The sequence below is a fragment of the Odocoileus virginianus genome, chromosome 8 (genome assembly GCF_023699985.2).
Source record: "Odocoileus virginianus isolate 20LAN1187 ecotype Illinois chromosome 8, Ovbor_1.2, whole genome shotgun sequence".
NCBI lineage: Eukaryota > Metazoa > Chordata > Mammalia > Artiodactyla > Cervidae > Odocoileus > Odocoileus virginianus.
Genome location: NC_069681.1, coordinates 15,330,869 through 15,402,635, shown reverse-complemented (window position 1 = coordinate 15,402,635; position 71,767 = coordinate 15,330,869). Strand labels below are relative to the sequence as shown.

Below are 71,767 nucleotides of genomic sequence, written 5' to 3'. Positions count from 1 at the left end.
TTCCCTTTTGACCCCACTAACCCAGCTGTTTGGTACAGAGACTCTAAAGGCAGCATCACTTACATGTTGCCAGCGGATCCCCTTGGCCTCACAAGGGAAGAAAATGTCCATTTCCCATCGCCTCTCTCTGCACTTTGGAGAGCACTGAGTCAAGCCAAACCCTTGAGGCAATTAAAGGTTAAAGAAAGCTAGTAAGCACTGCGTTTTTCCTGTAATACTAATATGTGAGGAGGGCAGTGCTTGAAGCACTAGTAAAGAACACAGGCTCAGAGGTTATGCTTGACCTAAGTCACGTGGCTTTTGAGTGATGGAGCCAGGACCACAGCGTGGGCCCCCGATGCCCAATTCCCCACTCCATTCATTGTGTCGTGTAGGACCTCCTCCTGGCAGCGCGGCTCTACCACTGACCTGGACGTTTCGACTGTCTGTGTACCACAGACACACAATAGCTCGGTAAACATTAAAATACTGTTAAATACCACAGGCAACTCGCACTGGCCAGGCAGCCCCACCCCCAACTAAAGTAAATGAAACAGCCCCACCAAGGAAAACCACATTCCCAGAGAATCAGCAGGATATCAGGAATATGATGTTGGAATCTAGGCTCCCTGGGCCTGCATTTAGATCTGTGCTTTGCCATTTACCTGTTTGTGGGCCTTGGCAATTGATTCTTCTCTGCCTTCACTTCTTCATACATAAAATAAGTTAAAAACTGTGTGTGTGGAGACAGTTCAGTGAGTTCTGGTATGTAGTCAAGTATTTGATCAATTTTAGCTATTATTGCTGTTATTTAAAGAGTTATTTCGGTTTTCCAGACTGTCCACATTGCTGAAATTCACCACGCAATTTAAAATGTTTCTTTGTATTGGCTATAGTCTTTGATGGGTGATTTCTTGAAAGGAAAGCATATTTGAGCACACAGGCGCGTGCGCATACACACACACAGAGTTATTTTACCTACTTTGCGATGTACAGCAGCAGAACCACCTGGTCCCTCTCTTCCTCTGTCTCTCTCTTTTGATTTCAGGGTTAAAAAACAGTTTCAATACCATCATTCCATGTAGGGTAAGCCCTTCTGTACTCTTCCGCCAGTCCTGTTTCTAAGGTTCAGGAGCTTAAGGTAAGCCACTCTTTAAAGAACTGGCTAAGGCTCCTGTCAATACAGAAAAAGGAAGCCTTGCCTATTTGCTTCTCAGAGGCAGCTGTTCTCTATTCAGACTCACCCCCAAAGGGAAGTTGGGTCTTCAGGCATTATTTGATTATTTTTATTTCCCTGCAAATAAAATCCCTCCATCCCTCTGACCTGTCTTCTCCTTTAATACCGATTCATGATACAAATGCCCTTTGATGAATCAGAGAACTAATAGTGCCTTCCGGCCAGCTGACTTCTGCATCCAAAAACACACACTAGCAATCACAGCTCCCTGACCTCCCAGAGTCTCCCTTTCACTGTTGGATGCAGCAGCCCTTTTTATCTTAACACACACAATCTCCTTAGACATTTGTTCCATCAGACAGTGTGTATTTTCATCCCAGAAAGTGAAAAGAATGTCTCTCTCCCAGAACACAGGATTAAATCTTTTATCTGGAAGAAGTCAACAAATGGATTTGCGATGAGATCTTTGAACTAAGTCTTAAGAACATCTACGCTTAAGACACCACTTGAAAGTAGAATGCCGCCGAAAGTTTCCTAGAAAAAAAATGAAAAATGAAGTGTGGGACTAAACAGACTTGACTGTTACCCATGACAACCTTGAATTTAATAAAACAGAGGAATCTCAAAACAAGCGCCTGTCAGTACCTAAGCACGTGACTGCTATAAGGAGTCCTATAACTGTGACCCGAGTGTGCAGACAGAAACTTGGGCTGATATTTCCTGACTTTGCACTCCAGTGTCCTGGTTAAACTGCAGCCCCACAATCTGGTAGACTTCTCTTAAATTCAAACCACATGTAGTGACTTATTAAATAAGCATTTGTCATAACACATCCGGGTAACTATTGGGCAAATGAGAAGGTTGGCAGCAGATCTCTTGATAGTTATTCCATTGTCTGCTAATGCAGGGCGGCTTTTGAAAGCATGGCCTTTTGCCCCTTCTTGAAACCCTCGATGCAAGGAGCTGCAGGATGGATGAAGACTGAAAAAGCTGTTTTTCTCTTCTTGGGTGGGTGAAGAGGAGGGTTTGGAGGTCCAGTCACAGCTGTGTCTGAGCTGCCTCTAATGAGGATGAAGCCCAGCCAGGCCCCACGCTCTGCACCAGATTTGCTGGAGCGATGGGTGAAAACCCAGAAAGTTCATCCAGGCAAGTGGGCCACAACTCCTGCCATCTGCAGCTCTGAGATGCATGTCGGAAGGCCGTTGGATTAATTGGGAGCCCGTTCTTGATTCTTAGTAACTTGTTTCGTTGTTGTTCAGTTGCTACGTCATGTCCCACTCTTTGCGACTCCATGAACTGCAGCATGCCAGGCTCCTCTGTCCTCCACTGTCTCCCAGAGCTTGCTCAAATTCATGTCCATTGAGTCGGTGAGGCTATCTAACCATCTTGTCCTCTGCCACCCTCTTCTCCTTTTGCTTTCAATCTTTCCCAGCATCAGGGTCTTTTCTTCGCATCAGGTGGCCAAAGTATTGGAGCTTCAGCTTCTGCATCAGTCCTTCCAATGAAATATTCAGGGTTGATTTCCTTTAGGATTGACTGGTTTGATCTCCTTGCAGTCTACGGAACTCTCAAAGTATCTTCTCCAGCACGACAGTTTAAAAGCATCAATTCTTTGGCACTCAACCTTCTTTATAGACAAGTTCTCACATCTGTACATGACTACAGGAAAAACCATAGCTTTGACTATATGGACCTTTGTTGACAAAGTGATGCCTCTGCTTTTTAATATCCTGTCTAAGTTTGTCATAGCTTTCCTTCCAAGGAGCAAGCGTCTTTTAATTTCATTGGTACAGTCATTGTCTACAGTGATTATGGAGCCCAAGAAAAGAAAATCTGTCACTGCTTCCGCGTTTTACTCTTCTGTTTGTCATGAAGTGATGGGACCAGATGCTGTAATCTTAGCTTTTTAAAAAATTTAATGTAAAAAAAAATTTTTAATGTAGTCATTTACACATGATGAAAAATACCAAGTATCGCCTAAACACACTCACCCACATCCTCCTTGCTGATGTACAGCAGCCAGAAAATACAGAAGTGTTTATTGAGTCATTTGGATTTGCAGATTGATTGGCACTTTCACTGCTTTTCTGTGATTATTGTGGCTGCTCAAGATGATGGCAGAAAAATAGGCCTATATGTTGAAAGTCAGCAGGTCAGACCTTAGTCTCATCTCTACAGCTACTGCTGTGGCCTCTTCCTGCATGTGTGGTGTGGCAGGAAGCGATCAGGGGAGCCTGGAAAGGGAAGCATTTGGAAGAGGATAACATTGTCAGATTCCCCAAGTACTCTGGATAAGTCAGTATAGGACCAGTAAGTGTGTGGGGCTTTTAGAAACAACTTTATTGAAGTACTGACAAAGAGTAAGACATACATATTTAAAGCACATCGTTTAAAAGTTTTCCTGTATTTATCAAAATTCTGGTGGTACAGTGCTGTCAGTCCTAATTTCATTTATTATTCAACTTTTACATTATGTACATCTGTCATCTTCCAGGCCAGTGATTTTCAAATGGGATTTTATAAAAATATCGATATCTAAACTTGATCCCTTTCTTACTGAATCTCTTTTCTTGCTATTCTTGGTATAATTCCTGACACATTAGGTCTCAGGATTATTATGTTATATCTCAAGACTTTTTTCATCTATTAAGAGTTATACTCATTCATATTTATAAAACAGATGAAAGAATAAACTTACTCATCATCTGTAGAAATATTCTTGTTTAGAAACCATTTTGGAATACATGCATAGCTCATTATTGTATATCACAGATATTGTGGTTTTTTATAAATTAATGACTTGTGGTAATTGATGATTTGTGTTGTTAGATAATAGTTAGCATTTTTAGTAATGAAATATTTTCAATTAAGAAAAAAATAAAGCATATAGTTGGTTCTCACATATGTACACACACTAAAACCATCACCTCAATGAAGCTAATGAGCACATCCATCACCCCCCAAATTTCCCTCTGCTTCCTTGTAACCCCTACTCCCCATCCTCTCCTATCTGCCCCCCATAGACTGCCACTGTAAACTAGCTTACATTTTCTAGAGTTTTATATAAATGAAATCATACAGTTTTATACAAATAAAATTATAACTCTTTTTAAAATCTGGTTTCCTTATTTTGAGAATTGGCCTAATTATTTTGAGATTGAGACTCATCCTTGTTGAAGCATCTATCAAATAGCTCTCTGTCTTTCTCCAGCCCTTGCTCTCTCCCCCGCTCCCTGGTCCTGTCTCTCTGTCTTTTTGCTGAGTGGTCTTCCATTGTAGATATACCATGGGTATCTGGATATATCTTTGGTGCTTTTTAAATGTTTATATCCCAGTTTATTTTTACTTATTTTTGTTTTGCTACCCTGCGCCACATGCAGGATCTTAGTTCCCTGACCAGGGATTGAACCCGGGCCTCTGGAGCGGAAGTGTGGCGTCTTCACCAGTGGATTGCAGGGAAGCCCCTATCTCTGCTCATCCAGCCTCCTGCTAGTGGACAGTTGGGATGTTTCCAGTTTGCAGTTAATACAAATAAAGCTGTTTTGAATATTCACGCTCATGTTTTTGTGTGAACACATGCTTTCTTTTCTCTTGGATAAATACTTAGGCTGGCTTATATGGGTATGTGCATATTTAACTTTTTCAGAAACTGTTAACTGTTTTACACACCGATTGTACCATTTTTCCTTTCTACCAGCAGTGTCTGAGAATTCCAGTTCTTTCACACTCTTGCCAGCACTAAGTACAACCAGGTTTTTAACTTCAGCCATTCTTATGTGTGTTCTCCATGAACTCAGACGATCAAATGTTCCAATAACCTTCAGAAAACATCCGTGTTTTAACTGTGGACGCACAAATGAGACAACAGAGGGAAGAGACAAGGAATAGAGGCTGTTTTCAGAGACTTTTGGTTATAAAGGAATGCTCCAAGTCCATGCGAAAGTCCTGGATGTACTCAAAATAGGTCCATTCTCCATCTGCATTTACAACAGTTTAAAGTTTATTATTTTCCCAGTTCACAGTATGGCAGCTAGGTGGGCACGTAGAGGATAAAATACCTCTTTTTAAATTTTACCAAATCATAAGGCCACATTGCTTCCTGAACAGTATCTAAGTATGAAGGTTGGATAAGAAAATCAGCTGGAGTTCCTCACAGTCCTTTCACCAAGCTATAAATAAGTCCCAGGTGTCCTCATCCTTTTCCACAGGGCACACCCACACAGATGACAAACAGGGAGGCTGGCCAGGACGGACGCAGACAGAATGGGCGATAGGGTGACCGACCATCTGCCCCAGTTTATGGGGACCGACCCCGTTTTAGCACAGAACATCCTGAGTCAGCGAGCACATGTGCCGCTTTAGTCAGAGCGAAAGCAAGAATCAGATCAGTAAAGCCTGAGGGCTTGGATGGGGGAAAGGCAATATCAGACAACCTCAGCCTGGCTTTGGGAATAGTTCTCATTGCTCCCTAGAAAGGGGAAGTGTCACTTTCATAAATCACCAGTGAGCTATGTGCGGAAGAGCTGACTAATGAATTCCAGCTCTGCTTAAGTCAGATGTGGGATTTTCCTTACTATTTAAACTCTGTGCCCTCCCTTTTGACCAACAACATATAACTTAACATTTCTTAAATGTGTATGTCACTCTATTTCCTTGTGCCTGCAAGCAGCTTTGTGAGGAAAAAAAATCGTATAGAATTATGAGATAAGGGAGTAATGTTTGAGTGGAGACAGGAGTAGAACTACCCTTAAGGGTTAAATGGAATCAGAATGCGCACGAAGCCGTGATTCCACAGCTGCTACTTCGTCGGGTATCAGCTATTTTCTTTTTGGCTTCTCCATACCTTAGGGTGAATGGCCACATAGTTAGGAGACACAATTATAGCTCCACCTATGAACTAAAGAGAATATAAAACTTCCGTGAACTCCAGTTTGGAAAACCTGTGAGGAAGGACTCAGCTTGGCCAAGCTTGGGATGCCTGGCTCTGTGGCAGAGATGGTGGGGCACTGTCTCCGGTACCCTATCCACAGGGTCAGGGTCGGAACAGAGAGCCGTGCATATGCGCTCAGTCACTCAGTGGTGTCTGACTCTGTGACCCCACGGACTGCAGCCCGCCAGGCTCCTCTGTCCCTGGGATTCTCCAGGCAAGAATACTGGAGTGGGTGGCCATGCCCTGCTCTAGCCATCACAATAGGTGTGTGGAATTTCCAGTTCCCACCTCTCTTTCCTTCTGAAGCTCAGCTGGCCCCATGTCAGGAGACTCCACATCTCATCTCCTGAGCACTAAGTTTACATACTGAAAATTGGCCAATATTCATACATGTCCAGGCCTCTGCTTGCCTGTATAGACTGTTCTTACCACCAATAGCTCTACCTACTGGACCCTCAACTGCCCTGTGACCTCAGGTCTCCTGGCTGCACTGTGCCAGCTGCTTGCCTTACCTTAATCTCCTACCATTTGGCCAACCCTCCTCATTCCAGCACCTGCCCTGACTGCTTGTGGTCCCAGGATAGCCATGGAGAAGACAGCATCAAGGTCAATGTAACTCTCAGTCTCTAGTCCTAAATATGAAGGGCTTTCAGAGATCTCCAAATGGGAGCTTCCCTCAGATGCAACCCAGAGTTTGCCAGTGCCTGGATAGTCATTAGTGTTCAAATTTCATCCTTGTTGTTGTTCAGTCACTAAGTCATGTCTGACTCTTTATGACCCTGTGGACTACAGCAAGCCAGGCTGCCTGTCCTTCACCACCTCCCGGAGTTTGCTCAAACTCATGTCCATTGAGTCAGTGATGCCATCTAACCATCTCATCCTCTGTTGTCCCCTTGTCCTCTTGTCCTCAATCTTTCCCAGCATCAGGATCTTTTCCAATGAGTCAGCTTTTTGCATCAAGTGGCCAAAGTATTAGAGCTTTGACTTTAGCATCAATCCTTGTAATGAATATTCAGAGTTGATTTCCTTTAGGATTGACTGGTTTGATCTCCTTGCTGTCCAAGGGACTCTCAAGAGTCTTCTCCAACACCACAGTTTGAAAGCATCAGTTCTTTGGTGCTCACCCTTCTTTATGGTCCAACTCTCACATCCATACATGATTACTAGAAAAATCAGAGCTTTGACTATACAGACCTTTGTCAGAAAAGTGATGTCTCTGCTTTTTAATATGCTGTCTAGGTTTGTCATAGCTTTCTTCCAAGGAGTAAGTATCCACAGGAATGATTTAAGTAGCCATTTGTTTCATATTCTTTTAAAAATTGTGAAATAAAACATGCACTCAGAAAAAATATATAAAGCACATATGTGGCATCAATAATAATTATATAGCAAATACCCATATGGCTACCACCCAGATTAAAAACTAGAACATGACCAGCAATCAAGCAACCCTCTGATGCTTCTGCCTAGTCATAATCTGTCCCTATCTCAAGTCCTACCAGGAACCACCCCCTGACTTTTGTGTTTATTTCTTCATTTTCCTTTATAGCTCTACCCCTTATGTATATATCTAAAAAAAACTGAAGTTTTGTCTACTTTGAATGTCATATACATTAACACAAAGCACATTTTTTTTATGTCTACTTTGATGTGATCATCTTTCCCAAGACAGAAAAATTGTTGTTGTTGTCCTTAAAACACATTCTCCTTTTTTGCCGTTCTTCCTGTATTATCAGGATCTGATCTGGCAAGAAACACTATTGCTTATTTCACCGTTCTCTCAGTCCAGGTTTACCTTGAAATGTGACTTGCAGTTTCCAGGTGGAGTTGATTACTATTTTCCAGATTGCTTGATAGTAAACCCACTTCTGTCACATAGACTCTAAATCCCCACTAGCTGCCTACTACCCAACCCTTCAACCAAACAAAGAACGTTAGATGCTTTCTGGCTTTCTTCTTCTTTTTTTTTTTTTTTGGCCATACCATGAGCCATGTGAGATCTTAGTTCTCTGATCAGGGATAGAACCCACACCCTTTGCGTTGGAAGCAGGGAATCAACCACTGGACCACCTGGGAAGTCCTCCGTAAGATGCTTTGTTATCTCTGCATCTTCACATTTGGAATATTGCTCAATGACTTGCACTGGTACCTGGTATGTAAATATACAGGGCTTCCCTGGTAGCTCAGATGGTAAAGAATCTACCTGCAATGCAGGAGACATGTATTTGATCCCTGGGTCAAGAAGATCCCTAGAGGAGGAAATAGAAATCCACTCCAGTATTCCTGCCTGGAGAATCCCATGGACAGAGGAAGCTGGCAGGCTACAGTCCATGGGGCGACAAAGAGTCAAATATGACTGAGTGACTAAGCATACACACACATGTAAATATACAAGCTCTTGTTCTATAGACAAAGAAAGAGAATTCTTCAGGCCATTTTCCTGAGGTAGGAAAAGGATATCGATGAGTAGGCTAATCTTGGATTAATAACCACCAACCTGGAGCAACTAACAATTTCTTGTGAAGAGAAGATTTTCTCTAGGGCTTTAAAAGGGTACACACTAACACATTTTGAAGTACCCCAATTCTAGAGTATATTTATATCACTTAAAGAATATTGAGATCATATAATTCTAGATTATAACAACTTTTTGAAAGTAATGTTGTGAGTGAGTGTTTGGTTCAAGCTGAATCTTTTGGGAAGCCTGCATGTGCAGCTATATTTATGTCACACAATTCTATCAGTAGGACCCAAGTGTGTTCTCTGTTGCCACAAGTCCTGAAAGTCTTGCCTCTTTTCATTGTTTCAGACATAGCTTTCTGTATCAGTCGTGTCACCCAGAACTGACTTAAACTGAGTATGGTCATTTTGAGGCAGAGAATGAAAAAAATAAAATTAAAAATTAAAAACCTCTTATATTGGCAATCAAGTCAGACACTTCCATTGTGGTTTGGAGAAATTGTTGCATAAATCCACCCACTGCTCCGAGCTCATTCATGCCCTGCACTGGGGCAGCCTGGCCCAGAGTGTGGTGGTTACAAAGGGCTGCATCAGCACGTTCTATTTCTTACCCAAGCTCCCAGCTGCTGAGGTCTGAAGAGGGGTCTGACTGTGCAATATTAGCAAAACACTCTTTTTTCTTCTTCTTCTTCTAAATTTATTTGGCTGCACCAGGTCTCAGTTGCAGCACTCGGAATCTTCAGCTGCAGTATGCAAACCCTTAGTTGCGGAATGTGGGATCTAGTTCCCTGCCCAGGGATCGAACCCCAGCCTCCGGCATTGGGAGCATGGAGTCTTAGCCACTGGACCAGCAGAGAAGCCCCCAAATACTCTTGACTTTCAGGAATAAGAACCTCAGCACAGCATTCCCAGGCATACCCACACACCCAGGTTTCCTTGCACAGCTAAAAATTCTCTTACCAGTAAGATAAGGAACGGGTGAGGTTAACTTTCACATACCCTTTTGTGGGCTATCAAATATAGGAAAAAAGAGGAAACAAAACATGAAGTTTCTGATGACTTCTTGCTCTCAGACCAACTTCAGGTCAGGACCTCTCCTTCCTGAAGCAAAGACATCAGGTGGCTCCCTGCAGAGGGACATTGGGTGACTGCAAAAAGCAACTGAAAGTTGTCTGTGTTAGCCACAGAAGTGTGATCCTGTGGCTTCTGGAAACTTCATACAGCAGAATTTAATGTAAAAATACCCTTCAAAGGGCTTCCCTGGCGGCTCAGTGATAAAGAACCTGCCTGCCAATGCTGGAGACTTGAGTTCCATCCCTGGTCTGGGAAGATCCCTTGGAGAAGGAAATGGCAAGCCACTCAAGTACTCTTACCTGAAAAATCCCATTGACGGGGGAGCCTGGAGGGCTACAGACCATGGCAAAGAGTTGAACGTGACTGAACAGGAACAACCCTTCAAAGAGTCAGTGCTGGGATTCTCTAGTGGTCCAGTGGTCAACTCACCTTCCAATGCAGGGAGTTTGAGTTCAATCCCTGATTGAGGAGCTAAGACCCCACATGTCTCCAGTCCAAAAGACCAAACCATAGAACAGAAGCAATATTGTAACAAATTCAATAAAGACTTTAAAAATTGTCCATGTCAAAAAAAAAAAAAAAAAATCAGTGCTGAGAGTTTAATTTCAGAGCTGATTTACCTGTGCAACCTGGGAACACACCCAAGTGGGGCTGGGAGTTGTGTTCTCCGTCCTCTCCTTGGCTGCCATCAGATTAAGAAAAGAAGAATCCCAGCACCAAGTGATTAGATGTCCTTCCCCTCCTCCTGCTTCCTTCTCATCCCTGCCCCAAAGTTCCTCTTCATTTCCACTTGCCCTGGATAAAATCTAGTCCATGTACATCCTGCTCTACCAGAATGTAGTACAACTTTATTATTATTATTATTGAATGAAAGACTCTTTGACTTCTATAGTGCTGTATAAGTTTCAAAAGTAGAATGGCTGGGTATGTATGGCTTCCTTTGAGTGTTTTGGATAAGGATAAGGAGATGTTTGCAGTGATTAGAGTTTTATAGTCAATTATTCTCACCCTCAGCTGCTCTATCAATAAGAGACTGTGATTAAAATGAGACTGGCAGTGAGAAGTTTTCTCATAAGCCCGTTCCCAGCGGGCCAGGAAGAGCTCACAGCTGGGGGTGGTGGGTTATGAGGGGCTGGCATGAGGCAGAGAGTGGGGCTGGGTGATGCCAAAAAAAGAGTTTTGATGAAAGAAGATCAATTGACACCTCACCTTTGGCAATAAAAGGAAGAGCTAGGTATGTTTAGGATTTATAGGAAGAGTTTATATTTGATAGGTTTTTTAAAAGCTTTGTATTGCTTTTTAAAAAGATTTTAAAATTTTTATACAAAGGTTATTTTCCATTTGCAGCTATTCCAAAATATTGGCTATATTCCCCCATGTTATATAATCTATCATTGAGCCTCTCTTACACCCGGTAGTTTGCACCTCCCACTCCCATTATAACCCCTGAATTGCCCCTCCCCACTTTCCCGTTGGTAACCATTAAAGATGTGGTCTACATACACAATGGAATACTAGTCAGTCATATAAAAGAATGAAATTTTGCTATTTGCAGCACCATGGATGAATTTGGAGGGAATTATGCCAAGTGAAATAAATCAGACAGAGAAAGACAAATGCTGAATGATATCACTTATAAGCAGAATTCAAAATGTACATTTAACTTAGTTCGAATATTTCTTTTCATTCAACCATAAATACCAATCTCCTCTTACATTAGAATTCATTCATTTACAACTCAGCACAGGCAAGACAAATAGCAACAAATGGTAGCAGTTAGTTTATCAAGTGACCTAATAATTAATTGAAAAATGGGGCTTTATTATTTAGGATCCTCTATTTAGTGAGCAAAAAACCAAGTATGAGAATCAAGGTAAAAACTTACGAAGGGTCTATCTCCACAGGTAAACGGGGTCATTGTGTGACCCCCTTCAAGGCAAAGTTTAGGGACTGTGAAAAATGGAGATCCAGTCAAAGTACTTCTTTGCTGTCATTTCTTGTCACATCTTCCACTTCAGGGTATTTAAACTATTATGGTAGCCTTTGGTGTTTAACTACAGAAATAGAGTTTGACCCACCCTTTGCATTAAAAGACCAAATTATATCCCCAGAAAGAGAATATATATTAGACAATACCTGAGATGCATTTCTTTCTTTCTGTTAATACAAGATTCCCCGTGGTGGAATGATAGTTTTATCATCTGAAGAAGTGAGTGTTGGCTAAATAAATTGTGTATTAGTTGTGTGAGGGACTGCTACACAGTCACTCAAAATTAGGTCTTTTTCAAAGATATTTCATGAATCACAGAAATGTGTATGCTATAGTATTTTTGAAATGAATAATACTGTATGTATATTTCCTATTTATAATATGTGTGTATACATATACATAAACATATGTACATACATATGCAAAAAAGATAAAAGTAATATAACAAAATATTAAGCATGGTGGTTTGTAAGTTGTAAGATTATATATGGTTTAGAAATTTAGGATATTTTTCCATTCCAACTATCCTATAATGGATTCATTTTATTTAAAATCAGGGGGGAAAATCCACATTTTGAACATTTTAAAGAATTGTAACTCCCAGATTAAATAATATATTTTCTGTAACCACTAGCAAAGGTGATTAAAGTAAATGTCATTAAGGCCAAGAAGATAAATTTCATTGTCTTGCGAACTGTTCACTTTGGTTTCTGGGCCACATGATACAGAGTTGTCTGTAAAAGAAAAGCCACTGAAAACTGCTGAAGAAGCAATTCAAAGTCCTTTTCCTTTAGAGGGTCGATGGCATGATCATTGCCAGGTGATAAGTGATGCCCGAGAATAATCTGAAGGTGTTCGCTTGCTTACAACTCCATTGAACACCCTGCATAAGTGGTGAACAGCCATGTTCTGGCGTTGAGGGGATTCCTCCCAGGCAGTCCAGAGATTGGTTTGGACTTGCACTCACAGTGTAGACAGTGTAGGCTCAGACAGGAGCTGCAGGAACCTGGTGGCCCTGCGCTCTACTTCAGCTCTTCATGGATCCACACAGAGGACTGCAGGACACTGGAAATGGTGACCACGTGGATAAACGTCTAGTGACTCTATGGGAAACAGGAAAACTTTCTTTCCTATGAGTTAGATGCCTTTAACAGATAATTAGTTGTCTAAAATAAGGATAGGACTGTACTAAATATTCACACAATCAAATTTTCATTTTCAAACCAAGACTTAGAGAAATTAACCATCCTGTCCAAGATAAAAAAAAGAACCCACATCATTTATCCATTCAGTCAGTCAGTTGTGTCTGACTCTCTGTGACCCCATGGACTGCAGCACGCCAAGCCTCCCTGTCCATCACCAACTCCCGGAGTTTACTCAAACTAATGTCCATCAAGTTGGTGATGCCATCTAACCATCTCATCCTCTGTCATCCCCTTCTCCTCCTGCCTTCAATCTTTCCCAGCATCAGGGTCTTTTCAAATGAGTCAACTTTTCGCATGAGGTGGTCAAGGGATTGGAGTTTCAGGTTCAGCATCAGTCCTTCCAATGAACACCCAGGACTGATCTCCTTTAGGATGGACTGGGTGGATCTCCTTGCAGTCCAAGGGACTCTCAAGAGTCTTCTCCAACACCACAGTTCAAAAGCATCAATTCTTCAGTGCTCAGCTTTCTTCACAGTCCAACTCTCACATCCATACATGACCACTGGAAAAACCATAGCCTTGACTAGATGGATCTTTCTTGGCAAAGTAATGTCTCTGCTTTTTAATATGCTATCTAGGTTGGTCATAACTTTTCTTCCAAGGAGTAATCATCCTTTTATTTCATGGCTGCAGTCACCATCTGCAGTGATTTTGGAGCCCCCCAAAATAAAGTCTGCCACTGTTTCCACTGTTTCTCCATCTATTTGTCATGAAGTGATGGGACTAGGTGCCATGATCTTTGTTTTCTGAATGTTGAGCTTTAAGCCAACTTTTTCACTTTCCTCTTTCACTTTCATCAAGAGGCTTTTTGATTCTTCTTCACTTTCTTCCATAAGGGTGGTGTCATCTGCATATTTGAGGTTATTGATATTCCTCCCAAAAATTTTGATCCCAGCTTGTGCGTCATCCAGCCTGGCATTTCACATGATGTACTCTGTATATAAGTTAAATAAGCAGGGTGACAATATATAGCCTTGACATACTCCTTTCCCAATTTGGAACCAGTCCATTGTTCCATGTCCAGTTCTAACTGTTGCTTCCTGACCTGCATACAGGTTTCTCAAGAGACAGGTCAGGTGGTCTGGTATTCCCATCTCTTCAGAATTTTCCACAGTTTATTGTGATCCACACATTCAAAGGCTTTGGCATAGTCAATAAAGCAGAAACAGATGTTTTTCTGGAACTCTTGCTTTTTTGATGATTCAGCGGATGTTGGCAATTTGCTTTCTGATTCCTCTGTCTTTTCTAAAACCAGCTTGAACATCTGGAAGTTCACAGTTCACGTGATGTTGAAGCCTGGCTTAGAGAATTTTGAGCATTACTTTGCTAGCGTGTGAGATGAGTGCAACTATGTTGTTGTTTGAGCATTCTTTGGTATTGCCTTTCTTTGGGATTGGATTGAAAACTGACCTTTTCCAGTCCTGTGGCCACTGCTGAGTTTTCCAAATTTGCTGGCATATTGAGTGCAGCACTTTCACAGCATCATGTTTTAGGCTTTGAAATAGCTCAACTGAAATTCCATCACCTGCACTAGCTTTGTTCGTAGTGATGCTTCCTAAGGCCCACTTCATATTCCAGGATGTCTGGCCCTCAGTGAGTGATCACACCATTGTGATTATCTGGGTTGTGAAGATCTTTTTTGTACAGTTCTTCTGTGTATTCTTGCTACCTCTTCTTAATATCTTCTGCTTCAGTTAGGTCCATACCATTTCTGTCCTTTATCGAACCCATCTTTGCATGAAATGTTCCCTTGGTATCTCTAATTTTCTTGAAGAGATCTCTAGTCTTTCCCATTCTGTTGTTTTCCTCTATTTCTTTGCACCGATCACTGAGGAAGGCTTTCTTATCTCTCCTTGCTATTCTTTGGAACTCTGCATTCAAATGGGAATATCTTTCCTTTTCTCCTTTGCTTTTCACTTCTCTTCTTTTCACAGCTATTTGTAAGGCCTCCTCAGACAGCCATTTTCCTTTTTTTGCATTTCTTTTTCTTGGGAATGGTCTTGCTCCCTGTCTCCTGTACAATGTCATGAGCCTCCATCCACAGTTCATCAGGTACTCTGTCTATCAGATCTAGTCCCTTAAATCTATTTCTCACTTCCACTATATAATTGTTAGGGATTTGATTTAGGTCATACCTGAATGGTCTAGTGGTTTTCCCTACTTTTTTCAATTTCAGTCTGAATTTGGCAATAAGGAGTTCATGATCTGAGCCACAGTCAGCTCCTGGTCTTATTTCTGCTGACTGTATAGAGCTTCTCCATCTTGGCTGCAAAGAATATAATCAGTCTGATTTCAGTGTAAAATCAGTCTGATTTTGACCATCTGGTGATGTCCACGTGTAGAGTCTTCTCTTGTGTTGTTGGAAGAGGGTGTTTGCTGTGACCAGTGCGTTCTCTTGGCAGAACTCTATTAGCCTTTGCCCTGCTTCATTCTGTACTCCAAGGCCAAATTTGCCTGTTACTCCAGGTGATTCTTGACTTCCTACTTTTGCATTCCAGTCCCCTATAATGAAAAGGATATCTTTTTTGGGTGTTAGTTCTAAAAGGTCTTGTAGGTCTTCATAGAACCATTAAGGTTCTATGAAACTCAAGGGACTCTCGAGAGTCTTCTCCAACACCACAGTTCAAAAGCATCAATTCTTCAGTGCTCAGCTTTCTTTATGGTCCAACTCTCACATCCATACATGGCTACTGGAAAAACCGTAGCTTTGACTAGACGGACCTTTGTCGGCAAAGTAATGTCTCTGCTTTTCACAGAAGTTTATACTCAATTACTTTGTGTCACTGACACAGAACAACAGAACACAGTTCCTTTCCTAAAAGTATGTGGAGGAGGAAAAAATGTAGTGAGTAATTACTATATTTAGCTGCTTAAACAAATGCTCCTTTGTTAAAAAAAAAAAAAGACATTTATTGGGACCCATTACCACATTACCAAGTTACTCATAAATCGCAACATGAAAGTCTGTGAGAAAAGATGATGTGGATTCACTGAGAGCGAAATGGCCTGAGGTCTAACAGACAAAGACCAGGCCGGTTGGGCTTTATGAGCTGTTAGATGGGAAGTGACTGGCTTTTTATGACAACGACTTGGGGAGAGAGAACAAGCGCACCGGGAAATCTGTGTTCCAAACAGACTATGTGGTTTATGATTTCCATTTGGATTAGGGGGAAAATAATCAACGGACACAGGATAAATAGAAACGGCCCTTTTATCCCCCCAAGTGTAATCTTTTTGATGCTTCCAGGAATTTTATTTTATTTATTTTTACTAAGTATAGTTGACTAACAATGTTGTGTTAGTGTTAGGTGCACAGTAAAGTGATTCAATTATATATAATATAATCAATGCTTTTTCAGATTATTTTCCCTTTAGGTTTTTATAAAACCACCAAGTATAGTTTTATTCAGGGAAAAGAATACATTAAAATGGATACTCATTTTTATCCTTTTTCAACAGTATCAATGGTGACCAGGGAAAATGTGCATACAGGGGTGTGTGTGTGTGTGTGTGTGTATGTGTGTGTGTCTACATGGCTAGTGAAGTAAACAGCTAACAAAAGTTTGTTTTAAAAAGCCAGGATTTATTAATTTCTTACAGTGATCAGAAACGGTGCCACACATATCTTAAAACGTTATCCCATCTAATATTCATAAAGACCTATACAAAAGGTATTTTATCCTCTTTTACAGATGGAGAAATTAAGTCATAATGAAATCATCAGCATTAAGAATCAACAATGTTTTGAGTGTTTACTATACAAGTGAAAGTGAGTGTGAAGTGAAGTCGCTCAGTCATGTCCGACTCTGCGACCCCATGGACTGTAGCCCACCAGGCTCCTCCAGGATTCTCCAGGCAAGAATACTGGAGTGGGTTGCTGTTTCTATACAAGAGACTGTACTAAATATTCATATATGTATTTTAATCTTCATAGTCACTGTTTTGAATTAGATACTCTTCTCACTGAGCACACTTTATGAATAAGCAAATGGAAGCTTAGAGACCTTAAATATCAGGTCTAATGTCAAACATACATCATTTATACTATTTTTTTTTTACTATTTTTTTAATCCAGTTAATAATAGGAACTTTATTATAAGATTCTTCCCACAAACTGAACTCTTCCCCAGCACAATTATAAGGTTTTTATCTTATAAAATCTCATAATTATATCTCACAATTATAAAGATTTTATCATCTTATTTGCACTTTATGTTCATGACTGCAATTCATTAAAAATTCAAAAGCTAATGGCTGTGAATTCAACTTAACAGCTGAATCAAGTATAATTTAGTGTTGTTCAGTTGCTCAGTTGTGTCTGACTCTGCAACCCCATGAACTTCAGCACGCCAGGCTTCCCTGTCCTTCACCATCTCCCGGAGTTTGCTCAACCTCATGTCCATTGAGTTGATAGTGTAGTATATACTGTTTATCACTCTGTGTCCTTGATTTAAAAAAAAAAATTAGTCCCCTATAGTCCTTGGCCTATCTCTGTGAAATACATTCCAAAACCAATAGACAAATTTGGGCAAGTTACTTTTCCATTGATGACCATCAGTGAATGGCTGGGATAAGGAGGATCTCATATCCTTAAACTGGCATCTCAGTCTCTTAAAGGTGTCCATTTTTCTGTACTTTCCACAATAATGTGATGTACACTAGTGGTTGGGACACTGAGAAGCTCAGATTCTAGGAGTTAAGGAAAGTCTGACTGAACAGGAAGCCTTTGGGGGTTGAATCTTATGGAGTATGAGTGTAGGGTGAAAACAGAGTGCAACTCTGGAGCACCAAAGAGGTCTGATCATCCCATGAGTAGTTAACTTCCCCACTCCAGACCTTCTGGACATCTAATGCTATGTGCTAAATGGTTTTAGTATTAGGTCCATTTTGCAAATAAGGGAAGTAAGGCTCAAAGAGAAGTATTTTGCTCAAGGCACATAGCTGATAAGTGACAAAGAGGATGGGAATCTACAGATGTTTGTCTCTGAGCCCCAGTGCTAAATACCCAGCTCAGCATTTCCCAAAACAAACAGGAAGACTGCTGGCTGAGGAAGAGAGACTGGGCTTAGATACCAATCCTGTTTCAGCTTATTCTTATTGTTAACTTTGAAAGAATTTAAGGAGGGAACCAAAAACCATAAGGGGAAGACGAGGATTTATGGAAGAAATGAAAATGAATAAGGTGGTATATGAAGTCAGTGAATCAAATGTGTGACGTAAATTTTAGCTTGGAAAAAAGCAGTTAAAGTGATAAAGGATCAGACTTTCCTAATTAAGACTCTGTGCTTCCACTACAAGGGGGATTGGTTCAATCCCTGGTGGCGGAAGTTCTGCATGTTACATGGTGCAGCCAAAAAAAAAAAAGTAATAAAGAATCATGATGTTTTCTTGAAATTATCTTCCAGAAATTATCTACTTTACAGGGCTTGTTACAGGCCTTATCTAAGTTACAGGGATTCCAGAAATTATCTACTTTATTGTCCTCTTTTTCTGATAGAGAAATCCAATGTACCATTGCACAAATCATGGTCTTGCATTTTATTTAAAGACTTCCCCAGAATTACCCACCTTTTATTATTAGTAAGTTCATCCTTAGGCCTGATGGTGAATCACCTGCTGAAAAAAGTTTGAGCAAAACAAGATCATCACTCCAGCAGCTGGGAGGGTCCCATGACTCAGGTCATGCTTGCACCCCCATCAAGAGCTCTGTGCACTGAGAGGTGGTTTTCTTTCCATCCTATGGTCTTTTTAGGGGGATTCTAAGAGAACAACTGATTCCTCTTTTTTGTTCTCTCTCTCATAAATCATGAGTTGGGAAAGGCCTGGCATTTTGCAGTTGTTATGAAGTCAACGTGAAATGTAAGGCTTTGTGTGTGTGTATGTGTGAGAGAGAGAGAGAGAGAGAGAAAGAGCGTGCGCGTCTGGATCCATCTGAGTAGTCATTCACAATACCTTGTGAATCTCTAATAAATGAAAGCCACAGTTGATACAAAAGACAGCTAAACTGTAGGTATTATTGAATATATTATTTCAAATACCATCATATCTTTTATGATGAGTGCTTCTTGTGTCCTGACTAGGTCATCTTTGTTCACTTTCGAATCACGAAGGTATTTATTCTTCCATGTGAGAGGGCTTCCCATGTGGCTTAGTGGTAAAGAATGTGCCTACCAATGCAGCCGACACCAGAGAGGCAGATTTGATGCCTGGGTCGGGAAGATCCCAGGGAGTAAGAAGTGGCAACCCACTCCAGTACTCTTGCCTGGAGAATCCCGTGGACAGAGGAGCCTGGTGGCTGCAGTCCATGGGGTCGAAAGAGTTGGACACGACAGAGCAGCTAAGCACACAGGCATGCAGATAGGATTGAGCTGTTACAGCATCGTATTTGAGCCTTTCAATCACTATTTTAGATAGGAAGTAGAAAAGAGAAGAAGGCTTAACATGTGTTAAAGTAAATCTGTAGCCATTTAAATTTGAGAAGAAAGAAAAAACAGAATCCTAAGCATATAAGCTGATGAGAATTTGAACTGCTTTTAGAATTAGGCCCATTGGCCCAAGTGCCAATTAGGCACTTGGACCAAACCCATATGGGCAAGGTAGCCTTCTTTCATGGATTTTCCAGGTAAGTGTGATTAACTTCTATTGTTCTCTTTCCAACGAAAGCAAATTAGTAAATGTTTAAATAAGTTTAGCATAATTTTTATAACTTTATAAATTCTATGATTACAAATCAGAAAAAGTCATTTATCAGACAGTCTCTTAATACCATATTTAAAGGGATTGCAAACCTCTGTTGAACTCCAGACTATGCTTTTTTCCTTCTTTTTTCCCCAGAAGTGTTATCTAATAGCCTATTATAATTGCATTAGGGCCAGCTGCCTCTGAGGGCTCTGCTGCTGTGATGTGATCCGAGGGATCCATGACAGGAGCGTTCACTCATCAAAATAGTGAGAGCAGATTCACATGTGTATCTGGGTTGATAGAGGTGATGAGGAGAGGTTAATTTGCACAATGGGATTCAATCCCCTTTGTTAGTGAGTTAAAAGAATAATTGTAAGCTGGATACCCCTGAAGAAGTAGGCTGTGCACTTTTGAAGAGCATCTCCTTACATCCTAAGGAGTTAAGAGCATTCTAGAGCTGGAGAGAAGCACCCAGCACCCTGACTTTAAACTTAGGTCACTCCCTGATCAGTGATTAATTAATTAATTGATTAATTCCTATTGAATTAACCTAGTAGACTGGGGAAGGACTGATGTGTCATTATGTCAAGGAGATGTCCACAACCTGTTCCTAGTGCTCATTTCTGTCTTGGGTGCTTGAGAGGTGACTGAGGTTGAAAGTTTTATTTTTATTTTTTGATAAGAATTAGCCATTTAGAGACTTGCCTGGTGATCCAGTGGCTAAGACTCTGAGCTCCCAATGCAGGGGGAACAGGTTTGATCCCTGGTCAGAGAACTAGATCCCACATGCCTCAACTAAGACACAGCACAGCCAAATAAATAATTTTTATTTTAAAGATTTGTGACTCAGCTGGTAAAGAATCCGCCTGCAATGCAGGAGACCTGGGTCCAATCGCTGGGTTAGGAAGATCCCCTGGAGAAGGGAAAGGCTACCCACTCCGTATTCTGGCCTGGAGAATTTCATGGACCTTATAGTCCATGGGGTTGCAAAGAGTGGGACATGACTGAGCGACTTTCACTCACTTCACTTTATTTTAAAGATCTAGCCATTTACTCTAGGACTCTTGGAGTAAGAATGCTGTATTCTGATAAAACTACATTCAGTTCCACAAGTGTTGGCTGAGCCCCCACTGTGCGGTAGGCTCTCTGTCAAATACTGTGGAAGCCACAGTCAGTTGAGTAACTTGAGGTGGTGGTAGAAAGTGGTATTTGGAGGGGGGATGCTTAGATGTAGATCCTGGATGTAAATGAGTTGGAGGGGAGAGGGAAAGGAATTCAATGAAGTGGGGGTAGGGTAGAGAGTTATGAGAGCGATCAGCTTTGACCACACTCAAGAAATGCCAAGAAAGTGTTTGACTTGCATTGTAACTGCTGGTTGTCAAAATGAGCTTAAGCTTGTTACCTTACCTCCTTAAGTGCAAGCATTAGTTGCTCAGTGGTGTCTGACTCTTTGCAAACCCATGGGCTGTAGCCTGGCCAGGTTCCTCCGTCCATGGAATTCTCCAGGCAAGAATACTGGAGTGGGTGGCCCTTCTCCAGGGGATCTTCCCAACCCACAGATGAAACCCAGGTGTCCTGCATTGCAGGCAGATTACCTCCTTAGTCCTCCTGAAGTCTCATCATAGGAAGGTGATTCTCTTGAGAGAAAAGGGAATGGAAGCTCATCATTGTTATACCCTCTTTCTCATTATCATCATCTCATGATTATAACCAAGCAGGACCCTATGGTTGGATGGCATCACCGACTCAATGGACGTAAATCTGAACAAACACTCCGGTAGGTAGTGAAGGACAGGGAAGCCTGGCCTGCTGCAGTTCATGGGGTCGAAAAAAGTTGGACAGGGCTTAGCGACTAAACAACAAGAAGGACCCTATGGGGCCTTCCCAGGACAGACCCCACCCCGCCGCCGCCCGCTGCCCGCCGCAATACCCTCTGCTTTAGCTCCTCTCTGGAGTACGTAGATAACAGTATCTGATGCACGTTTCCCAAGCTGTTTTGCAGGTGGGAACCACCTGTCTCCTCAAATGGAGGAAGTACTTGCTGACCATGAGCACACAGCCTCAGGCCTCCTGGAGCCCGAGGCCTGATAACCTGAACCCCTGTGACACCACCTGACTGTCTCACCATCAGCCAATCAGAGAACCGTGCACAAACTGATCACTACCTTGCGACCGCCTCCTCACCTGCCCTTTAAAAATGCTCTGCCAAAACCTTTCAGGGAGCTCGGGGCTTTTCAGGGCATGAGGCACCTCGTCTCCTTGTGTGACCTCACAATAAACCTTTCTCTGCTCCGGATTCCAACGTTTCCGTTTGTCTGCTCTCACTATGCACAGGAGCACACGAACTTGCGTATACACGATTGCTCTAGTGTGATTGGCATCTGCCATGTGCTATTCTAAGTGCTTTTCACACATTACTTCACTGTCACAGCTTGAAAAGTATATATTTTGATAATGATAGCTGCTGTATATCAGATGCTTCCTGTGTGCTATGTAGATACTGTGCCAAATACTTGACATTTATCATTTCATTTATACTATACAACGGTGTACATATGTGCTATATTGACAAAACGAAGGCTAGAAGAGTCCTGTGTTTGTCTCTGCAGTATCAATTTATTTTATTTTATTTTATTTTTTTTAATTTTTATTAGTTGGAGGCTAATTACTTTACATCATTACAGTAGTTTTTGTTATACATTGATATGAATTAGCCATGGATTTACATGTATTCCCCATCCCAGTCTTTATTTTTTTTTAAATTATTTTTTTTTCCATTTATTTTTATTAGTTGGAGGCTAATTACCTTACATCATTATGCAGTATCAATTTAAATGAACCTGTTCATTTATTTGCAGCCTTCCTTCACATCGCTAAATTAACCAAATCACAACATGGTGATCATTTCTGAAGAATGTGAAGTTGTTGGTTTGGTGTCATCCTCAAGTGTTCCGGAGAAATCTATCCTGCTCAAGACAGCAGGAAAAAAGAATTTCAGTGCCTATTTGGTTACATGGAGTACATGGAGAGCAAGAGGAGACAGAGAGTTCTGAGCTCAAAGTGCAGAGAGTCCGAGTAATTGTCCAGAACAAATGAAGCGCTCAGAATGAGTGACTAAGGACATTGCCACAATGTTCTCTGCTCAGGCTATTAGATCATCCCAGGAAAACACACAGCTATTTTTGAGGATGGAAAGGAGCTTTGTGTGTGCCCTCCAGCTGCTCCCTTGCCTTCTGGTAGGCTCTGAAAAAAAAATCCATGATGCATGCAGACAGGCGATTCTGTTCTAGCCTTTGCTACTGAAAGCATGGTCCACGGCTCAGCAGCCCTGGCTTCACCCAGGAACTTGTTGCACCTCTGGCGCCCCACCTGAGAACTACTGGATTGGAATCTGCATTTTATGTAGATTCAAGGTAATTCCTACACGTGAAAATTGTTGTTCAGTCTCTCAGTCATGTCCGACTCTTTGCTACCCCACGAACTGCAGCACTCCAGGCTTCCCTGTCCTTCATTATCTCCCTATCCTTCGCTACTCCCAGAGTTTGCTCAAACTTGTCCATTGAGTTGATGATGTCATCCAATTGTCTCTTCCTCTGTCACCTCCATCTCCTCCTGCCCTCAATCTTTTCCAGCATCAGGGTCTTTGCCAATGACTCGGCTCTTCACATCAGGTGGCCAAAGAATGGGACCTTTGGCTTCAGCATCAGTCCTTCCAATGAATATTCAGGTCTGGTTTTCTTTAGGATTGACTGGTTGATCTCCTTGCTGCCCAAGAGACTCTCAAGAGTCTTCTCCAACATTGCAGTTCGAAAGTGTCAATTCTTCAGTGCTCAGACATCTTTATGGTCCCACTCTCACATCTGTACATGACTACTAGAAAAACCATAGCTTTGACTATATGGACTTTTGTCAGCAAAGTACCAGTTAGGAATGATGAATATACAAAAGAGGTTTCCTAGCTCATAGGAGCCTGGTAAGTGTGAATGTGGTCAGGTTCAGGGCATTAGCTCTGCACACAGCTCCATTTGAGAAGCATATCTCTTCTCAGGAGGCCTCTTGAGTCAGCAACTTGCAACTGATGGCATTTTCCATGGAACCTTTTTATTTATGGACTTCCCTTGTGACTTGGGTGTAAAGAATCCACCTGCAATGCAGGAGACCTGGGTTTGATCCCTGGGTTGGGAAAATCCCCTGGTAAAGGGAAAGGCTACCCACTCCAGTATTCTGGCCTGGAGAATTCCATGGACTGTCTACTCCCTGGGGTTACAAAGAGTCGGACACGACTGAGCAACTTTCACTTTTTTATTTACACTTGGTTTGACTCTCTGACAGCAGCTTCAGCTCTAGAGAATGACTATAGGACTCTTGGGAGCCCTTCTTAGCTGACCAATGTTCTCATGCTTCATTGATATGCTGTACTTGCCTCTCCTCCTTAAAAAAGGCCTAGTGTTTAGTGTTGAACATGATATGGGTGTCAGCTGCGTTGACAAGAATGTCACAAGCTCTTCCACCAGCCAGCCTGAAGAGCTTCCACACGCCTCGGAATAGAAATGAAGCTTCCTCTTGCAGAAGCGAAATTACTACTGGAGATGAAGACTAGGCATTGATTTTTTAAATTGAATCCACATTTTCCCTGTAACTGGAAGAGAGAGCCAGTCATTTTCATCACAAACTCTCTATTACTTCAATTCCATACAATTTAACTACAAATCTTTTGATAGAGGAGGCATTCATACATAACTGGAGAGAAAGAAGGTTACGCCTTACATTTTTTAGACTATCAAAAATACACCAGTTATGGCTCACAGTCTATATTTTGCCAAAAACTCATTGATTCACCACATATTTTTAAGGGCCTGTATTATGTTCAGAGGACTTTGATGATCACAGAAGGGGGGAAAACATTGAGCTATCTTCAGGGGAGTCCAGGAACCAATTTGGCAAGGATACCATACTGTAACTCCAGGAATAGCATTCATCAGTGTGAGCAAAATCACTCAGTCCCTTGGAGTCTGTACTAGTTTCCCCCTGCTCAATGTAATAATAATAGCTCCCTATCACACAGCTGCAGCAGTCTCCTATTGCTGATTCACACCATTAAGAATTTAGTGTCTTAAGGGACTTCCCTGGTGGTCCACTGGGTAAGATTCAGCACTCCCAATGCAGGGGGCCCAGGTTCGATCCCTGGTTGGGTATATGATACTGCACACTGCAACAAATACTGAAGATCCCACATGCCACCACTAAGACCTGATGCAGCCAAAATAAACAAGTAAATGAATAAACGTTAGGGGAAAAGAAGAATTTAAAATGATACAAATTTGCTGTTGCACAGTTCTGGAGGTCAGAAGTCTAAAATGGGTCTCATGGAGCCAAAACCAAGATGACAGCTGGGCCACGCTGCAGCACTCAGCCTCAGGAGCTGCGGTGCTCGGGCTTAGCTGCTCCAAGGCATGAGGGATCTTCCCGGACCAGGGATCGAACCTGTGCGGCCTATATTGGCAGGTGGATTCTTAACCACTAGACCACTAGGGAAGTCCTCTCATTGGATGAGTCCAACCTACTCTTTCTGCAACCTCAACTCCCCCTTGTTGTGCAACATAACTACATCCTAATCCCTAACCTGGGGACTAGGATGTGGACATCTTTGGGGGACCATCATTCTTCTGGGGCTTCCCTGATAGCTCAGTTGGTAAAGAATCCACCTGCAGTGTAGGAGACCTGGGTTCGATCACCTGGGTTGGGAAGATCCCCTGGAGAAGGGAAAAGCTACCCACTCCAATATTCTGGCCTGGAGAATTCAATGGACCAAGAGTTGGACACTACTGAGTGACTTTTACTTTCACTTTTCATTCTCCCTATCAGAGGATCTGATTTAATCTGAAGAAATTCCCTGGAGATTCATGTATAAGCAAGAATGATAGTTTATTACTATTTACTGTGACACATATAACTTCAGGGGAGTGGAGTAGGTAGGAATGCCCATGTTGGCTGATCAGCATGTCCTTTCGCTGTAGGCAAATTGACACAGAGAACCAATTTTTAAATAAAGATAGCTTGAGGACCATGAAATCAGAACATCAAGTCAAGTTGAATGATTTTAAAGGCTATTGAAATGAATTGATGAGAGAGAAGATGTTGGTTGGGTCCATCTATGTTATAGAGATGTAACTTCCATTCATCCATTGGTATTCATTGTACTGGTACAATGCATGTGTTTTAATTTTTAAATTTCATGTGGCAAAATGTTGAGAAATTCAGTTGTTGTGTTCTTACTGCTTTGCATAAAAATTTGAATGAATGAGATCACTTTTTTCTTCCCTCCTTGAAAAGGACAGGAAGGGCTTTGAGTCCGCCAGGGCAGAATTAAGAGGTTTTTGCATTCTGTGTAATTGTGGTTTTGTCATATGATAAGCAGAAAGGCAGGAGTCGCCTGAGTGGGAAGGAGCTTCCTCAAGAAGGAGCTAAGGAGGAGAGTTTTTGGTTTGTTTTCTTTTTTTTTGAATGGGAAAGACACAAAGAGCCTGTGAGAGAGAGGCAGATTCTCTGAAGGGGCATCTAGTTGCTAAGTAAATGCATCCCAAAGAGTTTGGTGAAGGAGCCTTGCACCCATGTTTGGCAGAGAGTGATGGAAATTTCCAAATTAATAGACTTCAGAACATGCAATGAGAGGACTTCCCTGGTGGTCTAGCAGTTAAGAATCTGCCTGCCAATGCAGGGGCCACAAGTTCAATCCCTGGTCCGGGAAGATCCCACATGCTTTGGAACAACTAAGCCCTTGTACCACAGCTGCTGGGCCCAAGTGCTGCAAACACTGAATCCCTTGCAGCTAGCGTCCGCGGTCTTCAACAGAGAAGCCATTGCGGTGAGAAGCCCGTGCAGTGCAACTAGGGAGCAGCCGCTGCTCTCAGCAACTAGAGAAAGCCCTCGCAAAGTAACAAAGGCCAGTGCCACCAACAGTTAAAGGAAAAACAAACAAATATGCAATGACCATGATGGAACAAAGACCAGAAGTCTTCCCTCGGATGTTACATAAGCATCTGGGCTCTTGAGAAACTCTAGGGAGGGAACAAGTCTCTCCACCACATGACAGATTTTTCTTCCCACTTATTCCAGTGGGAATACCAAGTCCAACTTAATGTACTTTAGAGAAAAATTTAGAAAAATAAGGTAACTTTGTTATGGTAACAGAATTATGGAGAAAATTCAATACAAGTCATACAGGATTTTTTTTTCTAGGTGTTTTAGCCTTTTTTTTAAAATCAAATAGTCCATGGGGAAACGACTTGAGGTATTGTGTACCCTGGGCTAGGAGGGTCCCGCAGAAACTAATGCAGGGTCAGGCATGAAACACTGAAGGGTCAGCTCTGGGAAGCAGGTGTGCAAAGTATAAGATGTGGTTAATGGCTTGAGATACAAAGGTAAGAAAATATGGAGAATTCTCCCAGAGCAATTGGTGAGCCTTTGTGGATCTTAGGGTAACTGAAGCAGGGGTGAAAATGAAGTGAAAGTGTTAATCGCTCATTCTTGTTTGACTCTTTCCGACCCTGTGGGCTGTAGCCCGCCAGCCTCCTCTGTCCATAGATTTCCCAGGCAAGAATACTGAAGTGGGTTAGCATTCCCTTCTCCAGGGGATCTTCCCGATTCAGGCATCAAACCAGGGTCTCCTGCATTGCAGGCAGATTCTTTACCGTCTGAGCCACCAGGGAAAGCCTGAGGCAAGAGTAGAAGAAGAGACTGAAAACTGGGTTGAGATGACAGTGAAGAACACTTTCAATGTTGACTAAGACACTGAACTTTGGATGTACTACCTGTCCCGGAACATGGACTCGTCTTAGCTGAATGTCTTCCTCTTTTGTAGGATGGCATTTAAGCCACACCCCACAAGCCACGTGAATAGTTATAATTTCTATGAAGCACCTAAAACATATGAAGCACAGGACTAGGTCCTGGGGAGGAAGCATCATGAGGGAAGGAATTCAGAAATGTATAAGGTCCCCTGGAGCCACAATCTAGTGGGCAAAACAGAATACCAACAACTTAATATTTTTAGCCCTAATGCAAATAACTGTTCACCACTGCACTCATGCGAGACGTCAGATTTTTATGTATACCACATTTTTCATCATAAAAATAGACCACAGAACAGAGGAAGCTTCCGGTTCTACTCGTCCAGCTAAGGGCATCTTCAAAGAGCAAAAGCAGGAACTTTGTAATGAAGACAGAGGAGGAGGAGAACTCGGGGACAAGAATTTCTCATTATCTGTCAGACAAGGGCACAGTCCCTCATCCTAACATCTCAGTAGAACATGCTGACCCTGTGGATCAGGGTTTGCCTGAAGCTGTGGGACCGCAGAGTCTCTATCTTTTGCCTTAACTGCTTCGGTCCCTTAAAGGTAAAGAGGCTCTTTCGGGGTGTGGCATCTCTGTGAGCCTCACAAAGCTCTGATTTGAACATGGCAGGTCTCTTCTTCCTTCTGAATGGGGGACGTGCCACAAACAACCCGAAAGCTGGGCAGTGGCACCTCTCAATGAAAGCAAAAGAGAGCAAGATTTATTAAAATTTAAGAAACTAATACCCAGGGGTCAGAGCCCCTCTCTTCGTGTATTGTTCTTACCTGGTCTTTCACTCCAGAGGAGTATCACATTATAATAGTAGATTTTCTTTTTTCTTTTTAAAATATTGTATTTATTTTTTGGCTGAGCCACTAGGCATGTGGGATCTTAGTTCCACAACCAGGGATTGAACTCATATCCCCTGCATTGGAAACGCAGAGTCTTAACCATGGACTTAACCATTTTCTTTAATCAGGAAAGCCTTGTAATAGTAGATTTTCAATACACATGTTATGTATTTATTATAAAATACAATAAAATACAATAAGATAATTATAAAATGCAATAAAATATTAAAATATTTTATTATGGTAAGATATGAATGTGTGAGTGCTCAGTCATGTCCGACTCTGTGACCACATGGACTGTAGCCCGCCAGGCTCCTCTGTCCATGGAATTCTCCAGGCAAGAAGACTGCAGTGGGTGGCCATTCTCTTCTCCAGGGGATCTTCCTGACCCAGGGATCGAACCCATGTCTCCTGCACTGGCAGGTAAATTCTTTACCACCGCACCACCTAGAAAGCTAAAATAACCTTTACTATTGAAACTACTTTCCCCTTTTCAGTCCATTTTGACTGAATATTCAAAAATCTTGGAGTCCAGTCTCACCGAGTCACTTGGCATGAAGTATAGATCAAAGAAGACGGCAAGTTGGACAATCTTTGTTAACCATTTTTTAAGACTATAATTCAGTGGCATTTAGTACACTTGTGATAACGTGCAACCGCTTATCAGCACCATCCGTTTCCAGAACTTTCTCAGCATCCTAAACAGATGCTCTGTACACAGGAAACAGCTCCCCCTCCCCTTCCCCCAGGACCTGGTTCCCTCTCTTCTACTTTCTGTCTCCATGAATTTGCCTATTCTAGCTTCCGCATGTAAATGAAACCATACAAATTTGGGGTTTTGTGGATTTAAAAAAAAAGCGGGTATCTTTCAGGCAGACAGACGGGAGGAAAAGAAAGGAAGACCAGCCAAATGCCGCTTTCCTTGGCTCTTTCACTCCCTGGCGCGCGCCCCTCCTTCCCTGCCCGTCTGCGGGGCACAGAGCCCATGAGGCTCCTCCTTGCAGCCCCTCCTGCTGTTCATCTCAGCTCCTTTCGCTTCCTTCCTGTTCTACAAGAGGCTGATTTCCCCTTGGCCGGCTCTGTCAGCTGAGCTCAAAGGCAGGGTCGCTTCTCTCCTGCTAGCTCAAGTCCCTTCTTGTGCAGCCTGGCTGGGCTGGGGCGGGCGGCTGCCAGGCTTCTAGTCTCCTCCGAGGGCGCCCTGGCCACAAAGGAACTTTGTGTGTGTGACCAGCGGGCGCCGGCGGGAGCCCGGCTGGCTGAAGTGGTGAGTCGTTCCTGGTACTCGCTCTCACTGCCCTTGAGACCTGGGGCCTGGGGGGCACTGCGACCCGGAAGACGATCTTCTCCAGCAAAAATAAAATCTGCCTCTGCTTCTCCTGCGTGGTTCTTGGTTTGTAATCACCTGTGACTTTCATAGGATTGACCGGTCGATGAGGCAGTCTTGGAAAGGCTATTCCTCAGCATTTAGTGCCTGGGAAATTCTACTTCCAAATTCCTGGGGGCTGGGAGGTGGTGGGGCAAGGGGAAGGGTGAATAGAGCAGATTTCCATGAGTATTCCTAATTTGGAAAATCTGGGAACTTCCCTGGAGGTCCAGTGGTTAAGAATCTGCCTTCCAGTGCAGGGGATTCAGGTTCGATCCCTGGTCCGGGATCTAAGATCCCACGTGCTGTGCCAGGCAACTAAGCCCAAAGCATGCGACAACAAAGACCCAGCACAGCCAAAAAAAAAAAAAAAAGAAAGAAAGAAAAAGAAAATCTGTCCTCTAACTTTCTTGGTTCTAGAGATACTCTTCTAGAATGTGGGCCTCCTCTGTCAGTGACTAGACATGGAATGTGGATATTCACATTTATAGGATGCCCCTCACAGCATAGGCCAGTCTATTTACCTCTCTGTGAAAGTGTTAGTTGCTCAGTTGTGTCCGACTCTTTTCAACCCCAACCGTAGCCCACCAGGCTCCTCTGTCCATGGAATTCTCCAGGCAAGAATCCTGGAGTGGGTTGCCATTCCCTTTTCCAGGGGATCTTCCCAGCCCAGGGACTGAACCTAGGTCTTCTTCACTGCAGTCAGATTCTTTACCATCTGAGTCGCCAGGGAGGCCCATATACCTCTCTGCTGCTGCTAAGTCGCTTCAGTCGTGTCCGACTCTGTGCGATCCCATAGACGGCAGCCCACCAGGCTCCCCCGTCCCTGGGAGTCTCCAGGCAAGAACACTGGAGTGGGTTGTCATTTCCTTCTCCAATTCATGGAAGTGAAAAGTAAAAGTGAAGTCGCTCAGTCGTGCCCGACTCTTCGAAACCCCATGGATTGCAGCCTACCAGGCTCCTCCATCCATGGGGTTTTCCAGGCAACAGTACTGGAGTGGGTTGCCATATACCACTCCACCTATTAGTAAAGATGATTTCAAAGTAGCTTCAGAGGGAACTGACCAAACCATACCATCCTGGTCTAAAATCTCCTAGTCTCCCTACAAGAAGGCTGTTCTTATCTAAGACTCTGTGCAGTCTACCACTGACTCAGTTTGTTTGTTTTTTGCTTTGTTTTTTTGACTAGTAGACTCTCTGATTTACTTTGCATGACACTGGCCCCCCTCATTTCATTCTTCTTTGTGTCTTGCTAGCGACTGGTGGCAACTGGATACACAGTTTCATGTTAGATACCTGCCTTCAAAGCCTGACTGCTACTTCCTAGCTGTGTGACCTTGGGCAAGTAACTTAACCTAGCTTAGCCACAGATTCCTCCTCTGTGAAAAGGGAACAAATGATTTGTTATTCTCAGGGATGTTGCTAGGATTGCTGAAAATAATTAGGAAAAGTGCCTGCCACATAGCAGAGACTCAGATGTCAGTACACACACCATACCCTTTTCCTTCTTGATTTAATTTAAAGCAAACTGTTCCCAGCTGGGCTTAAGTGGATTTGAGTTCCTGGGACAGAATGCCAAGTGTCCCTAGTTTTTTCAGGTCATGCCAATCTAGGCTGGGCAAGAGTGCAGTGTGTGCTAAGACGCTTCAGTCGTGGAGGACTCTTCCTAACCCTATGAACTGTAGCCCGCCTGCCTCCTCTGTCCATGGGATTCGCCAGGCAGGAATACCAGAGTGGGTTGGCATCGCCTCCTCCAGGGGATCTTCCCAACCCAGGGATCCAGCCGGGTCTCTTATGTCTCCTACATTGGCAGGCGGTTTCTCTACCACTCAGGCCACCTCCTCAAAGAAAGCGGGTAATTGACAGCACGCACTCATTTGGCTCGTGATCCTGATTCGCACTTAGGGCTTCATCCAAGAAGCCACGTCTATGCGGCGCTGCCCCTTAACTCCTCTATGCTGCACCGAGGAGGGGGTTGTTCCGAAGAGGCACCCGGCAAATAAAGCCCCAAACACCTGCGACGTGGTTTCACAACCTGGAACTGACAAAGGGCAAAGCCAAGGAACCTAAAAGGAGTGCGATGCGGGTTTGGTTTTACGGAGCAGAAGGGCCTCTTCTAAGCAAGCCAGGACTGGCTCACCTGCGTGTTGTTACCCGGGCAGGTAACTGGGAGATTCTATCCCTAAGAGACGCTGGGGGCGCTGCTGGAGGGCGCAGAAGCTCCCAGGGGGTGGCGTGGGACGTGATGCATTCGGCCGTAGGAACAGTCAGGGCTTGGGTTTCTATTTGTGAAAACTTTCTGTATTGGTTGGTTGCTTCTCCCCAGCCTCCCCCGCGATGCGCGTGCTCTCCGCGGCACAGCTGTGATGGGATTTCTAAACCCTGGCTGCCAGCGGACAAGGACGATTAGGTTGGACGGATGCTGACCGTGGCGTCCTCCGGGTGGGTTTCCGCGGGGTGCAGCCCGCTGAGGTCAGAGAGACGTGGCTCGCGCTCCGGGTAAGTTGCAGGTCCCCGCCAGGCCCACAGCTTGCAGCGCAGACTTGAATCCAAATTGCTAAGATCATCATTTCAGGCAATTGCACTGGTGCTAGAGACCACCCGTTTGGGACTCTGGGGTTGGGCGTGGACGTCCGCCAGGTCTGTGATGATCTCGTTTCCACCCCAGAAAGCGCTGTTCCATCCGAGTCCCCCGCGAGGGGTAGGGCGGGGTTTCCGGAGGCAACCGGGGGGAGAGGGGGGGCGGTGCACAGCTGCTCCGGCAGACCCCAGTCCGCGCCACCCAGGGTCCAGGGACGGGAGGAAGGCAGGGGGCCGCGTTCCTTCCAGCGAGCAGCAGGCGGGGAAGTGGCGCTTCGCTCCGCTGGGGGCGTTTCTCGGATTTGCTGCGGGAGCCCGGGATATTTTTGGCTGGCGCGGGTAGATGGGGGCGGGGGCGGTGTCAGGGCGCCGCTTCCCCTTCGACGCCCCCTCTCTCGTCGCTGGGGGGCGCAGTGACCTCGCGACGCCGCTCGGAGCCCGGCCCGCAGAGGAGCCGACGCGCGGCGCCCAGCTGGCTTTTCAGCCGCTTGGGTGAGCGGAACCCGGCCGGGGATGCGAGGACCGCGGGAGGCGGGGGAGGGCGAGGAGGGTGGTGGGAGGGATGCCAGAGAGGCGTGCGCAGAGCGGGGAGTGCGGGGGGAACCCCAAGGTAGGTCAGGGCAGTGCTGAGTCCCCCCACCCCCGGAGATCTTTGGGGAGTTGACTTGCAAAGGGATGGGGTGCGGGGTGGTTGGTGACCCTGTGCTCGGCTTGGGTCCGGAGGGGCGGAGGAGCCGGACCGCCAGGCACGGAGGTCGCAAAGAGACTCTTCCGTGAGCGCAGAGCCTGAAGCGGTCCCGGACGCCGGGTGACTTTTCTCGGTTCCACAGAAGCCGTACCCAGATGGCGAGGGCACCCCTGAGGACCACCTCCCCATGACGCCCCAAGAAAGTGGTGGCACAGCCACTTTCTGCCGCTTAACCGAAGTAGGCGAGAGCACGGGGCTTCGGCCGAGCGCTAGGTGTGGGATCCACCTGCTGAGATTGCGGCGGGGACGCGCCGGCTGCGTTTCGCCCTCACCCCGCCTGCCCGGTGACCGCGCGGGGGGTTTGCTACCGATCTCCTGCGGAATTGTGCTGTCAGCTTGGAGAATGTAAAGAACCTTCCGAAGAGGGGTCATTTAGCCTCAATGGGAATGAAGACCCAAAGGAAAGGGGATGATCAAGCGCTGCCCTGTGGTACTGCAGTGCAGTTTGAAAGGATCTTTAAATAGGCTTGCAGGCAAAAGTGCAAAGGACTGGGGGTCGGCCGACTTGGGTGTCTTGGACCCTGTCCTGAAGTCGAATAGCAGGGAGGTCTCGGCAAATCAGGAAACCTCGTTAAACTTCAGTTTGCTCGCGTGAGACGTGGGAGGATCGGAGGTGCTCCACCTTCCTGGGTGGTTTGGAAGATAACGGAGGGAGGGTGGTGTTTTGAAAAGCATCTTCGGTGGTTTCTACAAATTTAGCATTGCAGACCACACCTCCTTCCTGGCCCCTAACCGAACCTTGCTTGTAGCGGAGATGCGGCAGGACCTTCTCCGCGGCGCTGGAGTTTTCCTGGTTGCCTGCCGGGGTGAGATGTGTCTATTTCTCAATCTCTTGTCGCAATTACTCTTCACGGCACAGGCGCCAGTTACTCTGCCCAACAGAGTGTGACATCAGAGCATGGGAACTTTGCTTGGTTCATCAACTCCTTTAGGACGTGTAGAAAGCGGGGGCGGTGCTCGGAGAGTTGAGGCAAGTTGAAAGTCGTTGTGGCGGCTGGGGGTGGGGGGCTTAGAATTTTTTTTTTAATTTTTAAAATTTATTTCTAGCTTTGCGGGGGTCTTCCTGTGTGCAAGCTTTCTTTAGTTGCAGCCAGTCGGGGCTACTCTTTGCTTATTTTAGCTGCGTTCGGGGGCTTCTCATTGCAGTGACTTGTCTTGTTGCAGAGCACAGACTCAGTAGCTGTGGCCCGCTGGACTTAGCTGCCACGTGGCATGTGGGATCTTTCCCCATCAGGGATCCAACCGGGCCTTCCTCATAGGTAGGGAGATTCTTTACCACTGAGCCACCCGAGAAGCCCCTGGGAGGTTAGATTTGATTGGGCATGTTCTCTGGGAGATCAGTTAGCTCCAAAAACATTTCCTGAAGTTGGAGTTCTTGTTTTCTGACAGGGGAAAATTCTGTCGGAGCCAAGGGTAGGCATCCAAGAATAAGCATTTTAATTCGAACATCTTCAGAGGAAGATAGGAGTTCTGGAAATGTTTCCTACACCAGTCACACACAGCACAGGATAATGGCAGGGAGGAATCTGAATAGTTTCTCTTAGTACTAATTTTAGATTCATATTTCTAATACTGAAAGGAGAGGTTTGCATGGTTGGTTGCCTTACTGTTAAAATTTAAGCAGTCCTTGTTAGATAAGCATGTCCAGCCTTCCAGAGATTATAAACGTGAGCAATACTAGAGCCCTTCTGTCATATTTTATCTTTTTATGGATCAAATAGGACCTCTGATTGGCTTTTCCATTTTAACTAAAAGGAGTTGAAAGATGACTCATTTAAGAGTTTGGGAAATACAATTGAGACTGTCTTACACAGAACTGTAAATTCTTATAAAATTTAAAATTAAAAATCATCACCTGATGGTGATGATAAAGCCAACTTTTAGACTGTTGTGTGCCAGACTCAGATATGCACATTACAACCCATTTAATTCTCACAACAATCTGTAAATAAACTGAAGCACAGATAGGTTGAGTGCCTTGCCCAAGGTCACACAGTGAGCAGTGAGGAATTTCTCTTCTGTCGGCATAACAGTTATATTTGATTGGTACTCTTTTTTGTTTTTTTTTTGCTTAGCATCTGCACTGGGTTTTCTCCCAGCCGGGGTGAGAGAGACTGAAGGCTTTGGAGCAGGGATCCAGGATTCTGGACTAATTGCCAAATTGCTGTGTGGTCTTTATTTTTTTAAATTTTATTTTTGGCTGTGCTGGGTCTTCATTGCTGCTTGCCGGTTTTCTGTAGCTGAGATGAGCAGGGACTGTTCTTCAGTGCGGTGTGTAGATTCTCATTGCGGTGGCTTCTTTTGTTGCCTGGCTCTGGGGCTCACGGGCTTCGGTAGTTGTGGCGCGTGGGTGCTTCGGGGCTTGTGGCGTCTTCCCAGATCAGGGTCGAATCTGTGTCTGCAGCATTGGCAGGCAGATTCTATACCTCTGAGCCACCAGGAAACCCCTGCTGTGTGGTCTTTACTTCCTTTTTCTGATCCTCACTTTTCTCATGCACAAAACAGTGCTAATAATCCTCTTTTGAGTGAATGCTTTATTTCTCACTGGAACATGGAGTGTGAGCTGGAAAGAAAGACTTCTCATAGTGTAAAGGGAAGTTTCAGAGTCCCGTTTCTGTCAGCTGTGACAAATGACTGGCAGATGGCAAATAAGTAAAACCTGGAGGAAACTACACATGATGTGGTTTGCCCAGCAATTATGTTTGAAAATTGTTTTTTTCTTAGATCCTTAGCATTACCGTCATTAAAAGAGATAAACGCAAATTAGACCTCAAATGTTTTCTGGCAGGTAACATTGAATGGCACCCATGTTCAATACGTGCTTTTCTGTGGTTGATTGCAGGTGATGAAAATTGGAGGGTGGAGGGTTTTATTTTTTTTAATCCTTATATTCTTCTACATTCTTTTATTCCAATAAGCTATAGTGGGTCAGAGAACAGCTAAGTCCTAAAAATATATGTAAGCTATTCCTGTGTTCTCTCTTTGTTTGGAAATTGAGGATGGCCACTTTAAATCTGGTAGGTAAGGAAACTTGAACTTCTGAAGATACTTACTTTTAAGGGCATTTTTTATGTTTGCTTTTTTTTAAATGTGGACCATTTTTAAGGTCTTTATTGAATTTGTTACAATATTGTTCCTGTTTTATGTTTTTTTTTTTTTGGCTTGGAGACATGTGGGATTTTAGCTCCCCAACCAGGGATGAACCCACATCTCCTGCATTGGAAGGTGAAGTGTTAACCACTGGGCAACCAGGGACGTCCCAAGGGTACTTTAAACAATATGGTTCAATTGTCAAATCATTTGAACTGTCTATGACCTATATAAAATCTTTTCTGGGGCTGGGGTTCTCACTCTTAATTTAGATTCTGGTCTCTATGGAGATTTGGGCTGGGGGAGTCACCGTGTCAGTGTTCCTGATGTTACCGGGCTCACAGCAGCAACTCCATGCTTGGTGACTGCTGATCTTCTGGAGAGGGGGTTAGGTCCATGAGATTTAACGGTCTTCCCTTCACCCCTGTGCAGTTGTGGGTAAGAATGTGGACTTGGAGCAAGACTAGCCTGGGTGGGAAACTGGCTCCATTGACTAACTGTGCCTCAGTTTCTCTTCTGTAAAATAAAGATGGTGTGGTCATATCTACCTCATAGGTTGTTAGGAGGATTGAGTATATGTGTTTAGAAAGCTTAGAACCGTGTCAGGCCTGTAGTAAACGCCATCCAAGAGTTAGTAATGAATCACTGCTGATGGGTAAGCAGTCAGAGGCTAAGTGCTGTGGAACACAGTAGATCAGTAAATGGGGAGAGTGTACACTTGTAGGGATGCAGCTTTTAAAAGGGTGGTGGGGAATGTCTCAATCCAAGGGTAAATTAGAATAAGATTGGGATGGGGTGGGTGGAGGAGGGGGTTATAGAGTGCAGAGGGGTATAGAGGCATAGGGTTTTAGAGGTGATAGGTAAGGAGGACAGAGGGGTAACTTAGGGACACAGGAAGACATAGCACATATGAAGTTTTTTTTTTTTTAACTTGGGAAATTGTCTTATGGAAGATTTCAAACATTAAGTAGAGAGAACAGTCCACGTGCCCTCCTCCCATCCTCAACAATGATCAACGTGGCCCATTGTGTTTCATCCATATCCCTCCCTGGACCTTCCCGCTGTATTATTTTAAAGCACAAATTCCAGAAATTCTATCAGTTCTAAATCCTTCTGTATATGTTTCTGAAAGATAGGCACTTAACCGAACATGACCATGATACTTAACCTCTCTGACTTTGTCATCCCATCTATAAATTGGGACCAGTAGAACCTCCCCCGCAGTGCTGGTGTAAAGAGAAGGGTGGACGCCTGGAACACTCAGTGCAGACAAGCAATGCCCCGGTACCCAGCCATCACGCCGATGGTGTTGCCGTTACCGGCCTTTGGGGGTTTTTTCTGCATAGCTCAGTCGTGGCATTCTCACTTCTTGCTCTCTCCCTTCTCCATGCTTACTTTAGGCACATTTATTCCTGCTCCCTTGTCTAGTCTCTATTTCCCCTTTTAATTTTCAGTTCCATTGTTCTCAGCCTGACTCATAGCTTGTGCTCCTTTGATGCCCGTGGTCCACAGAAATACAGCATCTCTAGTCTTTCTAGACCTTTTGGAAGGGAGATGGCCGTTGGCCCATTTCATTTTTTCAACAGCATTATTGAGATGCAGATAGAATTGACATAACATAAATTCACCCATTGGAAGTATACAATCCAATGGTTTTTTTTATCTTCACAGATATGTGCCAGCATCACCACAGTTGATTTGAAAACATTTAGAACCTCAGAAAGACATTTTTACCTGTTGCCCCTATCTTCCCATCCCCCAAAGGAACTGCTAATGTACTTTCTGTCTCTATGGGTTTGCCTATTCTGGACAATTTCGTTCATTCATAAAGAAATAAGAAATATTTTTTGTCAATGACTTCTTTCACTTAGTAGGGTTTTCAGGGCTCAGTCATATTGTAGCATGTATTGGTACTTTCCTTCTTACTGTGGCTGAATGATGTTACACTGTATGGCTGGCTGGCTGTCCAGTTGCTCAGCTGTGTTCAACTCTTTGCAACCCAATGGACTACAGCATGCCAGGCATCCTTGTCCTTCACCATCTCCCGGAGTTTGGTCAAACTGATGTCCATTGAGTCGGTGATGCCATCCAACCATCTCATCCTCTGTCGTCCTCTTCTCCTCCTGCCCTCAGTCTTTCCCAGCATCGGAGTCTTTTCCAATGAATTGGCTCTTCACATCCGGTGACCAAAGTAGCATCCTTTGTTTATTGATCGATGGACATTTGCGTTGTTTCTACTTTTTAACTGTTCTGAACAATGCTGCCACTAACACTCATGTGTGTATAGAAATAACAAATCACTGTGTTGTGTAACAGGAACTAGCACAGTGTTGTAGGTCAACTATACTCCAAAAGCAGATTTTAAAAGAGGAGGTCAGACATTTGGTTTCCAGTGATGAAAGTGGAGGGGGAGGGAAGGGACAACTGGATAAAAGCTGTTGAAGGTACAGACTTCCAGCCCTAAGATAAATAAGTACTAGAGTTGTAATGTACAACAGGATGAATGTAACTAACACTGCTGTGTGTTATGTGTGAATGTTGTCAAGAGAGTAAATCCTGAGAATTCTCATCACAAGGAAAAATATTTCTTTCTCTTTCTTTAATTTTGTGACTTTATGAGAGGATGGATGTTCACTAAACTTACTGTGATAAAGGCTTCATGATGTATGTAAATCAAATCATTATGCTGTACCCGTTAAACTCAAATATATCTCAGTTTTAAAATATTTACATGTAAGTTTTTTATGTTAACACATACTTTTGTTTCTCTTGGATATGTAGCCAGGAGTGGGAATGCTTGCTCAAATGGTAACTGTACGTTAAACCCTTTGAAGAACTGTCAGACTGTTTTCTAATATGGCTCCCCACTTTATTGAATTGGCTAAAAGTTCATCTGGATTTTTCCAACCCAATATTTTCCCCAAACATGGGAATCTAGCCATCTTTAAGTCTTATTTAGTTACCTAATTATATCCATGTATAAGTCTTTTTTGTTATTGATTTTTGTATATAAGATTTTGAGTAAAGCATTACTTGAGCAGTGGTCCCCAAAGTGGAAGTTATATACCTTAGTACTTTTGCCTGGAAAATCCCATGGACAGAGGAGCCTGGTGGGCTGCAGTCCATGGGGTGGTGAAGAGTCAGACACGACTGAGCGACTTCACTTTCACTTTTCACTTTCATGCATTGGAGAAGGAAATGGTACCCCACTCCAGTGTTCTTGCCTGGAGAATCCCAGGGATGGGGGAGCCTGGCAGGCTGCTGTCTATGGGGTCGCACAGAGTCGGACATGACTGAAGTGACTTAGCAGCAGCAGCAGGGTACAAGATGATTCATTGGAAAGCAAGAACAAAATGCTCTGCTCTTGTATCTGTTTCAATAATGCTTTATAGTTATACAGTGTATTAGAATATCTGTGCATATATAAGATTTATAAGTAAATAGTCTTATATTGGAGATGTAAATAACAAAGATTTTTTTCAAATAGGAAGTCATATCATAAAATTCTGGGGACAACTGTTCTAAACGCATGGGATCAAATATATGTAGCTGTGTGGTTCTTAATCCCATGCTTTGTGACGCACCTGATGGGGAAATCCTTAAAATTACTTTGCTAAGGAAACTGAAAATATCCTGCTAATTTCAGCCCACACGGAACACATAAATACCAGGGGAAGGAGCTTTGCATCAGGTGTTGGACCTTTATTTTTGTTCTACTTCTGCTGATTGCTAATAGACTTTGGGTGAGTCCCTTGATGGGCTGCATTTCAGTTCCCAGACTGGTCTAAGAACACCTGAAATATCATAAATTTTCATTGTGCAGAATGAGAGTGTCACGTGTGACATATGCAGTGACCACAGGGGAAGTCAGACATTTGTGCATCTTGGGCAACCCTGAAGTCTCCTTAAGCAAATATGTGGGGTTCCTGGACCTCTGCCCTGGCTGGGTCTTCCCCTTCCCACGCCACCCTGCTTTCTGCCCTTCCTCTGTGTTCTTCTGACAACAGACCTTCACAAGTAAGGGTCACTGCCAAGGTTAAGTTGCCCAGAGAGGAGTCAGGTGGCGCCGCCCGCCCCCACTGCAGTAAACTCTTCTTCCTTGTGCTCTTGTCGTGCGAACACAGTGAAGGGGCAGCTGGCTGAAAACTGCAGTTGACTCTGATTCCCGGCCCCTGACACAGAAGCCATGAAGTCTCATTACTGGGCATCTTGATGATTTCTGGGTGATCTGGGATCACTTGAGTGTGCAGATGTCCTGGGGGGATATGAGCCTTTGTTTTAAGTCAAAATACGAAGGGAAGTAGATACAGAAAGATGGGAAGAGATTCTGGGGAACTGTCTTAACCGAAGTGCTCATGTGCCGTGGTTCAAGATCAGTTCACTCTCTGCTTGCTTTTGTCTCTTACTGGGCATGCTCACTAAGACACCATAGAGTTGTAAGGAATGAATGCGACCTTTCACACTCAACTCCTGTTTGCAATTTCTCTTCTCTAACATCCTCTGTTCTAAGGAAATTGTTGGCAGCTATTTTAGGTTGTAATCTCCAGTTTCTTCTACAGGGTGATGCCTGCTCTTGGACTCCTTTCTTAGGCAATAGAAATAGCCAATATAACCATGCTTAGGTACTGTTGGTGAGTTTGTTCATTCTTATTCATACACTCAATGTATTTGTTGGGCATCTATTATGCGCCCCTGTTCTAGATACCAGGGGCAGAGCAGTGATCAAAATAAAAGTTACATAGCTGATTCACTTCATTGTACAGCAGAAACTAACACAGCATTGTAAAGCAATTATTCTCCAGTTAAAAAAAAAAACAAAACCCAACAACCTGGGAACTTCCCTAGTGGCTAAGATTGCATTCCCAATGCAAGGGCCCTGGGTTCAATTCCTGGTCAGGGAACTAGGTCGTACACTCCCCAGCAAAGATCAAAGATCTTGTGTGCCACAACGAAAACCAGGCGCAGCCAAATAAATATTAAAAAAACTGCCCTCAAAGATTTTACATTCTAGTGGGTGTTAGTCATTGAGGTTAAACAAAATGATGATTAGTGGTGAGGAGTAAGGAGGAAAAAACTAGAGTTGCGGAGGGGGAGAGGAGCTATTAGGGAGGGGCCGTTGCCATTATTTATAGGGTAACCAGGGAGGCCTATCTGAGAAGATCACCTTTAAGATGAGCCTTTACTCGGATGCTCCCAGCTATGTATTCAGTTACTAGCTAGTGCTGAGGCAGAGAAAACCCCAAATCCTAAACCTGAATACTTCGCCTATTCATGGAGTACCTTTAAGATTGTTAAGGGTTTTTATTAGCTGCTAAAGTAGTTTATCTACCATCAAAATGCTGGCTGCTTGGGCCTCCCTTGTGGCTCAGATGGTAAAGAATCTGCTTGTGATGCAGAAGACCTGGGTTTGATCCCTGGGTTGGGAAGATCCCCTGGTGAAGGGAATGGCAACCCATTCCACATCCTTGCCTGGAGAATCCCATGAACAGAGGAACCTGGTGGGCTACAGTCCATAGGGTCGCAGAGAGTTGGACACAACTGAGCGACTAATACTGTAGTCTACTGGGCTTTTGTGAGGTCACTCTAGAGGTCATGGTGACTCACAATGAGTCATCTTCCCCTCTTGCAAAGGTTGCATCTTTGGAGTGGATGTTGTACCCCAGCAGTGGCCCTAGTGATGCAGTCATTCTCAGTGGGACCACTGAGTCCAACACACAGGGACCTTCCAGAATGATTTAGGGTGGGTGGGGGAAGTCCTGGAGTCTCTTCTTTGCCTAGGGCCTTTGCTGCTGCCCATGTGTTAACTAGTAATCTGGCCTGGGTTTACTCTCAAAAGGAAAATCCCAGTAGAAATGACAGTAAGCTTTGCAACTAAATTTCTCTTCCTTTAATAACTGGTTGGAGATGGACTTTTATCTTTGCACATAAGCATCTCTGATCCAAAGGAGCTCATTTATGACAGTGGGGAGGACTTGGAGAAGATGCCAGTCATTCCTTAGATTCCTATTATCTACTGCCAGTCAGTACCTGAGAGGTATCAATGTATGTGTTTAGTCCCCATCTCCCCTCTGCCAGAATGTAGGCTACTGGAAGTCAGGAAGCTTATCTTAGTCACCACTGTAACCCCCGTGCTACCAAAACAAAAACAATGCCAGTCATGTAGTATATGCTCAATAAATATGTTTAGTTGAATTACAGTTTGTGAGCAGTGTGGCAATAAACAACATAACCAGAAACCATTTCTTGGTATCGCATGAATTATCTGTTGCCCCGAAGACCAAGAGATGGAGATGGCATCTTATCACCAGGAACTGGGCTTTGCTCCCCGTCACTGCTCTGCCCTCGGTGTCCATGTGTCTCTCAGGGAAACTCATGCTGCCTAATGAGTGTCCAGCCTGGCTTGCCAGCCTTTCTCTGCCACTGCCCAGCTGTGACCTTAGGTATAGCTTGAATTCCTGTGGTTTTGTTCCCGCTCTAAAGAGCTCTTATTTTATAACCTGGCAAAGCCAAGATCTGCGGGTTCTTTGTGTGAAACAAGAACATCTTTCTAGAAGGAAGTAGAACAAGCACCTGCTTCTGAAAATTACTTTTTATAAGAAAGTCTTGTTTTTGCTCAGTGCAGTTGTTTCCACATCTGAGAGGCTCATAAATGACATTCTCTTTGAATTATTAACTTTAATCTGTTTATAAAAACACAGAGGTCACACTATTACTTACCATGTGATTTCTCAGTTGTAATCATCTCTCACACAGAAAACTAAATATGATGTGTAGAAATATGAGAATAAAACACGACTTACATAGCTTCATTCTTTTGGAAATAGTAAGATTATCATAGGCCAGGGGCTCAGAACTAAAATTAGAACTAGTAAAAGAAAAGGTATAATAAAAGAAAATCAACAAAAAGCAATATGAATAAAGATGTTCATTGCTGTATATTTTATAATAGTAAAAAACTGAAAATAAATTTTCATTAATAGGAATATGACTAAGAAATTATGATACATTTATACCCTAAAAGTGGTAAGATAGTTAAAAAAAAGAGTATGAACCCTCAAGACATATTGAGTAAAAGAAAGTATATTTAGCTTATGTCCGGTGTGATTGCATGTGTGTATAAAAAAAAATGACATATCTTCTGATCTGACATATGTATGTTAATTCATAGAAGATCTGGAAGAAATAAAATGGTTGACAGTGTTATTTCTGGGAAAGAATTGGGGTTGGTGGGGCTTGGTGTGATGAGAAGGTCTCACTTTTTACTCTAGACTTCTATGTTTGGGGCATTTTATAAAACCATAGTCATGGGTGGGCTTTTTTTTTTTTTTTTTTTGTAATTATAACACTTGAAACTACTGGAGAGGAAAAGATGTGTGACAGAGAAATTGGGGCACAGGTGGAATTTGAGCTCGGGAGAAGGAAAATGAAACACTTCAGATAGTGAGAGCTGGCACTTTATCACCAAATCCTGTGATATTTTGTGACTGGTGATTTGGAGCTTGTGCTGTGTTCTCAGGATGGCATATATATATATATACACATTCAGTTCAGTTCAGTCACTCAGTTGTGTCCAACTCTTTGTGACTCCATGGACTGCAGCACGCCAGGCCTCCCTGTCCATCACCAACTCCCAGAGCTTACCCAAACTCATGTCCATTGGGTTGGTGTACACACACACACACACACACACACACATACACATGTGTCTGTCTATCTGTCTCCTGCGTTAGTCTTCCTTGGTAGCTCAGTGGTAAAGAATCTGTCTGCCAATGCAGGAGACGTGGGTTTGATTCCTGGTCTGGAAAGATCTCCTGGAGAAGGAAATGGCGAGCCACTCCAGGATTCTTGCCTGGGAAATCCTATGGACAGAGGAGCCTGGTGGACTACAGTCCACGGGGTCACAAAGAGTCGGACACGACTGAGTGACTGAACAACATGTCTCCTGCATCACTGCAAAAGCTGTGAGCTAAAATGGAAGACCCCCAAATCAAGAAAACCCAAAGGTTTTTAGAACAATTTTCACATTGCCTTTTTGGGTCTATTTGTAAGCATTGGGTGAGAAAAATTTCGTATCTTTAGGAAACAGGGACTCACTTCCATCTGTGATGAGAAGGTCTGCCGTGATAGTAGTGCAGTTATATCAATCACAGAAGTCTTTTCTCTAGCCTGTAACTCTATTTTCATTTTGCTGGATGTGTTCATTCAGTCTGAAGCTCTTATTGAGCCCCCATTGGCCAGTCTGAGACAAGGCCCCTGCTCTCCTGGAGCTTCTAGTCCGGGGTGGAGAGGTGGACAAGGATGACAGTAAGCAGCAGGAAGTTGAGAGCTACTGTGCTGACGATTAAGCAAAGTGGTGTGATGCGGTGTAACCAGGGAACTGTGTTAAGAGAGGTGGTTAGGAAAGACTTCTTTGAGGAAGTCATTCATAAACCCAGGAGTGCATAAGACAGGAAGGTGTCAGATGTGTGGTCATTTGAGGGGAGAGCGGTCCAAACAGAGGGACTAGAACAGAAGGTGAACAAGAGCTTGTGGGAGTTGAGAGCTTGCTTCGTAGCTGGGACTGACAGAGGGTGGACAGGCCAGAGAAGTCTGCAGGACAGGGTCATGTCGTGCGTGGGGGACAAGGTAAGGATTTTGGATTTTATTCGGGATTTAATGGGAAGCTATGATGGGGGTGAGGGTTGTCAACTTAAAAAAAAATGCACAACGTGAGAGTTACGAGTTAAGTTTTATTTTATATAATTTTACTTGTATTTATATTAATATAATTTATAATTATATAATATATAGCTATTAATACAATTTATAATATATGATATTAATTATCTAATCATCACTATAATTTATAATTATATTAATTATATAATTATTACTATAATTTATAATTCTATAACATAATTCTATTTATGTGTTTATTTTAAGCTGTGGGTCTTTGCTGCTGCACAGGCTTTTCTCGAGTTGCGGCGCATGGGCTCGGCAGCTGAGTCCCTGGGCTGGAGAGCGCCTGCTCACGGGTTGTGGTGCACAGGCTTAGTTGCCTCACAGCAGGCGGGATCTTCCCAGACCAGGGATCGAACTTGTGTCTCCTGCATTGGCAGGCGGATTCTTTACTACTGAGCCACCAGGGAAGCCTGTGAGTTAAGTTTCAAATGAGGGGTCTCGCCCAGGAGACAGCACCTCAGATAGCTCTAGGAAACTGCTCCAAAGAGGCAGGGGGGAAGGTCAGTATATGTGTGATTTTAGTGATGGGAGAGTATATGCAATCAAGCACGTATTTTTCCAAAAGTTTTCTGCTAGTCTCGTGACGCTTTCTGCTAGTCACGAGGAATAGTCATCACCATGAAGGATTTTAGGGCTTTTCTAGATATGAGGAGATATACACAGTGGCTCATAAAATCAGCTCCTGAAAATATCTTAACTATCTGAAGACCTATCCTGCCAGTCCTGCTCATCCCAGGAGCACGGGGTGCCTCATTTCTGCTCTCCACCCTCAACTCCTTCAGGAGGTGTTGAAAATCAGTAGCTTCAGCGGCACATGTTTACTCCTTGCAGAGGTAGATGGCAAGTGCCAGTTTGTAGTTGACAGGGTCAGATAGGGGATTGATTTAGATTTATAAAAGATATCTCTGAATAACTTGATTACAAACAGGTGAGAAGAATCAGGGAGACCATTGGAGAAATGGTGACTTAGACTAGGTGGGAGCTATAGATGTAAGCTTGTTGTTGTTGTCCTCAGTCACGTCTGATCTTTGTGACCCCATGGACTGTAACCTGCCAGGATCCTCTGTCCGTGGGATTTCCAGACAAGAATACTGGAGTGGGTTGCCATTTCCTCCTCCAGGGATCTTCCCCCACCCTGAGATCGAACCTGAGTCTCCTGCGTCAGCAGGCAGATTCTTTACCTCTGAGCTACCGGGGAAGCTCAGGAATAAGCTTGCTGGTGGGTTAAAGATGGAGAGCTCTGGAAGATAGGGTCATGATGACTCCTAGATTTGGGACTTCAGCACCTGGGGGGTATGTTTCCTGAGATGGGGAAAACCAGGAAGGAGCAGATTTGGCCAGGGGGCAGGAGGAGGGGCTGGAAACCAGTGTTTCTTTGGATATGTCAGGTGTGATGCCCCTAGACATATGTCAAATAAGCAGTAGAATACACTAGTCTGGAGTTCAGGGGAGGTCAGGAATAGAGATCCATGTGGGAGTCACCTGTATACATAAAGCTGATGTTTAAAGCCCTTGAACTGTATGAGGACCAGAGCCTTGGCTTATTGAAGGGTACCAATGGACTTCACCCTTTGTTTAGGCTCAGTGTCCAAGCAGACACCTTCATCGCTAAACCTTCCCCTTGCCAATCTGGCAGGGACTGTTGAAGGCTGAGCTTTACAATGTGAGGGACAGCAGGAGAGTGTCAGGAAGACACACGTGCTGGGCTGTAATTAGTGACAAGAGTGCTTCTCATCTGTATCACTCTCAACATTGTAATCATTGCCTGATTTACTAATGCGAAAAATGGAGCTAAAAAGCGAGTGGACCATTTTAAAGACAGCATCTAGATCACAGTGTGTTGTTTAGATATTATAAGCAAATCATAACTTTTTATCGCTTTTATAATCTGTTTCATAAGCTCATGTACAGTTACACAAAACCAAGTTTTTAGTGCTGTTGGTTGTTCTCAGTTTCACATGCCATGGGTCCACTTTGTTGAAATACGACCACAAAGTAAATAAAAAGAAGAAATGTACGTATACTACCATATGTAAAACAGATAGCTAGTGGGATAGCTAGTGCAGGCAGCTCAACTCAATGCTCTGTGATGACCTAGAAGGGTGGGATGTGGGTTGGGAGGAAGATCCAAGGGGATGTATGTATAGTTATAGCTGATTCACTTCTTTTGTACAGCAGATACCAACACAACATTGTAAAGCAGTTATACCCCAATAATAACAATAATTTAGAAAACTATGAAAACATGTCTTTCCTCCTAGGCAGCATTCCCATTTTGGGTTTGACATTTAATTTTGAAATAATGCATGGAATGTTTTACACTTTGCTGTTGTTTTAGTTTTTTATCAGCGGTATCCTTATACGACTTTATCCTTGCATAAAAAGAATTATTTTTATGCTTTGAAACCCCTTTCCTATCTCAGTGTCATATCCCTTACATTTGTTGCTAGTTTTATGACCTACTTATTTATTAATACTTTACTTTTAAATCTAAGTGGAGTTTGCTGTGTTGTTTAGGGCAAAGTCCAGATTCTGTTGAAACATGAAGTTTCTTTGCTTCCTTATAAGATTGTGGAGTTAAAAAATATGATTGAGCCCTTGTTTATGGTAAATGATTCTCACTCATTGCAGATAAACTCTCCAGCCCTCCAGCTGGCCATGTGGTGAGTTCAAGGTCCAATCCAACAGCACAAGGGAATTCACACTAGCCCTGAGCCCTGAAGATGGTGTCACAGTCTTCGAGCCGGCAGGACTCACCTGTGGACCCCTGGGAAGGGGTCAGCGATGACCCAGGCGACACTGATGGTTTGCCCAGCCTCCTGGACACTGAGCACCCCTCCTGCCCATCAGATATCAGGTTCACAAGGCACAAAGCTGCCTGGATTAACCCCCCATGTGTGCAGCAAGAGCTGCAGGACTCGTTCCCCCGGGGGCTCGCAGTGGGGAACAGAGAGAGCCACGCTGTGTCCGACACCAGATCTCCCTTGGGCGCTTCACCCTCGTCTCTTGGGGACTCCGCGGTGGAGACCTCACTGTCGAAGGGCACCACGGACTCCGTGGGCAGCTCCTCTGCCCGGGACTCTGCCGGCAACGGCAGTGACTCCTCTCTCACCTCGAAGGAAGAGCGGGCAGTGCTCCCAAGACGCTGTCCTCACGCGTCTCTGATCACGAGCTCCAAGACTGTGTCCGGTCCCCCACGTCCTGAGCATGGCAGGGCTTTTTTCAAGCCTTCCCAGCTGACAGCTTCTGCTGATGCAGGTAACTCTAGTTTGGACTTCCACCCTTCCTGTCTGATCTCACACCTGCTCTTGCTTGGGGCCGAGGCTGAGTATTCCTCGTGAGGAAACCCTTCCGGTTTTCCACGATGCTCACCAGCCGGGGTGCCAGCTCAGTTCATATCATCTTTAGCCCAGCCACTGGGAGGGTCACAGCTGATGGAGTCGAGGATCCCCTTTCTCCTGAGATGCAAGAGGACTTAGTCAGTAATCCGGGCCAGCTGGCGTCTTAGAGCGTGGGTGTGCGCCCTGTGGGAGAGCACCGGAAGTGCTCTGCTTTCGGTGTCATGGTGGACAGCGGTCCCCGCAGAGTGGGCCCCGGTTCACACCAGCGCTCCTGTGGGAGAGGAACACACCTCCCTGTTAGATTCACCTGGACGGGGTGCGACTAGAAAAATCGTAAGGTTTAAAAACAGGAACCACAATTCCTCCAAACCGGACAAAACTTTTTTCCAATTAAAACCAGGTCTCCCGTTGCTCTAAGGTCAGGCGCATATTCCTAAAATGCAAAAATTCTGAAACCCAAGTAATCCATGCCAGATGCCACGCGAGTCAATAAATTAAGCTCTTCTTGTTATTATGATTTGTGGCATGCTTAGTTAATTTTAAATATTAACTATACTATATTCACTTTGCATTAATTTGTATTTTTGTTGGAATCCTAGTTCAAATAGTCAAGGAAGTTTTTTATTTCAAAGCAATTTAAAAGCTGCCTTTTAAATTGTGTATGTGTGTGTGTTTGTGTGTGTGTGTACAAGCACGTGTATTTATTTCTTATTAGCAGAAACCAGTCCTCTCCCTTTCCTAAGATATGAGGTTTATTTGTTCTACTGAAACTTTTGAAAACTCAGAGATAGTGACAATCTTTAACATACAATTTAAAAGTAAGCAGATTCCGGACAATCTTTTCAATGAGTTAACTTTGAGGTAAGAACCAAGTTTGAGCAATGTGGCACAGTTTGATGGCATGCATGCTCAGTAGCTCAGTCTGATTGCAGGCCTTTTTTTTCCTTTTTGCTCATCTGCCTGGATAGTTCTCAGGAAAAAAGTGACTTGCAAATTTAGTGGTTGAAAACTGAGAAATTAGTCTCCTACTTGATTGTCTCACGGGAGGGTGAGGAGAAAAGAGAGAAAATTGAAAGTCTTTCCCACAGAACACCACCATGACAAGTTATAAACAGAAGATGATCTTTAGGGCCTAATGTACCCCTGCCCCGAATAACTTTTTGTGTTCCTGTGCAAGAAGTTGTTCTGCAATGTAAAATTATCCTTTCTGGGACTTCCCTGGTGGTTCAGTGGTTACAACTTTGCTTTCCAGTACAGAGGGAGCAGGTTATATCTCTGTTCAGGAAGCTAAGATCCCACATGCCTCTCAGCTAGAAAAAAAACAAAACATAAAACAGAAGCAGTATTGTAACAAATTCAATAAAGATTTTTAAAAACTGGTCCACATCAAAGGATATCTTTAAAGAAAAGTAAATAAAATTATTTATTTACAAACACACCAGCCCCTTCTGTTCAAAAACAGTGAAAACCACTCCATTTTTTGACCATCTGTCTTAAACCTGGCAAGGGGATTCATTCCCCCAGTTTAAGGAAAAGAAGCCCCGAGTGATCTGGTTCTTTCTTTGGTGTAGGAGGCAGCAATAGGCAGAATAGGCATTTGCCATGAGGCATTTTCCTGGATCTGCTGCATCTGAAATGGCAGTAGCAGGGATTTCCTTTCTTAGATTATATGGAAGGGAAACACAGCTGAGCCTGTCTGCAATTTCCTGAGGCTGTAAGAAACGGTTCCTTTTGTTGGCTAAGGATCTCCATGTTTACAGTGCTCCTACATTCCTCAGCTCCTTTAGTTTCCTAATAAAATGATTATCCTAATTCCTAGGATGAGGAAATTTTACTGCAGAGGCACAGCTGGTGTGTGGAGAGCTGGAACTGGAAGGCGCTGCCTGATTTTTCTCTGCATTTTCCCCTCTATCCTCAGAGTCCCCAAACCAGTACCTGTAACCCAATGCCACCAGACTTCTGATTTTACAGATAAAGCTGTGTTTGTTTTGTTTATAGCTGCTTTCTCAGGGCAGTGGCAGAACTGAGTAATAATTGCAGCAGGTGCTGTGTGGCCCTCAGGCCCTACATTTACTATATAGTCTTTTTCAGAAAAAGTTTGCCCACCCCAGATGGCTTCTGAAGCTAAGAGGGCCAAAGTTTTCCATGGAACAGTGGAGTTCTTGAACACGAGGCAAGGAAGGGGTTATGTTACTGAGTCCAAACCCACTCTGCTCATCACACGACAGGTCAATTAACTGAGAGATGAGGTGTTGAGGCAAGGAATATGACTTTATTCAGAAAGCCAGCTGACCCAGAAGATGGTAGACTAATGTCTCAAAATAACCATCTTATCAGGGTCTGGATGCCAGGTTCTTTTATAGAACAGAGATGGGGGAAGTGAGGATGTAAAGTAAAAAAGATGGTTAATGTTACAACTATCTCCTGGAATGGCCAGCCTCCAGGAAGGAATGTGTTAATTTTTTCCTTCCTATAGCCATCTACTGGTGGACAGGGTCCTGAACAAAAGGCATTTTGGCTTAACATTCAGGCAGAGGGGCAGGGTTCCCTGAGGCAGGCCATTATGTGTGGACAGTATCCTTTCAGTGAAGCAAAGCAACGGGAAGCACAGGTTAAAGTAGAAGAAACAGATCCATCATGGAATCAGTTCTTCCCTGCAGTAGTTGGAGGAATCCTGCTGGCCTCTCTCTTTGCCACCCCAAGAGCTTTAAAACCATCAAGACATCCGTAGCACTTGGTTCTGATTCATCAGCTCGGGACAGCAGCGCTTATGGATGTCACAGAAATGTTTTGCCGTATGTGCTGCAATCAGATATCACATGACAGACCTCATTTTTGTCTTGGTGGCGTTCATTGCCAGTAATGGAGTGGCTTAATAAGGATGCAGAATAGATGAGTCAGCCGAATATAACCTTTGCAGTTTCTTCTTGTTTCTGACTAGAGGAAGATCATTTTAGAGAAGCAGTGCTGACCTTTTTCAGATAGATTTTGTTACTGTAAACAGGAAGTTTTAGGTCATTTGCAGTGAGTTGGAGGAATGATCCCGTAATTCTTATGGTCCTGCTTCCAGACTGTTCCTTCTCATCTCCTGTAGGTAGTTTACACGATCCTCTTCTCTTTCCCCTCTTCCTCACTGCTCTCCTCCATTCCCGTGGTTCTCCCTTGCCTCCTCTAAGGATTCCTCTCATGTTATTCCAGTAGCTTCCTGCAGAAATGATGACCCTCTGCCATCTACAATGCCTACCATCAGAGGAGTCTTTCTTCTTGTGTCATCATATTTTATTCTAGAATTGTGCCAATATTTTAAATAACATTTGAAAGTCACTCCCTAAAATTGTTTTCTTAGATAAACTTTGAATTTCTTTTTCTCCATTTTTGATAACTTGCTGTCTTGGCAGATGCTGTTCAAGTTGGCGGAAGAACTATTTCCTCAAATTCCTTCTCACCAGAGGCATTCGTTCTCCCTGTTGATGTAGAAAAGGTGAACATGGCTTCCTTCTTTTTAAAACCACCAAGAGGGTTAACACTTTGAAGTATGCCTGTTCTGATTTCAGTCTGTAAACTTCACTGGAGGAGGTGTGGCAAATAAGTTTCATTTCAACATTTGACTGGTACGGTCTGACTTTAGCTGGGAAATTTTCCATGATTGATGAGTAATGTCTCCCATTGCAGCACCACCAGTCTAGGGTTTAATATCACAGGAAATTCAACTTGTGTCATCTTTTGGTTGCAGTGGGCTAAATCTTCCACCTCTGGAAGATATGGGCTATTCTTGATGTAATGACCTATGATAACACAGTGAAATAAATATATGTCTATGCATTAACTCCACTTAAATATAACTTAAATATAACTCCACTTAAATAAATTAGATTGATTTTTCAATCTAATACACCCTCAGTGTTGGGGGGGGGGGTTGGAAACCAAGTTGATTATGCTTGTGAGAATTTTAACTGATCATCTTTGCCTCTGCAGGAAAATGCCCACTTTTACGTTGCAGATATGATTATATCAGTCATGGAGAAAATGAAGTGTAATATTCTAAGTCAGCAGCACACAGAGACCTGGAACACCGAAGAGGCCAGCAGGCCGCTTGGGAGTGATCAGGCAGACTTGGAAGGGACCTTTTATACCCATGTAAAGCAGGAATCTGGGTCTTCCACTTCGTCTGACAGTGGCTATGAAGGTGAGTGAGGAGAAATATGAGGAAGCTTTCTGCTATATTCTCCACACACAGCTGTCAAACTGTCCTTCTGGAGTAACCTGACGATCCCCACCATTTCTGCCACTTGACTTGGAATTAGAATGGAAATGGAATTGGAATGTGCCACTCAGTTGTGAAATCCACGTGCTTTTCCTTAGGCTCAGTCCTGCTTTCCCCCTTCCTCTGTCTTGTCACCCAGCATTCCTCTTCTTACACTGGCTGCCTTCCCCACATTGTCCTCTTTCATTCATCCTGGTAACAAGGAGTCCGTGATGCACTGGGTATCCACAAAAGTTGGGGATCCACAGGTGGGGCTTTGCCTGAAATATTTTATAAGTATGTGTTGAATTGGTTGACTGGAAGCTCATGTTTAGCTGAATTTTTTAAAATATTAATATGTTAAATAAAATTTAAAATATTTCTACCACCCAGATAAAAAATTGATCTTTTATCAAGTATCACCCTTGTGACATTTATGGTCGTAGAGGTTACTTCATGAGGTAGAGCAGAGTTCAACAAATTGCAGATGGATCCAGACAGTATTAAAAAAGCAAACAAACAATTGGACAGTATCAGCACGCACCTCACATGGGGTGAGTGATGCTTCCTGGAACTTTATCAGTGATATATATTTTTGTGCCTGTAGCAGGTTGCAAAGTAAATTGTATGTTACTGCTTATCATGATCAAAAGAGTGTAAGAAACACAGAAGTGGGTGAAACTGCCCCCATTTAACCCAGGAGGAAACCAAAGCTGAGAAATTGATATCCCCCAGCTAGAATGTTTTTCCAGTGATCACATTTTCAGTGAGGGTGTTTCTCGAAGAGCATGATTTGCAAAGTCTTTTCCCAGTTATTTGGCATTTAGGTGGCTTTCAATATTTTAACACTTTAAATGGATTTAAAAACTCCTTTGTGATCACAACCTTCCTTTTTCACTTTTTTTTCTCTCTGTGTGAAGACATTCTTAGGCTAATTCTCCAAGCTGGTATTAGGGATAGAAAGCATGAACATATTTGTATTAGTGTCTTGGAGCTCCTGTAGCAAAATACTACAAATTGGGTGGTGTAAGACAACAGAAATGGATCCTTTCACAGTCATGGAGGTCACAGGTTGGCCATGAAATTGTCTGGAAGGTTGGTTCCTTCTAGAGGCTTTGAGGGAGAATTTGGTCCCTGTCTGTCTCCAGACTCTGGGCAGTCGCTGCTGCTCCTGGCTTGTACAGCATCCCTCCAATGTTCACAGGATGTTTGGTCTCTGAGTATCTGTGTGTGTGTGCAAACTTCCCCCTTTTTACACTCACATTGGCTCTAGGTCTCACCCTGATCCAGTGTGACTGCAGCTTGCCTTGATTACAAGGACCCTGTTTCCATATGAAGTCACGTTCACAGGTGCTGGGTAGGGGACATTTAGGGGAACATATTCAACCTAGTGGATTCCCCAGGTGGCTCAGTGGTAAAGCATCTGCCTGCCAATGCAGGAGACACAGGAGACATGGGTTTGATACCTACGCCAGTTATTCTTGCCTGGGAAGTCCCACGGTGGGCTACAGTCCATGGGGTCAAAGGAGCTGGACACGACTGAGTGAGCACACACACTCAACCTAGCACAATGTTCATGTCACCTACACTCTTTTCCTTACTGTGAACAAAAACAACAAAAGATTGTTTTTCCCATCTCTTCCATTTATTAAACTTTGTATTATGGAAAATTTCAAACTTCCATGGAAGTAGGTAGAATACTCCTATGGACCCCAATAGACTCATCAGTATGTTTCACTTAATCTTGTGAACATAAGAACAACACAAAAATAGCTCCCTGCCCTTTTTATTTTAACTGGGGGATAAGTACTTTACAATATTGTGATGGTGTTTGCCATTCATCAACATGAATCAGCCCTAGGTATACATGTGTCCCTGCCGTCCTGAACTCCCCTCCCACCTCCCTCCTCACCCCCTGACCTTTCTAATTATTGCAGCTGAATTTTAAGATTCTTTTCAGGTCAACTCAGCCCTTTCATTCCTCCATTTCAATGTAGCCAGGTATTGTAGGTTAGACAGTCTTTTTTTTCTTCCTTTCTTCCTCTAGGTTGCGCTGTGTTACAGGTGAGCCCAGTGGTTGAAACACCTACTTTCTCTGAGGTGACGGAAGAGGACTGCAAATGTGACTTTGATGACTTTGTTATCGTAGGTGAGATTTGCAAACTGTGATGTTGGCTGTGATGGAGGCACCCTCCCCCACACACCTGATGACACTCATCACACACAACACAAGACACTGTTATTCAGGGAAACCCCTTCCCGAATCAGACTGTGCCCCTGATGTTAAAAAAAATATATGGTGTCTTGATATTAATCTCTCATCTCATGTAGATTTGAATGCAAAAGCAGATACCATTAGGGTCTGATATCTGTTTGGCCCCCTCCATTATATTTTGGTGAAATTTCAGATGGGCATATTTTAAAATCCCATCTGTGGCCTCATAATAGCTGTTATCTCATAACAGAAATGCAAAAGAACCTGAAGGATGGAGATCTTGAATAATTGGTCCTTAGATGTAGGCAGCTAGTTTTGTGTTCGTATCAAATTGACTGTGATTAACAGAAACAGACTAAAAGCCCTCCATTACCTTCTCTTTGATTTTCCCACAGAACTTGGAGATTTCAGCAATACCACAGAGCCCTGTGGATGTTCCTCCGACACCTCTAAGAGGTATCTCCCTCCCACTTTCATCAGCACACAGACCCCTGGGCCATCTCCTCTGAGGCACTGTGGACACCAGGCATCTGACATCTTGGGCCAAACTCAGCCAGTTCCAATAACAGGGATCACTGTCTAGAAATGAAACAATCACCACAAAAGTTCCTCCAGTGTTTTTAGAGTGTTTGAAAGACTTGTACACATTCTCATTTAATCCTCATGGGTGGGATGGGCAGGGGTTTTTAAACCCAGTTTTATGGGTGTAGAAACTGAGGTTCAGATGAAATGTGCATCAGGACACCATGCTGTTAAATAGCAGCGGGAGAACGCGGACCCGCTTCCCAGTTGGCTCAGGGGAGAAGAATCCGCCTGCCAATGCAGGAGACGTGGGTTTGATCCCTGGGTGCAGAATATCCCCTGGAGAAGGAAATGGCAACCAACTCCAGTATTCTTGCCTAGGAAATCCCATGGACTGAGGAGCCTGCTGGGCTGCAGTCCATGGGGTCACAAAAGAGAGGTCTTGAACCCAAGTCTTCTGACTTTAAACCCGGTCCTCTTCTCCCCACCCCTCCCCACCTTGGTACCCTCAATAAACACAAGCTGCTCTGTGGAACGTGGAGGGATTGAGTTAAGTAAGATAACTGTTGGTGTGTGGTTGATGCATATGTGGTCTGCTGTGTGTCACCTCCTCTGCTTTTTTGAGGAGGGGAAATAGTTAAAAACCCGAAGCAAAAGACCCTTAACACACTTCTTATGAAAATCATTTTCCATGTTTGCATCTCTTACACTGCAGTGTCATTCATGAGCCAAACTTCAATTCTGCTGAGCTGATAGCCAAAGAGTTATACCGCGTATTCAAGAAATGCTGGATGCTGGCAGAAGTTCATTATCAGCTGGCAGGCTCCCTCGATGAAGCTGGCTCCATAGTAAGTCTCAACAGAATTTGATCTTCAGTTCTTAAATTCTCATTTTGCCTGCTCTCCACATCAGAGGTTTCTGTGTTTCCTTGTATGACTGCTGGGTGTTAGGGGAGACTCAAAAGCAAGGATGAATCTGGTGTTTATTGGGTGTTTGTAATGTACCAGGGCCTGTGCTCAGCAATTCATGTCTTAATCCTCACATATCTCCTATGGGTAGGTGCTATTGTTAATTTTATTTTTTTTAAATTTTATTTATTTACTCATTTATTTATGGCTGTGCTGGGTCTTCATTGCTAGGCACAGGTTTTTCTCTAGCTGTGGTGAGCCAGGGCTAATGCAGTGGTTTCTCTTGTTGCAGCGCATGGGCTCACTAGTTACAGCTCACAGGCTCAGTTGCCCTGCGGCGTGTGGAATCTTCCCAGACCAGGGATCAAACCCACGTGCCATACATTGGCAGGTGGATTCTTAACCACTGGACCACCATGGAAGCCCATTATTTTAAGTTTAAGGTGTTAGCTGCAGACCCTCAGTGGGGCTGGTCAGTGGTAGAGCGGGAGTCGAGCCCCCAGCCTGCCTCATTTGAAAGTCCAGGCTGGTCCCCTTGTGGAGCGCACTGCCCTCCAAGCAGGCAGCTCACTGCGGGCAGAGCATGGGGTGCAGAGGCTGTAATCGGGGCAGGAGAGAAAGCACACCGGAAGTGCAGGGAAGGCGGTGTTCCATGTCATCAGGGGAACTTGCAAAGGCTGAATGGAGATCTCAGGACTTGAGCCAAGTGTCAGGCCAGGCAGAACAGCAGCAGGTCAGGCAGGGGTGTATGAAGGGCACTCTGGGTGAAGGAGCAGCTGGAGTAAAAGTGACTGGGAGGTGCATGGTGCTTTTGGGTTTTGGTTCTTTTGGCTGCATCATCTTAGTTCCCTGACCAGGGATCGAACCTGTGCCCCCTGCAGTAGAAGCACAGAGTCTTCACCACTGGACCACTGGGGCAGTCCCCGTGGTGTGTCTGTTGAGCAGAGTCATTTGATGTAGTTGGAGAACATATTTGTGGGTAGTGGGGTATGTTTGGGGGAGGGTTCATCTTAATCTTCCTGGGAAATAAGGCTCAAAAGCGGCCAAACTGTGGAGGATGTGGATGGTAATCGGAGAAGTCTGGAGTTTAGATGCCAAGAGGAAAGTTTCATGGTCGGGGTGGGGGTGGGGTCTGCACCTGTACAAGCTGGGCAGTGTCTGCAGAGAATAATTCCTGGAGAAGGGGATTCAGATCCACAGCGTCTGTCAGCCATTGACGAGGCAGGGTGAGGCTTGGGCTTCTGCTAGGCAGGAAGGCATTCCAGTTCACACTGACCTACTTACAGTAATTCGCAGTCTGGAAACAAAAAAACTAACTAAAAATTCCAAGCAGAGTGATCTCAGCTGGGTGGCGTCTGAAGCAGTTCTCCTGCAAAGGGTTTTAGACACAGAGACGGCTCTGGCCAGCTTCTGTTACTCACTTAAAAGCCGTTTTTATTTTTCAAGGTAAAGGTTAATGTTGGGAACACAGCTGAACGTTCTTTTCATTTCAGTTTTTGAAATGTGCTTGTTTAAGTTGCTCCTGAATCCTCTTCTGGGTTATTTATGCAGGTTGTAAATGAAGAGCGGGTCCAGAAAGACTTTGAATCCAGCACAGATGTCGTCCAGGAAATTAAACTGAAGTCAAGGATCAGACGGACTGGAGACTGGGCGCCCCCTAGGTTTCAAATCATATTTAATGTTCATCCACCACTCAAGTAAGTCTAGGCTGCTGCTTTGACCACCCATCCAGTTAGAACACAAGCTGTGACGGGTTCCTTCTGTCTCTTCATGGAGACGGGTGAAGGCAAGAAATAAAACACCAAGGGACAAAGGAAAATTTGTTTTAGGAGAAAGAAATTTGGGCACATTTTTCTGAGTTAGCTTTCTTGGCACCCCATTTACCATGGGCTTTTGGCCTCTGTAAGTTTTGACACGTTGAGAATTTAACTATGTTTCCTTAACTATGAACATTACATAACAATTGAGAAGTAAACAGGCTCATATTAAGTGGCTAATGGTGAACCTTAAAAATATCATACAGTAATTTTAAGACTAGACCACTCTATTTTCTAGGGCAATGTGGAATAAAAAGTCAGTGAATTCATTTTTTTAAAGGAACACTTCATCTTGAGGAGAACTCTTATAAACTGAACTAACTAACTTATAGTCAAAAAACGTGACAGAATGCAAATGAAAACACCTCTGTTCTCTAAGAAGTAACAAAATTCTAAAAGACAAATAAGATGGTGCAAAAAGGATATACAGATATATATATATATAATAATTTAAAGTAGTGCTGTGCTGAGTTGCTCAGTCATGTCTGACTCTTTGCGAGCCCATGGACTGTAGCCCGCCAGGCTCCTCTGTCCATGGGATTTTCCAGGCAAGAATACTGGAGTGGGTTGCCATTTCCTTCTCCAGGAGATCTTCCTGACCCAGGGATGGAACCCGCATTTCCTGCGTTGGCAGATGGGTTCTTTATCACTGAGTCACCTTGGAATCCCATAATTTAAAGTAATAGTTTAATTTATTTATTCTGAGAGTATATGACGTTGTAGACAAAAGTATATTTTAACCAAATGCATTTTTTTTCATTCCTCTTGGTTGGTATTTAATACAGTGTGCAAACTGCAGAGTTATGAAGGGTCTGCGATGGTTATTGCCTGTGCCCCACAGAGGTGCCTTATAGACTGGTTTTTTTTTTCCTCTTGGGAGAATATGAGGAAGTTCTCTGGGGCTGCTTAGTGAGAAGAGTTCCCTCTCCAAGCCTTGGGCGGAGTCACTTCTCTTGACCTGGATTGTCTTTCCTCTGGGATTTCCCTGGGTTCTCTCTAAAGCACACATATTTTTACCATGCATTTTTACCTTGGCCATTTTTGCTGACCTTAAACTGTATTAAAGTGTTACAGCTTTCTCCATATTGCCAAATCCCCTTTGGAATTGCAACACTAACAGTTGAATAGCAAACACTTCAATATTCTATCTTTCACCAAAAATCTTTGACAGCATTGTCTTACAATACCTCATATTCATCTAAATGTCCCTGGATCCATTTGTAAACTTCCCAAGCAAGTTTGGGGATGGTGTCTTGTCCCCCTGAACCTCCTCCCATGTATTATATGCTTCTAGTCCTCTCAGGAGAGAGAACTCTGTGATGCCACATGAGAAGTCTCTAAAGACTCTGGTGGAACGGTTATTTGTGATACTGACTTCTGCTTTGGTGGTAGCAAGAGCTTTTAAAAGACCCAGAGATTTCAACTATGTTGGTCCTTTAGTGGACCAGAACCTGGTGGTCCGGAGAGTAAGAGAGAGAAAGAGGCTGATATCCCCTGGTTTACGCGGAAAGCCAATAGAGCCCCGTTCTCAGGGCTCACGCTGCCGCACGGATGCACCAGGCGCCCTCTCGAGTGGGTGAAGGTGCAGTGTGCCTTCTCGAGAGGGTCTTAGAAGCCCGGGCGGGAAAGTGAGCTCAGCGGGCCTCCGCGCTCCAAGGAATTAGCCAGAAATAGAGAGAGAGAAAGAGAGAAAGAATAAAAAGAAAGAGGAAAAGAAAGAAAGACACGGGACCAAAGCTCTGATGGAGCAAAGGTGTTTTTAATCAACGTGACGTGGGCATATATACCGTAGTAATCCTCAGCAAAGACAAATGTTAAAATTCCAGACTTACAAAACATAAGATGATCCCTATCAAAGAGAGAGCTGCAAACAATCATCTTTTACCATTTGGCTCATAAAAAGGAAGAAGGTACTTATCACTGTAATGAGAAATGCCTGGATTCCTCAGCCCCGGGAAAGGCGTGCCTCTCCTCTTAATTCCTGAACATTCAGGAATTAATAAGGGCCAGAGGGTTCCTGACAGATCCAAAACAGCACACAGCAAGAAGCCTTTTGTTAAATGCTTCCTGACACAACTAGAAAGCTCTGTTCTTGGGAAAGAAAAATTCTATTTCTTTCCCAAATGAAAAAATGATAAAATTAAGCCCTCAAACTAAGAAAAACATCCCAATGTCAATTTCTCTTCCAATCAGTGAAAAATGCCCTGTTGGCCTTTTCTGAAATATAACTCTTACCATTTTCTGTCCTCAGGAGGGATCTCGTGGTAATAGCCCAAAATTTTTTCTGTGCTGGCTGTGGAACGCCAATAGAACCTAGTAAGTATGGATATTGGGTTGCTTACTTATTAGGCAATGACATTTTTACCTTAAAGCATAAATATTGGTTTATTCATTTCTCTCAAGTGCATGCAAGACAATATAGACAGCAACAAATCTTTTGTTCAATGGTGATTTCATTAATAAGCATATGAATGAAATTTACATAATTTCATACCCATACTCTTACATTTTTAAACATCATAAGTAAGAAAGCCCCCCAAATAACCAATTTTAGGTTTCCTAATTATCTCTCTATACATCCAAAAGAAAGTTGGGCAGTTTGCATCATTTTTTTTAATGTTTTTTAATTGTCATGAAAGTCACATAATATAAAACATACTCTTGTTGTTGTTCAGTCACTAAGTCCTGTCCAGCTCTTAGAGACTCTATGGACTGCATTATGCCAATCTTCCCTGTCCTTCACTATCTCCCTGAGTTTGCTCAGATTCATGTCCATTGAGTTGGTGATGCTTTCTAACCATCTCATCCTCTGCCACCCTCTTCTCCTTTTACCTTCAATCTTTCCAAGCATCAGAGTCGTTTCCAATGAGTTGGCTCTTCACATCAGATGGCCAAAGTATTGGAGCTTTAGCATCAGTCCTTCCAATGAATATTCAGGGTTGATTTCCTTTAGGATTGACTGGTTGGATCACCTTGCTGTCCAAGGGACTCTCAAGAGTCTTCTACAACACCACAATTCAAAGGCATCAATTCTTCGACTCTCAGCCTTCTTTATGGTCCAACTCTCACATCCATACATCACTAGTCCATCCACATTAGTCATGTATGGATAAAACATACTATTTTATCCATATTTAACTGTATAGTTCAGTGGCACTAAGTATATTCACAGTGTTGTGTAACTCTCGCCATCATTCATCTCCCAAATTTTTCACCTTCCTAAACTGAAACTCTGTCCCCATTACACACTGTCCCCATTCCCCCCTTCCCACCTCCTATCCCCCAGCCCCTGGCATCTACCAATGTACTTTCTGACTCTATGAATTTGACTCTTCTTGGTACCTCACATAAGTGCAATCAAATAGTATTTGTCTGCACCTAATCCTGATGCTGGGAAAGATTGAGGGCAGGAGGAGAAGAGGACGACAGAGGATGAGATGGTTGGATGCCATCACCGACTCGATGGACATGGGTTTGGGTGGACTCTGGGAGTTGGTGATGGACAGGGAGGCCTGGTGTGCTGTGGTTCATGGGATCGCAAAGAGTTGGATGTGACTGAGCGACTGAACTGATGTATATTGTAAGCTGAAGCTGAAACTCCAATACTGTGGCCACCTGATGTAAAGAACTGACTCATTGGAAAAGACCCCGATGCTGGGAAACATTGAAGGCAGGAGGAGAAGGGGATGACAGAGGATGAGATGGTTGGATGGCATTACCAACTCAATGGACATGAGTTTGAGCAAGCTCTAGGAGTTGGGAGTTGGTGAAGCAAGGAAACCTGGCGTGCTGCAGTCCATGGGGTCACAAACAGTTGGACACGACTGAGCGACTAAACTGAACTGAATGTATATTGGAATACGTATTTAAGGTTAACTTAATGTATGTCCTACAAATAGACTGTACCTTCTTTTTGGGGGGTTGGAGATCGGGATTGACATATGTATACAACTGTGAACAAAGCACATGACTAGTGAGAACCTAGCGTATAGCACAGAAACGGGGGACGTGCGTTGTTCTTATGTCTAAGATGAGAAATTGTTACAGTCACTTCATAACACTGCCTTCTCTGTGGTGAAGAGGCCACTGTGACCTGCACTGTAACTGCCCATTGCTTTACGACTCTCATCTCCCAGCTCTTGCCCCATCGGGCGTTGAGCTCAAGCCACATGGCCTCCCTGCTGGTCCTTGAAGGTTACAGGCTCACTCCTGACTCAGGGATCTGCATCTGTGCTTTTCTCCCCCTGGAATGCCCTCCCCTGGACACGCCGCGCGCCCTCCCACAACTGGGGCTAGTTCCCTTCCTTCCTTCCCATCTGCACTCTCACGTCTTCCTTGGCTGCCCTACTGAAACTCCACCTCATCACCCTCTTGGCTACAAACACCCACATACACTTGATATTCCCCTTCCTTTTTGTTTTTATTCAAGTCCTTATCTCCCTAAAATACTCTGTCTTATTGATCTTCCTTATTATTATCTGTCTCTCACTAGATTCTAAGTTCCATGAGGACAGATACGTGGTTTATTTTATTTTTAATTGACTGTTATTCAGGTATACTTGCTTTACGATTTTGTGTTACTTTCTGCTGTCCACCACAGTGAATCCGTTATATGTTTACACATATCCCCTCTTTTTCGAATTTCCTTCCCATTTAGGTCACCACAGACCACTGAATAGAGTTCTCTGGGCTATACAGCAGGTTCTCATTAGTTATCTATTATACACATATTATCAGCATGTGGTCTGTGTTATCTATTGCTTTATCTCCTGCTCCTGCAAGTATGCCTCACACACAGTTGGGACTTGAAAGATATTTGTTAAATGATTAGATGGCTTACCTAGGACCTAACCAGACTCCTCTGAGAAAGTTTGAGGGAGTGGCCTCAGGGCCTAGAAAATCAGGTTTCACCCAATCAGAAAGGCGAGTTGCCCAGTTCAGACTGGGAATCACTTATTTTGCTGTAAGAGCATCCATAGGTCTGACCTGTGGAAGCCTAGGGAGGGGAGATTTGCTGGAAAGGGTTCCCTTGGCCTTTGATAGGCGTTCTGGGATGGAGTAAGACTTTGAGCATCTCCACCTCAAGAAATAAAAACAAAAAGCATAAATCCATCTGAACTTCCTACCATGCCTGCCATGGTAGAATGATAGTGCCTGCCATGCATCACAGTTGGAAATGATTTTCTTTCAATGACTCATCTTCCCAGCTAAAGTCTAGTGGGGACCATATCTCTCTGGTTAACCACTGTATCCTGGTGCCTCAGTAAATATTGAATGTATGAGTCAGAAACTGTGAAGATGTGTGACTATGATTCCACCAACTTTTAAAGTACCTCCCAGAGTTTGTTCAGATGTGAAGATGATTCGTTGATAGGAATGTGCTCCTTCCCTCATGGAGCTTGCTGACAGGATGTCATCAGCCAAGTATATAACTGGGTGATACTTTCAATGAAAGAGAAAGTCAAGAATGCTATGGGTGTTATAGCCAGGGAACTTAATCCAGGCTTATTGGCCTGGGAGTGAAAGGTTGCCTAAGGAAGTGATTGTCCCCAAAGGGGGGAGAGAGAGAGAGTGAAAGTGAGTGAGTGAGTGTGTGTAGGGGATGCGGGTCACCATATATGTTTTTCAGATCTTTACTGGTTATGTTTTCTCTTCCCATGTATTCCCATCCTTTGTGCATTTTTCTGTTTTATTTCTTCCTCATGGATTTATCCAAGAACTCTTTTAGGATACTACTTTCTGATAGCATACAGAGTGTGCGTTATCATTAAAAAGCATTTTTCATACCTGTGGTATCACAGAATACAATTCTGGGCTGTTTTTGTGGCTTCAGGACAATTAGCCTGAAGAGATTTGGGCTTGTCAGAGTCTTCCTGCCAAGTAGGAGGTTGGGTCTGAATTCCCACCAAATCCCCAGACCTTGAATCTCATGTTCTGTTGGCCACGTGTCAGCTTAAAGGCCCATCTTCCAAATCCAGGTGTTTGGGGCAGGGTTCTGTTTTCCAGCACCCGTTCCACAAAAGTGAAGCTCATGACCCTCCATGACTCAGGGCCTCCAGTGGCTGCTGTTCTCCCCAGCATGAGAACAGCCATCTTGAGTCTCCACCTTGGGCGGGCGTGGGAGGCGGGGCGAGGGTGGGTTTCCGGCCTCAGGTGAGCCGGTGCTCATCGTCCTGTGCACCCTGGCAGAGTTCGTGAAGCGGCTCCGGTACTGCGAATACCTGGGGAAGTACTTCTGCGACTGCTGCCACTCGTACTCGGAGTCCTGCATTCCCGCCCGGATCCTCAGGATGTGGGACTTCCGGAAGTACTACGTCAGCAACTTCTCCAAACGCCTGCTGGACCACATATGGCATGAGCCCATCTTCAACCTGCTGCACGTCAGCCACGGCCTGTACACGAAGGCTAAGGAACTGGACAGAGTGAGGGTGAGCAGCCACCTTTCCTGGGGGAGGGAGTTCAGTGGCCAAAAGGGCCCTGTGGCAGTAAGTGAACGTCTCCCCCCGGCTCTGGGGATCCAGAGAGCCTTTCAGGGGTGGACTTACTATCCAGCAGCTGGAGCTTGTGCTTCAGAGACCTCCTGCTTAGGCTCTTTTCAAAGCCCCATACCCAGATCTTATCTTTATGCCTAGTTTTGTTTGTACCTAGCTTTTGAATTTTATTATCTTTTAAATGGGCCTTCCCTGCTAGCTCAGTCAGTAATGAATCTGCCTGCAGTGCTGGAGACCAGGTTAGATCCCTGGGTAGAGAAGATCCCCTGGAGAAGGAAATGGCAACCCTGCTCCAGTATTCTTGCCTGGAAAATCCCAAGGACAGAGGAGCCTAGTGGGCTACAGTCCATGGGGATGCAAGAGTCGGACACAACTTAGCGACTCAACAACCACCATCTTTTAAAGAAAAATTGTATGTGTTTAAGGGGTACTACATGATGACTTGATGTACATGTACACAGTGAAATGATTGATAGTCAAGCTAATTAACATATCCATCACCTCATGGGGTTACCTGTGTATGTGATGAGAACACCTAAAACTTACTCTCTTAACAAATTTCCAGTTTTTAATACAGTCTCGTGAATGATACTCATCATGCTGTACATGAGATCTCTAGACTTATCCTTGTTGTTTAGTCGCTAACTCATGTCCAGCTCCTTCCCAATGCCGTGGTCTTATCCTAGGTAACTGTAACTCTGTGTCCTGGGCCAGTTATCTCCCCATTTCCCCACCTCCTCACTCCAGGATCCACCCTTATAGTCTGTGCTTTTATGTACTTGACTTTTTTAGATTCCCTGTATAAATGAGATCAGGCAGTTTTTGTCTTTCTGTGTCTGACTTCACTCACTTGGCATAATGTCCTCCAGGTACATCCATGGTGTCTCCAATCACAGAATCTCCCTCTTTTGTACATAGTTTGGTATTTTTTAAAAAAGAAGGCCCCAGACATCGTGTAAGCTTTAGACTCCCCAAGACCTGGGTCCTTCCTGGGCCCTCTGTAGATCTCTGGACTCAGTCATGGGCCACTTTATAGACTGTGCATTATATGCTTTATATATATGCACAGTCTATATGCTTTATAGACTGTGCATTTCAAAGGCTTATTTTCTAGAGTTGTAGCATTTCAAGGTTAGAAATAACATTTAATTTTGACTTATAATTTCCAGTGTTACTTATCACATTACACTTCCCCCCCATTTGGTTTCTCACATTAGGAAATCCAGGAGCAGCTGTTTCATATCAAGAAGCTGTTGAAGACCTGCAGGTTTGCTGAAAGGTACCACTGCTGGCTGGGATGGGCTGTGCCATGAATGGGAGGTCTGATAACCTCCACACTCTTGCTGGTCCTCTGTGCTTTGTGGTCCATCTCCACCAGTGCACAGTGATCATCTCATGCCTCTCCTTGGGGATATAGACACTCTCTTGAATGTTGCTAAACGTTCTTACTCACTACCAGGGAATTTAACATGTCAAGAAGAATGGACCAGTTTAAGTATAAAACAACCCTAGGCAATGGGATTTTATTATTGTTTTGAAAAAAAAAATGAAAGTGAAAGTTGTTCAGTTGTGTCCAACTTTTGTGACCCCAAGGACTGTAGCCCACTAGGTTCCTTTGTCCATGGAATTCTCCAGGCCAGCATACTGGAATGGGTAGCCTTTCCCTTCTCCAGGGTATTTAAGTTGTGATAAAACACACGTAACATAAAGTTACCATCCTAACCCTTTTTAAGTGCACAGTTAAGCGGTTAGGTACATTCATGTTGCTACCATCATCACCATCCATCCAAGAGCTCTTTTCATTTTGTGGAACTGAAACTCTTTACCCACAGTAGTTCTCCATCCTCTGTTCCAGCCTGTGGGAACCATCATTCTCTTTTCTGTCTCTATGATTTTGACTATTCTAAGTACCTCATATGGGTGGAATCATACAGTGTTTATTGTTTTGTGCCTGGCATTTCATGTAGCATCATGTCTTCAAGCTTCACTCACACTGTGGCCTGTGTGAGTATTTCCTTTGAAAGGCGGAGTGATGTTGAATATACATACATTGTCTCTATATTCCATCTTTTGTTGACTGATCCATCCACCTTGGGTTGCTTTCTTTTGGTTATTGTGACTAGTGCTGCTGTGTTCATGGGTGTACCAGTGCCTTTTAAAACACTCTGATAAAAAATAAATAAATAAAACACTCTGATAAAGAGGCATGCCGACTTTTACTGGCTGTATAATATTCTGTACTATGATGTGGTATTCATTTAAGTATTGTCCTATTACTGAACACCTAATACATTTTAAATATCTTTTGTTATAAAAAAAAAAAAAAACCACCTAAACACTAAGCTTCAGCTGAATCTCTGACCACATTCATAGGTTTGTCCTGAGGATGAACTTTTAGAGGCCATGGCCATAAAGGCCCAGGCATGAATTCATTTAGCAGAGATATTTTTAAGAGGAGGAAAAGTTACTCAAGGAGTTAGGATTATTTGTTATAATAGCTGAGATCGTCTCTCAGTTGTGTCCAACTCTTTGTGTCCCCATGGTGTGTCCATGGAGATCTCCAGGCAAGAATACTGGAATGATTGCCATTCCCTTCTCCAGGGGATCTTTCCAACTCTGGGATTGAATCAGGGTCTCCTGCATTGCAGGTAGATTCTTTAGCATCTGAGCTACCAGTTGGGATTTTAGGTTTTTAAAAAATTTTGTTCTCTTTTAAAGCTGCTTTCTAGTTCTGATCTTTATTTAATGATGCACTACTTCTGAATTACATTTCTTGGGGAGGAGCTTGTCCTTTATAATCATTTGGCCTTGAGCTATACCTCCTGGCTTTGGGGTGAAAAGTTCGTTTCTTCTCAGGGCCTCAGTTTTCTCTGTAACATGAACAATATCCACAGTTCTTACCATCTGCAAATATGTCTTGAATATCCACTCTGTGCCTCAGATGAAAAAGCAACAGGACACGTGTTCAGGGAGAGTCTGGGGAGGAAGTCAGCACAGAGAGATCATTGCCAAAGCGTGTGCCTGTGCACGTGCTCCTGAGGGCATGGGGGAGGGGCGGCACGTAGTTTTTAAGGGACAAGGTGGGGAGGCGGGCAGACAAGGCTTCCTAGGGACAAAGCCAGAGCTTGAAGAGCAAGTTAGAGCAAAAACGAGGGTTCAGGGACCCTCCGGCCGAGGAAATAGTGTGAGCGAGGACCACCCATAGCTGGGCAGAGAATTAAACTGGGTTTAGCATCCCTAGAGCATCAGGTGCAGTGTAGGCTTGGGATTGCAGTGCATGGTGATGCTGCTAACTGACATAGGGGGTTCAGAAAGAGATCGGGGGGCTGGGAGAAGATTATATACTGTGCTGAATGCCCATGGGACATCCAAGTCCCTTTAACTAGCGGCACTTGGATTGTGGTTGTTGCTTAGTCATGTCCAATTCCTTGGGGGACTGTAGCCTGCCAGGCTCCTCTGTCCATAAGATTTCCCAGGCAGGAATACTGGAGTCGGTTGCCATTTCCTTCTCCAGGAGATCTTCCCGACTCAGTTGGATGCTTGTGTCTTAATATCAGTGCTGGACCCGAGGTTTGGGAGTCATAGCATCAATAACTCTCCTGAGATATCCATCAGTCACACTGATGGACTTGAAATTGAGCTGGAGTTGAATAAAGTGGTCATTATTATCTCAGTACATGTTGTCAGGACTCAAAAACCAAATTTTAAGTTTTCTTTCACTCAAAGTTTACATGGGCAGCTGTCAGAGACACTTTGCTCATTCAGCTTTTTGAAATCATTATTTACGAAATTTTAACTTCCTGGCTTCCAAGCAAAACTTGCAAAATGTAAAGTAGGGAGTAAGATTAACTTGTTCCTGGGGCTTTTTTTTTTCTTTTTTTAAGTTGAGTTGAAAAATTTCAGTTTTGAGAGCCAGGAAAAAACAGACCCTTCTCCCCAGTCCCGGGTTCCTGCCCCGACCTGTGCGCGTGAGTTTCTGATTTCCTCTTGGTTTTCTCTCCTGAAGCACACTGAAGGCGTTTGAGCAGCTGCCAGGACACTTGACGGAGGCGCTCCACTTGTTCTCCCTGGAGGACATGGTCCAGGTCAAGAAGGGGCTGCTGGCGCCCTCGCTCAGGGACATTCTGAAAGCTTCCCTCGAGCACGTGGCCGGCTGCGAGGTGAGAGCTCCTTGCCCCGGCGGGTGTGGCCCTGAGCTGTCCTTTCTGCGGCCGATCCCGGGTGGGCTGTTCTGCACTTGCTTCCTTTACCCTCACAAACTGAGGAAAGTGCCAGCAACACTTTCCATCGCCGTAGTTTAGTCACTAAGTCATGTCCAACTCTCGTGCGACCTCGTGGACTGTAGCCCACCAAGCCCCTCTGTCCATAAGATTTTCCAGGCAAGAGTACTGGAGTGCGTTGCCATTTCCTTCTCCAGGGGATCTTCCCAGTCCATGGACTGAACCCGCGTCCCCTGCATTAGCAGGCGGGTTCTTTACCACTGAGCCCCCGGGGAAGCCCCTGCACTATTTACCGATGAGTGAAATGAGGTGCAGAGCTGTTCGGTACCAGACCAAGAGTGTCCTGCTGGAATGCAAGCCTGGGCCAAGTGACTGGTAGTCTGAGCACGCAGCCCAGCGTGTGGCCTCCTTCCATTCTCGTATGCTCTGATGTGCCAAGTGCAGCCGCATAGACTCAGGATCCAGTGGGACAGGAGCTCTGTGTCTTCATGGACTGATGAATTGCAGGGGAGCTCCCAGAAATAAAATGAGATCAGTTAAGAACACATGTTGAAAATCATGATCTTTCTCTGGTGCCTCAAACTACCCTGATGCAGTTGTCCACACAAAATGGACGCACATTTATTGCTCTGATCCATCCATTGTGGCAGGAGATAGTATTCTGTTCCTTCTAGAGGCTGGAATCACAGACACTTAAAAAATGATGTTTTTGAAACTGTATATCATTAGAACTCTTGTGTAGTGAGAGGAGTTTACCATCTTGGCTTATAGAATACCGAACTGAAATTTTTCTTTCATCTGACATGGACAGGCTTTTTAATTACTACTTGTATCCATGACATTCAGTGGCCTTCTGCAAATATGATATGTTGCCTAGGCCTATCTTTTGTCCTGTGAAGAACGTTTCATTTTGACTTCTATGAAAATTGCAATTCACAGATTTATATAAAGCTTTAAAATGCAGAAACTTGTTACTTCCACAGCCAATTTAGGGGATTTTAGAATAACACATTTCAGTACCTGGGGTGGGGAAGTGTGAAAATCTGGTGTTTATAGAGCTCTGTGAAAGTGGAGCTCAGTTTCTCCATCGGGAGAAACATGACCCATGAAGACTCTCACTTTTGACTCCTATTCTTACAGCTCTGTCAAGGAAAAGGCTTCATTTGTGAATTTTGCCGCAGTACAGCTGTCATTTTCCCATTTCAGACTGCAACGTGTAGAAGATGTTCAGGTATCTTAATACCATAATACTGTAAGCTTAATAGCAGTATAATAACATAAGCACAAAGTTTGTTAACTTAAGCACAAAATTAACTTAAGCTTGAAAGTGAAAGTCGCTCAGTCGTGTCCAACTCTTTGTGACCCCATGGACCCATGGAATCCTCTGGGCCTGAATATTGGAGTGGGTAGCCTTTCCCTTCTCCATGGGATCTTCCCAACCCAGGGATCGAACCCAGGTCTCCTGCACTGCAGGCAGAGTCTTTACCAATTGAGCTATCAACTTAAGCTTAATAACAGCTTAACAACTAAAGCATAGTGTTATTTTCTTAAGGTATAATGATGCTAGTGTATGCTTCTCTGTTGAATTGGAGCTGGTAAAGTTTTGGGTGCACGGGGAGGAGGTGTGAGTGGGGCGGGGAATGATGTCTCAGGGAACAGGGTTCAGAGATAGGAGGTGGCCCTGTTTGACCTATCCCCCAATTCTTCTACATCAGGGCAAGTTACAGCTGCACCTGTTTTGTAATTGAATCACAGTCAACCCCAAGTTCACTGCAGGGGTCCCCAACCTCTGGCATCTAACGCCTGATGATCTGAGGTGGACCTGATGTAATAATAATAGAAATAAAATGCACAATAAATGTAATGCACTTGAATCATCCCCAAACCATCCCCAACCCTGACCCATGGAAAAATTATCTTCTTAGAAACTGGTCCCTGGTGCCAAAAGTTTGCGAACCATTGCCTTAGGGTTTGTTCTCAGGCTCCACACCCACGAGGGTATGAAGGCAGCAGCCTGGGCCAAGGAAGAAGTTGAAGATGGTATGCTTACCATGAAGGCTCAGTGCATCTCTCAGGGGACTGTAGAGCTGGGGTAGATTTTCAGCATTTTCCCAAATTAGGGACAGAGAGCCAGCCAGGCCTTGAGACCTCATATTGACCAGTCACTGGATGTGGCCTGGGACCAGCAAGGGGGCATAACCTTGATCGAGGCAGCGCTCTCTGGTTGGGGCCATTTCCAGAGAAGGGATGTCACCTCCTGAGCCATCAGCCACCATCTCTCCCGGCACCCACGATGGATGGTCTTTGAGCGGATCTGGGAGGCACTACCCAAGCTCTCGGCCTGTTTCACTGGTCCTCATGGCCTTGTTGTTGTTTTTGTTTAGTTGGTAGGTCATGTCTGAGTCTTTGTGACGTCATGGACTGTAGCCTACCAGGCTCCTCTGTCTATGGGATTCCTCGGGCAAGAATATGGAGCAGGTTGCCATTTCCTGCTCCAGGGTATCTTCCCGACGCAGGGATGGAACCCGTGTCTCTTGCCTTGGCAAGAGGATTCTTTACCACTGGCCCACCAGGGAGGCCCATCCTCATGACCTGCTGGGGACAAGTCCTCTTGGCTTCAGGTCCTCTCTCCCCAGGCTGGGGATGAGCGTCTATTACACATTTGAGAAACCAGTTACCCACTTGCTGATGGCTCTCCTCTTTGCTTGCAGCATGCAGAGCTTGCTTTCACAAGCAGTGCTTCCAGTCCGCCAAGTGCCCCCGGTGTGCGAGGATCACAGCGAGGAGAAGACTTCTGGAAAGTCTACCCTCTGCAGCGACATGATGTACTTGACTACAGCGAGAAAGACCGTGCAACATGCCTTACGATCATATTGCTTGTGTCTCCTGTTGATAACATTGTTTTGACTATTGTCTATTAAGAAAAAAGATGACCAATATTCTCTTTATTATATATATTTAATATTTTTGGAGACTGTGGATTCTTTGTTATTAAGAGTAAAGTTGTTACTGGTGCCAAAGAATGCTCAAACTACCGCACAATTGCACTCATCTCACACACTAGTAAAGTAATGCTCAAAATTCTCCAAGCCAGTCTTCAGCAATACGTGAATCATGAACAGATGTTCAAGCTGGTTTTAGAAAAGGCAGAGGAACCAGAGATCAAATTGCCAATATCCGCTGGATCATTGAAAAAGCAAGAGAGTTCCAGAAAAACATCTGTTTCTGCTTTATTGACTATGCCAAAGCCTTTGACTATGTGGATCACAATAAACTGTGGAAAATTCTGAAAGAGATGGGAATCCTGACCACCTGACCTGCCTCTTGA

The 71,767-nt window shown here is 43.9% G+C and overlaps 1 protein-coding gene across 6 annotated transcripts; it reads left to right on the top strand.

Annotated features, from left to right (window-relative positions):
• Positions 1-31,305: 31,305 nt before the first annotated feature.
• On the top strand, positions 31,306-71,411 carry RUBCNL (rubicon like autophagy enhancer). 6 transcript variants are annotated; one of them, XM_070471231.1, is made up of 14 exons: positions 31,306-31,705; positions 47,314-47,940; positions 51,422-51,504; positions 51,999-52,209; positions 54,314-54,415; positions 54,877-54,937; positions 55,719-55,851; positions 57,463-57,608; positions 59,980-60,044; positions 63,918-64,156; positions 65,437-65,498; positions 68,226-68,379; positions 69,580-69,670; positions 71,151-71,411. In XM_070471231.1, exons 2-14 carry the CDS (start codon positions 47,406-47,408, stop codon positions 71,261-71,263), a joined length of 1,995 nt encoding a protein of 664 aa, XP_070327332.1. In that variant the 5' UTR covers positions 31,306-31,705; positions 47,314-47,405; the 3' UTR covers positions 71,264-71,411. The 6 variants fall into 6 exon arrangements, with proteins under 6 accessions (XP_070327332.1, XP_070327328.1, XP_070327331.1 ...); XM_070471227.1 differs by lacking the exon at positions 31,306-31,705 and adding an exon at positions 31,953-32,042; XM_070471230.1 differs by lacking the exon at positions 31,306-31,705 and adding an exon at positions 32,529-32,615.
• The last annotated feature ends 356 nt before the right edge of the window (positions 71,412-71,767 follow it).

Bases quoted from the DNA above. Each gene is read 5' to 3' on its own strand.
- RUBCNL (XM_070471231.1), top strand. From the start codon at position 47,406: ATGGTGTCACAGTCTTCGAGCCGGCAGGACTCACCTGTGGACCCCTGG. The intron at 64,157-65,436 runs GTGAGCAGCCAC...TTCTCACATTAG, and splicing joins AGGAACTGGACAGAGTGAGG to GAAATCCAGGAGCAGCTGTT. The intron at 68,380-69,579 runs GTGAGAGCTCCT...CTATTCTTACAG, and splicing joins AGCACGTGGCCGGCTGCGAG to CTCTGTCAAGGAAAAGGCTT.